This window comes from Labeo rohita, chromosome 9 (assembly GCF_022985175.1).
Source record: "Labeo rohita strain BAU-BD-2019 chromosome 9, IGBB_LRoh.1.0, whole genome shotgun sequence".
Classification (NCBI taxonomy): domain Eukaryota; kingdom Metazoa; phylum Chordata; class Actinopteri; order Cypriniformes; family Cyprinidae; genus Labeo; species Labeo rohita.
In genome coordinates, this window is record NC_066877.1 from 24368784 (window position 1) to 24429731 (window position 60948).

The following is a 60948-nucleotide window of genomic DNA, read 5'->3' on the forward strand; positions in this document are numbered from 1 at the left end:
AAAAGATGGGTTTTCAAACAAAAACGTATTATTGTGGACATGGCCTAAATGTGTTTCATCTATCTGGGCACACTGTTTAAACTATATTATAGCTGTGTTTTGCGATCAGAGCCGTCCCATGCATGGTTGCGATGTGTTCATTGTGAAACTCAAAAAATTAGATGATTTTTCATTCTTAAAAACGCCAATATTTTATTTGAAAAAGTTAATAATTTTATTTTTATTGACAAAATATTTTAGTTTGTTGTGTATATTTTTTTTATTCGATCAGATAACATTTTAAGCTGTCATATGGTCATGTTACAACGTGCCCCTCACATGTTATAATTTACCCCACCTACGGGGCATGTTGTCACTTTTCACTTACTTTCTTTTGAGGTAAATAACAAAAAACATGCACATTGTAATTATGAAACAAAGCTACATATTTGTGCTAGACAAGTGTGAAATTAACGTGGATAAAAAATTATACTCTGAAACCCACGTGGGTTTACACAAACTGAGAGATTCAAAAAGCATTAGGTTGTGCCCCGCGCTCCCCTATAACGTTGGGCCCGAAAGCTTAGGCTGCTGACTTGTTGCCTTGCTGCCCTATCAGTGATTTGGCAGGCAGTGTTTACGCACAAACTTACTTACAGAAAGTGATTTCTAAAGCAGCATAATAATGATCTGCAACAAGAGAAAGAGTTTTTGTGATAACTAAGCAAATATTAAATGACTGCAATACTAATTTCTCACTAGAAGTGAAATCAAAAGTTGAAAAACAAACATTTACACACCACCCACCAAATTTCCGGCATTTTATTTTTCAGCTCAGCTGTCATCCAGTGCACAGGATAGTGGGATATCATAGGCAGTGAAGGATACATCAAAAATGTTTCAAATGAAAGAATCGCAGCAGACAGGATGTTACACAATCACTGGATTCAGATGTGCCTTGTTGCCTTCCTAACTCTGTTTCTCAGCTTTCAGCTTTGCAGCCAGTGTTTTTCCCTTTTTTACAGCCTTATTTATTCACTTAAATTTATCATCCATTACTCTGATGAAAGGGGAGAACGCTAATTAGATGTTCTCAAATGCAAATTCATAATGATCTGAAAACGTGTTTATACTTTTAACCTGCCAGAAATTAGGTATTTCATGTTGGTGCTTATTAACTGAAATTATGCTTATTATCATGACTAAACACCAAGTAGTTTTGATAATTTTCAAATGCAGACATAAAATTACCTAAAATGATGGTTTAGCATACTTAATACTTTTGTTTCAGACCACTTGTTCAATGATTATTGCAGATGCTATGACATTATAGGAACACTTTGCCTTAAAAAGTATAAAATATATGACTTACTTTCTTGCATAAGCACAAATCTTTTGAATACAGGCCAATGATATCTCTTAATGCTTGGTTTTTCCTTCTGGGGCATCAGTGAGCATTTGATCCTTCTGTCGAAGTCCCTCAGTTGTCCTCAGTGTAAAAAGATGGATCTCAAAAGCATACAGTTATTGTTGGAAAGGGTTCAAATACACAGAAATGCTGGAAAACCAAAGCATTTGTTGGACTTGAAGAATTTTTCTGAAGAACAGCAGGCAGTTTAACTGTTCAGGACGAACAAGGGACTCATGAACAACTATCACTAAAAAAAAACATACACAGCTGTAGATCATTCAGGTAACAACACAGTATTAAGAATCAAGGGGATGTAAACTTTTGAACTGGGTAATTTTAATAAATTTAACTATTATTTTCTCTTGTGGACTATATGTAAACATCTTTTATGTGAAATATCTTATTCAGGTCAGTACTAAATTAAGGGGGATGTAAACTTTTGACATCAACTGTAGAGAGATCTGATTCTAAATAATGACATAATTATTGCACGACTCAAAAGAATGATTCATTCATAAAACATAGATTGCTAGTCATATGAACCACTTAATGATGCTCACATTATTTTTCCAGGATATTTATTAAAAATGTAGCTTTCTTACAGAAGTAAGAAAGTTTGTGCATTAATTTGCAAGTTTGAATCCTACAGTCACATTTTCTCTCAGTTCCATTCATCTGTCCTTTCCTAAAGGCTCAAATAAAATCTGTTACAAGAAACCATTCATCCCTGCAGACAACAGCTGCTTGACTGAAGGATGTAAGGCACTAGTAAAGGTGAAATTTCTCCATGTTTTGACTGGACAGTTTTCTCTCCTCTTGCTGTGGCCTCATCGATCTCTCAAATAACACTAGACCAATCCTAAATCCACACTGTGTTGCAACTAATGGAGAAAGCCCTAACAGCAATTCTGCTATCCTTTGTCTATATGTGCATGTGTGTCAATCACAAGGCCGAATAACTGCATCAGCCACCGATGACAACCCATGTGTCATCTGAAAAAAAATCTCTGCCCTTAGGAAGACTGAGCTTGAAAGAGACACTCCCTGTCAACACAAGTTTATGCCGTGCTGAGTCTGAAACTTTGAGCAAGATGCTGTTTTAATGCCCTGCTCTTTGGAAGTGCATCAGGCCAATTTCTGCAGCACATAAGTCAGACCCTGCCTGCAAACACAGACTAACTACAAAGGCTTTCCAGGCTTCTAGACAGAGACGCATCAAGAAGGGGTTACTGTGAAGCAAACTGAATGTCATAGAAAAAAAAACACACATACATATATATATATATATATATATACACACCACAATATAAACACAATTTTATCATATAGGGTGTACATAAATACCCTGCACATAAATGTAATGTAAAAGGACACATCTAAATTTGACACTGTCACAGAAAAACACTGTCTGTCTAAAAAGATAGTCCACCCGAAAATGAAATGTCTTTCATCATTCACTTGCCATGATGTTACAGACCTGTATTTTTTTTTTTTTTTTTTTGTTCCAGGTTTTTTTTTTTCCGTAGAACATAAAAGAAAAAATCTTAACCCTTGTGCTGCTAAAAATCCTTTACCCTGATTTGTTGTCTCTGGTTAAAAATCACTGGCATTTTCAAAATTGTGTTGTTGTTGTTTTGTTTTGTTTTTTTCATAATTAGGACTTACTGATTTGAAGCTTCTGCACATCAGTTTTACCATTTGTTAATAGTTTTGGCAAGGTTCAGTTAAAACCTGAGGACTATGATCAATCAGTTCCAAAATGAAATACAAGGCCTGTGCCAACTGAAAGAAAACAAGTTAATAAAAATATGGTATCCAATATTTAGTAATAACAGAGAGAAATTTAAAAGCAATTTGTAGGCCAGCATTTTTGACCAGTGAAAACCACAATGTGGGGTAATAAAAATCACAAAAAGTACTAAAATTATCCAGAACTTTTGGAAAGTTGTAATAGACCAATTTTAGTGTTTGCAAACAGTGATGACAGTTTTTGTTTGTTTGTTTGTTTTTTGTGGGTAGAGGCAGAAAAAGACACCTTTCAAGTAGCAGTCTATGGAAGCCATGGAGTAAAAGAATAATTAAAATTTGAAGTTAAATTTGAGTTTATATTTCAAAATTCTAGCATTATTTTTGCAATTCCAAGATTATATCTCACAATTCTGATTTATAAAATCAACTCATCATTCTCTCTTTTCCCCTCAGCTCAGAATCATGAGAATCAATTCTGGCTTTTTTTGACAAACTCGCTACTGTTGAATTAAATGGAGTTGCAAAGTCTTCACTAGGACATATAAACTTGCATTTGCAAGAAAAATAGTCAGAATTATGAGATAAAATAGGTAAATGTTATGTAAAAAGGTATAAGTTTAAACACTATTTCATGCTGTAACTGTAGGACTAATATAATAAAAAAAAACTTGGTTCTCGATACTGTGTGCTTCAAATGTTACCTGGATAATCTATTCCATGGATTTTACGACTGTTGTTTTTTTGATGGTTGTTCATGAGTCCCTTGTTTATTATGAACAGTTAAACTAAGCACTGTTCTTCAGAAAAATCCTCCAGGTCCTGCAGATTCTTCAGTTTTCCAGCATCTTTTGCATATTTGAACCCTTTCCAGCAGTGACTGTATGATTTTGAGATGCATCTTTTCACACTGAGGACAATTGAGAGACTCAAACAAAACTATTAAAAAAGATTTAAACATTCACTAATGCCCCAGAAGGAAACACGACGCATTAAGAACCGGGGGGTGAAAACTTTTTGAATTTGAAGATCAATGTAAATTGTATTTAATTTGTCTTCCGGGAAACATGCAAGTATCTTCTGTTGCTTCTGAAGGGCAGTACTAGATGGAAAAAAATTATATTTCAACAAAATAAAAAAAAAAATTGGACATCTTCATCCTGTTCAAAAGTTTTCACCCCCATGCATTGTGTTTCCAACATGCAAATAACATGCATTTTGTATGATCTCTCTTATTTTGTTCAAATTATTCACATTTTCACATATTCTGCAAGGGGTTCCCAAAATATTCATATACCATTGTAGGTTTGGAATGACATGAGGGTGAGTAAATATGACTGAAATTTAACACGGTGTGTAAACATTCATAGTGCAAGGTGAGAGAAGTATGGAAAGCCTTGAATTGGCTGACCATCATTTAGCAGCAATGCCTCCACCAAACAATTGTGGAGGACTATTGTACACTATGCTTCAGAAAAGTTTCAGTTCAGCAAGCAAGAGATACTTTTGTAACCTTTTCCAGCTGTATGCAAGTCAACAATTCTCAATCTTAGGTGTCGTGAGAGCTTTTCTGATCAAAGCATAGTTCACATGAGGCAATGCTTTCTGTGAATAGCAAATTCCAAATTTCACAGTGCACAGCATACCGTACCAACACCTCAGATCTTGTTTCATTGATTAGACTCTAGGTTAGTTGACTTCAGACTCCAAGCTCTTGAAGCAGTCATTACCCTGAAGATTCACGTTTCCACCATACACTAAGAATGTTTACACACTCCATTCAATAAGGCATAAAAATGCATCATTAATGTACTATTTGTTTAAGCAGACTTATTTTTGTAACTTAGCTGAAGATCAGATTCAAATGATTTGTTTTTTATGAGCAGTTTGTGCATAACTTGTCACATGCTTTTCCCTGCAGTAAAGTGATGTTTACTGGTGCTGAGAATAAATAGTTTATGCATTTTATGTTCAGTATTTTCTCATTTCACAGGTATGGTTTTGTTTTCATCAAATGTGCAGCATTCAGTCACATTTAATATAAGAGGAGCACATTATGACTGTTCTCTCAGACGCAGCGCTGAAGGATCACATCTGAATTTGTCATTTCATCTGCAACAGTTTGGTCTGCCAATTACTTCTGCAAAGCTAAAGGACTTTGGTAGCAAAACCTGAAGAGTTTTAAGATGTCTTCTCTCTAGACATTGCTGCAGGCTGCTTTCAAAAATACGATTATGGCCACTTAACTTTGAAATTCTGACCTGCTATTGTCTAAAATTACATTTTACCACCTCTCTGGACCAAATGTTATTGGATTAAATGTAAGTAGATTTATTGCTTGTATCTTCTTGAAAACAAACAATGTGGTTGGTCCACATTTTTGTTGACATTTAGGCACAAAGAAAGCACAGTAAATCGATTGCAGCTCCAAATAAGATGACCTTGTCCTAAGAGAGACAGGGATTGATCAATACCTACACTAGGAAGGTGACCTCCTACCTGAGTCACCTGGGCACCAGCTCTTCAGGGATGTGTGCTGTACATCTGAATGAGTGGAGCATGTGCTTTCCCAAAGAACTAATGACTTCAGCTTCAAAAATAACACCCTTGAAACAATCCGTCACAGCTGGAGTTGAGCACGGTTCAATCTGCGTCCCGATTTAGAGGTTTATTTCTGCTCTGGCTCATACACCCCAGTGACTATATGACTGGCATTGAGTGTTCAACCCAGCTATCAATCAAAAATGTGCATAGAGAGACCAGTACATCTGTCAATGGGGAGAGAGCTGCACTAGTCCATCAGTTCTCTTCTAATGACCCCAACCTGGCGTAAACATAGGGACCGACTCAGCTCGCTCTGTCTGGTTCTCTAATGGTGTGGACACTGGCCAGCTCAGTGGCGTTTCCATTAGAAGTTCATTGCACCTTCAGCTTTCATCCATCTAAAAGGCTTCCATTTGAAAACATCTAGTACTATGCGATAAAAAAAATGAGTGCAGGTACATGGGTGAATCCACAAAAATCTGTACTTTAGCACAAAAACCTCCACCTTATATGTGGTGTCCAAAATGCTGTAAACAGAGGCAACAAAGCACATGTGAATCCAATGTTTGCATCACATCCCATCTTAATGTGATTTTAATGTGTATTTTACATAAAATGTGGTTCTACAAAACGTACATTTACTTACATTTTTACATACACTAAAAATGCACAATACTGACACATTCAAAGCATTTAAACTTACAATACTAATGTATTTACAGCATTTAAACACAATACGGACATATAGTCGACACCTAAAACATACATTATTTACATAAGAACAACTTTATAGACTTATATATCCTTATGAATATTGAAATTACGGCATTAACATTTTTGTTGTATTCAGTTGACAAATCAATGGCATTATGTTTTCAACTGCATTATTAAATTATTATAATTTTACTTATTTACTTAATATGAAATGATAACATTTCATTATTTTCTGTGTGATTTATGCCGCCAACTCATTTGGAAGAATACATAATGCTAAACTGCACTTTGAACCTTTAGGGCCAGTTGTACTAAAAGCTTGCGCCAGCGCAAACTGTCTTTTGGCGTTGTACTGTCAGGTTTTACAGTAAAATTATGCAATGTGTTTTACTAACGTTTGCACTCGTCAAATTACTGCCATTTGCGCCATTATTTAACGCCCCCCAAAAATCATGTCTTAAACTGTTTTGCAGTTGAAATGGCTGCAAATATTATGCTGCCAACTTGTTTTGAAGAATACATAATGTTAAACAAGACTACACTTTAAACCCCTAGGACCAGTTTTACTAACAGCTTGCGGCAACGCAAACCCTCTTTTGGTGTTAAAATTGCACTGTCAGGTTTTACTAAAGACTTGCAGTTAAGAATTAGTGCTGAAAAGGTGTGGACATAGTTACTTTTGTGCCTGACCTTATTAAATATGCATTTATAGGAGTTTCCCTTTCAGGCGCAAAATTTATGGAGGAAAATATTTAAATGAATCACGCAATGCTTTTTACTAACGTTTGCACTTGTCAGACTACTGGCATTTGCGCCATTATTTAACGCACAAAAAAGCATGTCTTAAACTATTTTGCGCTTGAATGGCTGCAGTTGTTGTTGCTAGGAGGAGGCACTGCAGAGAACAGACAACACGTGGTAGAACTAAGAGGATTTTTTCCACATGTATACATTTTTTTGGAATGCCAGAAGAACACATTATTCGAACATATCATTTGCCAAGCCATGTTATTTTTAAATTGCTTCAGAAAAAAAAAAAGAAGACTTGGAACCCTCAACTAGGAGTCACGCCATGCCTATCAAAACTTCTAAAACTTCTCATTTAAGTCTGCTCTAAAGACATATCTTTTCTCTCTTGCCTTCAATACTGCTTGATCTCTGTTGCTTTTATTATTGTTTTTATTTTTAATACTTTTGTTTTGCTAATTTAGTTTTTAGTGTTTTATCCCTCATTTTTTGGCCTTTGTTTCCTTTCAACATACTGTGGCTTCTTTATTTCTTTATTTGCAACTACGCTAATTTGCGGTGCACTTGGTATATTGCGTTGGTTGATATGTAAATGAGATGTTGCGTCTGTGTTCTTAATTTGAGCATTGTTAGTAAATCACCTGCAGAAATTTCCCCTCCCATCGGTGCTGTTTTGGAATTGCGCTCTCTTGCTAATTTGCCCTATTTAGTAAAACTGGCCCGTAAAATGACTTGTGCGCAAATTATCAGAATCCATACGGCAGCGAGGAACAGAACCAAATCCAAGCCTTTATTCAGCAATCTTCATCTACAAACTGAGCAGTGACCGTCAGCTTAAATACCCACGCTAACGTGCTTCATCAACAATTGCGACATACAGTGTTTCTGGTGAGGTGTGTTTGAATGAAAAATGCGTGCCTTTACGAAGTGGATCAGGATCAATTTGTACATTTTAGACATTAAAATACCCCCGAATACAACAAAAAAGTATTCTCGTAGCTTCATAATACTACAGTTGAACCACTGATGTCACATGGACTATTTTAATGATGTTCTTACTACTTTTCTGGGCCTTGGAATGTTTCAGTTGCATTGCTGTCTATGCAGAAGAATGAATGAATGAATCACACAACGTGTTTTACTAATGTTTGCATTTGTCAAGTTACTGTGCAATTATTTAACATCCAAAAATTCATGTCTTAAACTATTTTGCACCTGAAAAGGCTGCAAATATTATGCTGCCATCTCATTTTGAAGAATGAGAACTTTGAACCCTTAGGGCCAGTTTTACTAACAGCTTGCGGCAACGCAAACCGTATTTTGGCGTTAAAATTGTACTGTCAGGTTTTACTGAAGACACGCAGTGAAGAATTAGTGCTGAAAAAGCGTGGACACAGTTACTTTTGGAGTTTCCCTATGAGACACAAAATTTGCCAGAGGAGAGTATTCAAATGAATCACGCAACGCGTTTTTACTAACGTTTGCATTTGTCAAATTACTGGCTTTTGTGCCATTATTTAATGTCCAAAAAAATCATGTCTTAAACTATTTTGCGCTTGAAATGGCTGCAAATATTATGCTGCCAACTAGTTACTTTTGCGCCTGACCTTATTGAATATGCATTTGTAGGAGTTTAGATGCAAAATTTATGGGAGGAAACCCATCAATTTTGGGATCAATTTGTACGTTTTAACCGTTGAAATACCTCCAAATACAACAAAAAAGTATTCTCGTAGCTTCATAATATTACGGTTGAACCACTGATGTCACATGGACTATTTTAACGATGTTCTTAGTACCTTTCTGGGCCTGGGAATGTTTCAGTTGCATTGCTGTTTATGCAGGAACACAAAACTCTCAGATTTCATCAAAATTATCTTAATTGGTGTTCCAAAGATTAACAAAGGTCTTACGGGTTTGGAATGACATGAGGGTGAGTAATTAATGACAGAATTTTCATTTTTGAGTGAACTAACCCTTTATAAAAAGGGTTAGAAATAAAAAGGTAACTAGTAACAAAGTGACAGCAAAAAGTAAAGATCTATTTATTGTTTACTCAATTACTCGGTCCAAAATGATCTAGAGGGCTTTCAAAAGAGCAAAATGGATCAGTACATTAGCATCAGAATGAGGTTTCTCAGCAGTATTGATACACAAACACTTTATATCGTCAAATAAAAGTCATCATACTTCCCTTCATCACATCATCTGCCCACGCTCTCCACAAACAGTCCTAAATTCCTAAAGACTTTGATAACCAGCAGCAAGCGCTACATTCAGAAAGCAATAGGACATTGTGCTGAGTGCCGATTTCAGTTCAGGCGCAGTGTTATACATGCTGTGGACATTAAAAACCATTATACAAGTCACATTATCTGACATTCAAATTGTCAGCTTTATCACTGAAGAGCCGTCGCACCGCAGTTTAGAATGGCAATTCAAAATATGCCCATGCACAGTATGCACCGCTCCCTGTTATTTCCAAAAGGCCTGGGCTTTACACAATTCAGAGTCTCCATTAAAGTCCATTAAAATACAGGCAGCTAAAAGAGAGGGAGGTGGAGAGATTGATGGATTTGTTCATTAACCACGCCGCAGTGTTAAAAGCATGCTGGCAGGATTAGTGACAACATGGCTTGTTTAAACAAATGCCTCGCCATTCTTGTTTTTCACTTCTATTAAGAACAATAAAGGCCAAGGCGTTTTAAAAAGACACATATGTGAGACAGTGCCAGCTTCTCTTTTTCTTCTCTCTCTGGAATCAATCAGATATGCTGCTGTGACATGGCCACACAGGTCACTAGAGGGAAAGATAATTTTCATGAAAGCTTGTTGCTTGTTTCTTATATTCTCTCTTCGTCTCTACATAAAGTGTAACTCAGCAAGGGACGCGGCACTGAAAACAAAAACGGCATCTGGTGTATGCTTACTTTTTTGACCTTTGCTTCTCATCATTAATCAAAGATGCAGCATGAGCCTTTTAATGGGGAAAACCACAACACACTCTGTCTGTACCACACTGCACTGTGAAGAAGAAAAAAAAAGATTTCTTTAGCTAAAAGAGTGTGAGCGGTTGCATCTAAAATTTCTGGTTGGCTTACTAAAGTAGAACTCCACTTTTAGAACAACAATTTACAAAAAATGTACTTACCCCGTTATCATCCAAGATGTTCATTTCTTTCTGTCTTCAGTCGTAAATAAATTATGCATTTTGAGGAAAACATTTCAGGATTTTTCTCCATATAATGGACTTAATTGGTGCCCCGATTTTGAACTTCCAAAATGTCGTTTAAATGCAGCTTCAAAGGGCTCTAAACAATCCCAGCCAAGGAAGAACGTTCAGTCATTTTTTTTTGGAAAATAAAAATTTATTTACTTTTTAAGCACAAAAGCTTGTGTAGCACAGGCTCTGGGATGCACGTCCACGGCGCTACGTACTATTGAATCACGTTGAAAGGTCACGCGGAACTACAGACCCAGTGTTTACAAAGCGACCGCGCAAAGACTAAGGAAGCGCATGTAAGTCAAATGCTGTTTACAATTAAAAAGATACAATGATGTCAGACAATTCTGAAGTTGTAGGAGAAAACGAGATGGAGTTTTTTGCCATACTCTACCTTTTTAAGCCGGAGTACACAGAAGAACTTTGAAGTGATTCGTAGCGTCATGGACGCGCATCCCAGAGCCTGTGCTACACAAGCTTTTGTGCTTAAAACAAATTTTTATTTTTCGAAAAAAATGACAGATCATTTTACTAGATAAGACCTTTCTTCCTTGGCTTGGATCATTTAGAGCCTTTCTTTCTTTTATGGAGAAAAGTCCTGAAATGTTTTCCTCAAAAACCATAATTTCTTCACGACTGAAGACAGAAAGACATGAACATCTTGGACAACAAGGGGGTAAGTAAATTATTTGTAAAATGTTGTTCTGGAAGTGGACTTCTCCTTTAAAATTTTAAAAATATCAATACAGATGTCGTTACCTACAGCATGATTGCGAGCTGGTATTGCCTTTATACGAAGGTTCTAAAGTAAGAAGGAAATATCAAGTAACTCTTGTTTTTGCTTGTGTGATATTGTTTAATATTGCATTTGACAGAGATTTCTATCTAAAGCAAATTTCAAGGTATCACACCTGTATGTTAGATGTGAAGAGTGAATCTGAGTGTTGCATCTTACATTTACTGTGACACATGCACTTTAGGTTCAACATATGCAGCGTTTCTTAGCAAATATAGTTTTCTATGACTGTAGGAACCCAGTGCATAATGACTGATGTAGCAGGTTATAAACTTTCCTATTACCACTTTCATACATTATATTGTACCAACACTTCTTTCTTATATTCCACCACATTAAACTTTTACAGCATGCACTTTATTATTCAGCACTGGTCAGCCTGATCCACAGCGAACCCTGTGCTGGACTGACCGCCGGAGTAGATAAAGTTGAGCTAGTGCCAGAATGATTGCGATTTACCAAACCTGCAGATCTATCACAACACTAAAAGACAGCTCACACACACATACACACTTTCTTGCCTGCGTGTCAACATACACGGAGTCTACACACTCCAATAGCTTCTCTAATACCCTGTATTTTCCGGTTTGCAAGAGAGAGATTGGATTCTAGCCTGAGCCTTTCTTATGAGTTTGTGCACAAATAAGATTGAAAATTGTATCCGCATAATTCCAGATTGCATTACAGCAAATACATTGTGTGCTTTCCTCAAGGGGCTATTTCTCAGAATATCAATGATCATGTAAGGGACAGTGGAGAGGAAAAAAACTCGGAGACGAGACAAAGAGAAAAAGAGCGAGGAAACCAACAAGATAATATTTATAAAATTTCAGTCAAACTACAGAAAAAGTATGGCCTGCTATTTGTGAACAAATTGGACTGAAACAATGTATAAAAACAAAGAAGAAAATAGCATTCACCTCCCACATGAATTTCTGAAATGATTATACAATATTTGAACACTAGGATGTTTAAATATACACATAACATTACAACGCTGCCTCATGTCGCCTGTTGCTGGGTAGATACTGAGAAATCAGCATCTATAAACTCCAAGAAGAATGTGTTCAATTTGCTCTCTGGGTTTCTCTTACTGTAAAGTCACAAAAATGCTGTGAAGTGTTCCCAGACCAGCTGTGAGAACGTGATCTGTCGGTGGATCACAGTGGAAGTTCATTGACTGAACCCACACTGCTTAGTTCTCCAATAAGATATTGGTCAACACCACCAGAGCCGCCCTGAAGCAATGTGTGGGCACAAAATCCAGCGCTTCCACTGTTAATCTTTTAAACAATTTATTCCCACCCACACCCTCACTTGCTTTTCTCCTCAGTATTGTGGGTTGGGTATTATGGCTGTTTGCTATACTCATGGTAAACGCATATGTGAAACTGAATATGCCTAGTTTATATGCAGCTCAACATTTCTCTTTTGGCTTTTGAACTGCTTTTGCTTGCTTTTGCTTTGCAAATCTGTCACTGCGATGGTAACTTAAGGTACAAAAGATAAAAGGTATATCTTTCTACCTTATTTTACCTTGAATGGTACATTTTTTTACCTTAATGGTACATATTAGTATTTAAAAGTATATATGCGACCCTGGACCACAAAACCAGTCATAAGTAGCATGGGTATATTTGTAGCAATAGCCTCATTGTATGGGTCAAAATGATTGATTTTTCTTTTATGCCAAAAATCATTAGAATATTAAGTAAAGATCATGTTCCATGAAGATATTTTGTAAATTTCCTACTGTAAATATATTAAAACTTCATTTTTTTATTAGCAATATGCATTGCTAGGAACTTCATTTGGACAACTTTAAAGGCGATTTTTAATTTTTATTATTATTTTTTTTATTTTGATTTTTTGCACCCTCAGATTTCAGATTTTCAAATAGTTGTATCTCTGCAAAATATTGTCCTATTGCCCTTATGACTGGTTTTGTGGTCCAGGGTCACATATTAGTACACAAAGAGTACATACTTGTACTTTCTGAAAGGGAACCTCTTCACAGACAGTTGACAGTTCTGTATGTTTTTTCAGAGAATGCATTCATATATTTTTATACATAAAACATACTCATGTAAACAATTATTTTTTTCTTATGTTTTGACATTGAAATGTACAGTATGGATGTAATAACAAAATGTAATAGTATTATGTATGCACAGCTTTGAAAATGTAAAATCCATTATAAATTCTTCTAAACACAGTAGTGTTTAAACATTAGGGGTGTTTTATATTATTAATATTATTATTATTATTTTTTGTACTTTATTTATCAACTTTTCCCACGCATGCTTCAACAAAAACGCTTCATACAAATACAAAATTGTACATTTTCCCCCCACCCCGTTCCCCTTCTACTAAAATAAATTAAAATATACATTAAAATAAATAATAATCGTTATTTTATTTTTTAAAAATTTACTTTATATATATATATATATAATTTTTTTTTTTTCAAATAAATTAATTAAAGCCTTTCAAAAAATACTTTCAAAACATGAAAACAATAAAAAATAAATAAATAAACACTACCAGAAAATGCTTATATCACTGTCAGCATAATAATAAAGTGTTTTAGTTTCTAAAGTTGTTAAAAAAAATTGCATCACATTTTAAATACCATTAAAGATTACTGGATCCAGTAGGCGTTTTCTGCATTGTGTATATATACTTCATTTTATTCCAGCTTAACATGCAGAAACAACCATAAACTATAAAGTTTTTTGTCCCAGGTCTTGTGAATTTAAGCAGCCCTGGATGTGCTACACCATAAAAAGTGGCATGCATAATCTTTTTACCGGGGCATAATGATTTCAGGGTCATGGCACAGCACTCCTCTATGTATGTTTCATCAGAAAATGTGGTGATGAGAAGTTTTACTACATGTGCGGATGGTCTCTGGTACAGCTTTACAGCAGGACATCCTCACAATATATTCCTAAAACCAAGCAGCCAAGTAGCCGAGAGCCTTTTTTAGGAGCCCCTGGGAGAAGAGTGATCAATAGAGGAAGCGAGAAAAGAAAGTGAAAGGGAGAAAGAATAGCTTTGAGCCCTCTGAGCACAATATAGGGCCTCAGACTGAGTTATCTAATGGATGCTCTTTGGCCATTCAAACGGAGGAAGAAAGACAGAACAGTCCATCCTCTGTTGTCATTCTTCATGATCTGATGGATTTAATGGAAAAGGGAATTCTTTTCTACTGTTTGTCGCTGTAGAAGGACCAGGACATAACTATCAGGATGAGCTGTGGTAATGGGGAGCTGGATGTGATGAGATGTCAGGTCAGACTGCTTCTCTAGAGATGTCACAAGACTTGTCCTGCTGGGATTGCTGGTGACAGGGCCAGTGGGCTGCACCCAAGCAAGAGGCAGGTAATGGGACCGGCTTAATGGGACTGTCCTCAGGCGAAGTCATCGCAGAGGTCTCACGCACACACACAAACAAAGAAACAAATACACTCTAGCGCTGAAAGCCGGTGACTTTCGCCTTCCGCGATGGCGGCAGGTGAGCACCTGCAGTGGACTCACAAGCTTGGGTTTGAGAAATCTAATTCTCTAACATAAAACCAAGGTGAAAAACTATCAGGAGATGGCACAGATGCAGAAGCAAATAAATGTACGAACCTGACTAGCCTAAAGCCACACCACATGTGATGACTTGTATTTATAAAATTGCAGGGGCTGCACAATCGATACTTGCTTATTGGGAGTGTAGGATGAAAGGAATGAACAGAGAAAGGCCAGAAGGAAAGTAGCTACAGCCATAATTTCAATAGCGAGTTCAAGTTTGCAATCTGAGATGTGGGAGGAGTGCGAGACATAAAATGCATCTGGAAAAAGCTTCAAAATATGTTTTCAAAATATAAATGCAGTCGCTTCAATGCTAAGGTGGGTGGCCCCAGTTTAAAGATGAATGTTGAAAATTGCTGCAATGTTAATAGCAAACCTGATGAACCAATGCCAGCAGAAGGATGGAAAAAATAAATCTGTAATAGTCTAAATGCACTTCTATGCAAAGCTTCGCTCTTAGCAGTATACTTCCTGTGCACTTTTTTGTTTCTTTTGTTAATCATTAAGTCTTGTACATGTATAGTCCTGTTCAATATTTATATATTGTTTTCCTGCTGCCAATATTTCTTCCTTTATTTAACATGTTTTATGGATTATGGTATCCCATTTATACCACCCTGGGCTTAAAAATAAAAAATTTACCAGTACGCCACACCTGGTTCACCTAGTTTCTGTGCACATCACTGCATAGTGCCTGTAGATTAACAAGTGGATACACTGTAAAAAACAATTTGTTGAGTCAACTTAAAATAATGTGTTACTTGGCTGCCTTAAAATTTTTAAGTTCAGTCAACTAAAAAAAAGTTAATTCAGCTTGAAATGTTAAATTATACTAAGTGACAATTTAGATATTTGAGTTGATTCAACTTAAAATTTTAAGGCAGCTGGGTTACTTACCCATCTGTTAAGTTTAGCAAAGACAAATATCTAAGTTGTTACTTAGTACAACTTTACATTTCAAGTTGAATAAACTTATTTGAGTTGACTGAACTTAAAATTTTAAGGCAGCAGGGTAACAAATAATTTTAAGCTGACTCAACAAATTGTTTTTTATTTTTTACAGTGTACTGAAAACTGAAATACTGAAAGGAAAGTTGAAATTACGAGAATAAAGTCGAAATATTTTGAGAATGGGTTCAAGGATCTAAAATATGGTCATGCAGAATAAGGCACTAATATGTGCTTAGTAAAGTACTAATAAACAGCCAATATGATAGTAATATGCATTCTAATAATCAGCTAGTTAATAGTAACAATTAATCCTTAAAATAACAAGAATTAATTTGTAGCAATTACAAGACTAAAGTTATAATATTTTGAGAGTATATTCTGGCCTATTGTGCATGCATATGGCCCGCATTGAGAGCACAGAGAGATATTCCAAAATATCAGCTTTCAAAATCTGCCAGTTTTATAGAGAAATACAAACAATATGTCTATTACAATAATGTGTTTTTCACGCTCTTAAATGTGGCGTGACGAATCACTGTATTCACTACAGTCATCTTTCCAATTACAATGAGACATTTCTTTTATTAAATTAGGCTATACTGTTTTTTTTTTCCATTCCTTATGATGTTCCTTAATGTTTATATCATTCTATGAACTTGAAATAAAGAGGAAAAACATATTTATAATTTGTATTTTGTGATAAAACTGACAGAATTTGAAAGCTGAGCTGTGTTATATTAAAAGCAACAAAGCACAAAATTATTGCAATTACTGGGTGGCTGGTGCACTGCAGATAATGAATGGAAGATGTTAAATATTATGTCAGATAATTTACTGTATTATACCGTGAATAAAACAGCTTGTGAACAGTCACTTATATACCTCAGAAAAGACAACAATATAACTTATGTTAACAAGCTGAAGTCCACTTCAACCTTTAGAACATTTTATTGTTGTTTTTTATTAAATATATGTGAGGAATGAAAGACTGGATGCCACAGACATTTTTGTGGAGTAGGTGGTGGAATTTTCACAAAGAAAACAATATAATTTAATGAAACGAATGTCTCATTGTAATTGAAAAGACGACTGATTTACATGAATACAGCAATCTGTCCAGCCACATTAAAGAGTGTAAAAAAAACCCACATTATTGCAAGACACAATATTTGTATTTCACTATAAACTGACAGTTGATACTTTGTTTAATATTAAAAGTACAATAAGCACAAAGCTTATTGCTATTTTTGGGTGGCTGGGGCACTACAAATAGGCCTAATGAATGCAAAGGCATGAAATATTATTTCCACACGTACTGTCCCTGTGAGTATAACACATGGTATGATTTCTGCTAATAATCTCACACGGCCATTTGCATGCACAGACTGTACCCACAAAATATTATAACTTTAGTAACTATGATTTAATTCTTGTAATTTTGACTTTATTCTCGAAATATTTCGACTTTATTCTCAAAATATTATGACTTTCCTCTCGTAATTTTTAACGTGGCACTAAAACGCCGTTGTACATTTGCATGATTATTGTAGGTAAAAGGTGTTTTTCAAAAATGTAATTTTAAGGTATAAAATTAAAGTCCAATTATACTGTCATCATCATTGTAGAGGGTAATGCAAAACAAATAACGCAAGTTACATAGTCAGATTTCTTTTTCAAGTAACTTATAAAGTAACACATAACTTTTGCATCTAGAATAAAATATCTTAGTTACTTTTTCATATAAATAATGCAACTTACTTTGTATTCCCATTTATTCATTAACACGTCGTTGTTAAAAAAAAATGAGCAAGCCGAGCGAAGGTGACAAAAAGTAACATGAGTAACATAATGCAGTACTTTCCATAAAAAGTAACACAGTTAGTTACTTTTAATGGATTAATGCAATATTGTAATGCATTACTTTTAAAAGTAACTTTCCCCAACACTGATCGTTATGCACGCTCACATCGCTTGAAACATATGTTCAGTTGCAATTTTGCTTAGTTTATTAAAATAATAATAATAATAATAACAATAATAATAAATAAAAAATAAAATCTGGTCACTTTGCAGTCTCACCTTTAACACATTTTACACTTTCATACAGAACTATAACCTCATTTTAAGATAGTTCACCCACTCAAAATTCTGTCATGTTTATCCAACATCAAGTTTTAAACCTGTATGACTTCCTTTCTTTCTTCTTTCGAACCCCAAAAAAAATGATATTTTAAAGAATGTTTTGGTTACCTCTGACTTCCATTGTATGGAGAAAAAAAAAAAAAACACTGAGACTTTTCTCAAAATATGTTCCAGGACAATACAAGTCACTATCCTAAAAACTGGATTATAACGGACTGTTGGGGTTATTAAAAAAAAAAAAATATATATATATATATATATATATAAAAGATATACAAGGCTACTGACACTCAGTTTTAGTTCCTCAGTTCCACTTTGTGTGAAGTGGTATGGAACAAGAAAGATGCTGGTGCTCAATGCAGTCGAATGCTCAGAGCCGCCCTCAAACGAACTTTAAAAACAGCCCAGCAGTTAAACTTGTCAGAGCTCCCAAAGTGTTTCCTAACAAATTAAAGTGGGGAGACCTCAACTGTTTCTGGGTTCTGCTCAGTGTCTCTCACACAACACTGGTCCGCAGTGCATAGGATGGCCTGTCTTAGCTTATTTTACTTTTCGGTAACAGCCTTTGTGTTGTAAGCACATCAGTGATGCCTTTCAATGCTGCTTAGAACAGAACTTGTATCTGGTGCACATTAGAAATATACAGAGACGCCATCATTAGAATACTTTAATCAATGTGGAAAAATAAATGAATCCTCAGCGTTATTAAACTTGTCGAGAGGCAGATATGCATGCACACAAGACCATATTTTATCATCCCCTTCATTCTTCTAATTAACTACTAATACAACAGTGAGCGATTAGCTTATTGTGTATGGTATCTGTGGCATTCCACATTCCAGTTTTATACAGTAAATGAGCTTAATTATTTATGATTGCACACTCCCTTTGTCACTCTTTTTTGTGTGTGTGTGACCTGGTACATTTATAACAGTCATTCAATCGTTATACAATTAGACCCTCATTAACTAATGATTCTCTGCACCAAAAATGTCATTACCATTCGCCTCATACCTCATGCACTAAGCTTTCAATTCTTATTTAGCTAAACTGTATGAAAAGTGCACTTCAGTCTCTTGAAGTTCAGTTCAGTTCATGAAAGCAGGCTTTTGGAGATTGAAACCGTGATGCTTAGATCTCATTTACATGCGGCTGTCAAAAACCCCAATTAAAATGACATAAACAAACTGAATCATTTTTAAAGGTTTCATACAATTTGAATTTTAATTAAACATTTCACTTGAATATTTCATCAGCTCTGAACATTGTTATGCTAAACAATGGTTAGAAAAATACTACTGATTCAAAGCTAAATTACTTTTAAAAAAGCAATCATGACCTATATTGTAAGCTTGCAATGGCTCACTATAATACTCAATGCTGAAATCATATCAGATGATATGACTTTCAAAATTTACTTGCATCAGTAACAAACACGGACACTTACAAAGGAAAATGACTAAGACGAATGCTTGAAAAGGTGTAGAACTCCAGTTTGTGCCAAGGCCTGCAAGCAATAAATTACAAAACACAGCATCACAAGTCTGCGATAGAAATGCATCTTTGAATCAGAATGAATGTATATTTTAAAGAATAGTTCACCCAAAAATTAAAATTTGATAAAAAATGAACTCACCCTCAGGTCATCCAAGAGATGAGTTTGGTACTTAATCTGAAAAGATTTGGAGAAATTTAGCATTACATCACTTGCTTACCAAGTTCTTTTTTGTTAATCAAAAAAGTGCATTATACATAAAGATACTGTCTCTCAAAAGAAAGAGTCAAAACAGAAAGGGGTCATCGGATGCCCATTTTCCACAAGTTGATATGATTCTTTAAGGTCTTAATAAAAAGTCTATAATATACTTAGGTTAAAAATTCTCAACGGTATTGTAAAAAACACCCTTTTTACCTTGTCAAAATGAGCTCTGCAAAAATCAACCCATTCTGATGGATTGTTCCTTTAAATGCAAATGAGCTCTGCTTGCGCCGCCCCTCTCTTCTCTCTGTGGAGTGACAAGCCTGTTTACTTTAGCCGCATTTAGTGCGTTTAGCCACAAAATTTGCTAACTAGCACGTTATTAGGAAAGGTGTTTACAGAGATTCATTAAAAAACACTTATACTCACTTCTGCTGTAGGTGAAGCTGTTACTGGGGTCGCTTCAAGCCGCAAACATCAAAAACAACCGCAGACCTAGCAACACAGATGTTAGCTCTCACTAACTTGTTCAAGTACTTCTCTCTGTACCAATCGCAACAGGCTTCACCAGCTGACCAATCAGAGCAGAGTAGGCTTATTGAAGGGAGGTTTACAGACATTTCGCTCAGAATGGCTTGAACGAACCGTTTCTAAATCATTGACAAATGACTCTATGTATAAATGTATATTCTGAGAACATTACAATGTTTACAACACAACACTTAAAACACTTAAAAAACAACAACAACATATGACCTGCTCTTTAAACCGCTAGCTTCTGGCTCAAATACAAGTCCATAATCCATAATAACACTTACTCCGATGAAAATCTATTCCTTGTTATCCTCTCATACAAAATCCAAACATACTTGTTTAGAACTGTTTTTCCTTGTAAACCATGCTTGATCTGTGCATATTTCTCACCTTTTTCACAGGAGAAAGCAATACTATGGCTAGAACTTGTAGATTTTTTTGTTATAGTGTTGACAAATGTACAATTTGAAGTTAAAAATGTCTTAATAGTGGATTTGTTTATTACAATCATGAGCCTTTTTGCTTCACAAGTTGATGTACCGAAGTCATATGGATTCATTCTGACGGCACCCATTGACTGAAGAGGATCCATTGTTGAGCAAGTGATGTAATGCTATATTTTTCCAAATCTATTATGATGAATAAACTCATCCACATCTTGGATGGCCGGATGGTGAGTACATTTTCAGCCAATTTTCATTTTTGGGTAAACTAAAAAGGCTTCAGTCTTTATTTATCGCCCCAACATTTTTATCGAGTTGACCTTGCCTCGGAATGAGATTTTGGAACTTAGCATTCAGTAAGGTTATAAGGTTCAACAGTCTTCTGCACTCTGTGGGGTGCTGGTGAACTTCAAAGAGGATTAAGCTCTTATAAAATGAGTTGATTCTGTTCTGATAGAATCAACTCACTTTAAATAAATAAGCATCCAAAGGGCACAGTGAAAATTAGACAGATGAGAGCTTGTTTGGTTTTACCCTACCCTTTTAGTCTCAAAAAACAACCTAGGGCTATTTTAATAAGCCGTAACTATTTCCTAAATACCAAAGAGGATAATTTCGAATAGATTTTAATATATTAAGAAGATAACACCAGAATCAATGAACATCATAGGATGCTCATTGATTCCATCCGTCTCATTTGTTTCCTCTATCGCAGATCAATAATGTGTGCATCACAGTCTGGGAGGGATCAATAAAGCAACTTATTCCTGTCACCGAGGCTTGAGATTGACGTAAACACACACACTTGAGCAAAACCTCGTGTCTGGCCTTAGCTGCTGAGTGAGTGAATCGAGCAGAGACTATGGGAATAAATGTCTTGTCTGTCTTATCTATCTATCTAATTCCATATGGCACCTCTGCTGAATAGATTTTCCCCGAAAACTCAATTTAATAGACCACCATGGAGCAAGTTTATGAGAGTTCTGTAAAATTAATAGATTTATTTTATTGCCTTAATAGAAGATGTTGTTTTGTCTGCAGAACTGTGCCACGCTAAAAAAAAATTTAATACAAAATAAACCATACATACACACTCACACAGTAATAATAAATAGTCTGTATAGACCAGAAAATTAACTATCAACATCAGATATAAGCCTGCAGCCGTATTTTGCAGTCTCTGAGGGTTATATGTTGCACTGATAAACAAAATGAACTGCCCTCCTTGTCACCATAAGTTAATTGCCTCTTGGTTCCAAAACTGGACCACAAATATTTATGCGTATTATGTATTCATGTAGTTAGCTATCAGTGTTTATAATTCTCACTTTCCCATTCCTGAAACAGATCCTAATGTTCTATAAACCCTTGAGGGTCAGGGGTGAGATCGTTGCTATTTTCTTTCAGCATGAATAAATAATTGACCCATTTACATAGCATTTAGCTGCACCAGAAACATCACTCCACAAATTGTGCTTAAAAAAAACAACAAACTGTTTGTGAGCATTTTTGTTTCCACTGTACTTGAACTACATAATAGTAATTCTTGTTCCTTGAAGGAGAGGAAGAGGGCAATGCTGACCTGATTTAGAAAAGCAGTTAATCAAACTCAAGTTGATTCACTTTGATTCAATTCAATTCCTTTGCATGCTTCTTAGAAAAGAATGTAATGGAAATATTCTCTCATGACCTCATGAGAAAGGAAAAAAAAAACCTTAGTCAGAATTTTTAAGCATTTTACATTTATTCCAAAATAATTCAAGCCAGTAACAATTTAAACAATATATTTTATTTGTGAACTTCAGCTATTCTTTTTAATAGTTAACTTCTATTTTTTTATTTTTTTGGATCATCAGTCATCAAAGCTTGGTAAATATTGGTCACAGACACTGATATTTACTTTACATTTAACCAAGCTGATTACTCACTAAACCCACAGATCATGTTTTCATGCCATTTTAAGTCTTATTTTGACATAACAAAAGTAGTATATCTAGTGGCGTAGCAAGTCAACCCTGGGCCCATATGCAAAAAATGTGTACGGCCCACCCCCAGTCATTATGAGCTCCAGCTCGGTTAACATGTTGATTTTTCTTAAGTACATAACGCTATGTGAGTATTCACAAGCTGTTTTATTTACGGTATAAATGCTTGGAAATAATATTTATTAATATTTATTATTTGTGGCATGCAAGTCTCAGCCTATATAAATTTTATGATAAAATACAAACAATAAATGTGTTTTTACACTATATAATTTGTGGTGAGATAACTATATTATAACTATAATGATAACTATATTCAGATCAAGAGGCATGTGATTCAGTGATCTTTTCCACTTTAATATTTGCAGCACAAAATAAACATGAAAAAATATTTTAATGCATGTTAAAAAAAACCAAACATAAAAAAAAACATAAATAATAAAATAAAATATTGTGAATAGTCATAATAGTATCAACATAACATTTAGCCTACCTCAGAAAAGCCAACAAGCCTTGTTTGGCAACGTTTGTTTTATTTTTCTCATAAATCAGCCAGTTAACCAAGTTGAAGCCTACGTTTTTGCTACGTTTCTGCAAGTTTTGCTGTTGTTCATGTTAAATGTGAAGACAGGCTGGATGCCACATGACTTTTTTTTTTTTTGAGTAGGTGGAATTTTCACATTAACTTTTCGCAATATAACATGATTTTAATACATGAATTATTTTGTTTTAAATTAGTAAGTTAAAGCATTCCTAGAGATATTTATTATGTCTGTGAGGCAAACATTCCCTGAGTTTCGGATCATTTATGTAAAATGTTCCTCCTGAAGAGATGGCAGAAATCGTATGTTTGTTTTCTTTATTTTACAAAAGCACAACGTTTTGTTGATATTGTGAGTGCACACAAATAAAACTAGACCTTTTACAGTTCTGAATGATGTATTACTCTTATCTTTATGAGCAAAAAAAAGCTGTATTTTAGGTTTTCACTGTTATTAAGAAAGAAAAATGCAAGTGATCGCGCTGGCACTTCCATCTCCTGCAAAGCACGCTTTAGCTTCCACTCTCTGCACAAATAATTGGATAGGCATTTAACAGCACACATTTATCTAGGTTAAATGTTTAAATTAATATTGTGAAATGCATCAAGTACGTCTATAGATTTTATTTTAGGCAAGTCGTGTTGATTTGAGAACGCTAAATTGATCAAACATATGCTCAACTCATTGCCGCTGGCCGCATCTCATTACTTTTAAAAACAAAAGCTTGAATTTAACAAACATAAAATGTTCCAAACATATTTCTAAATTAACTTAATAAAGAAACAAATCGAAATCTAGCCACTTTGCCATTAAAAAACAAAACTGAATTATTTTAATGCATACCCAGACGCTACGTCCCTGGTTATATCTAAGTGCGTGAGTTGTTTACTTTTTTTTTTTTTATTAGTCTTCCGATTAACACCATTATATTGTTCATTCAGGCTGATTTGCGAACATACACAAACACGGGATTTATCACATGAACCAATCACAGCCGATCACAACCAGTCATATCCAATCATATCGCTATGACTCACATGACTTTCCTCCATTCATTCCTAATTGCACCCCAAAAAGTCACGGCACGCTTTAGGGGGTCTGTTAAAACTCAATGGGCTTAGGGGGAGGCGAGAGATGCAGATTCCCACTGTAACTTCACCTGCAGGTGTCACTGTTGGACAATGTTTCTTTAGAAAAAAAAAAAGGGATTTATAAACTCTTAAATGTTATTTTTTGTAATACTGGTGTTGTTTTATTTTTGTACTATGATTTTTTTTCATCCAATATTTTGAGGAGACACTGGCTCCCTGACACACACATTTTCTCTATGCCTATGCCTTTTCACTTTCATTCTCTGCTTACTATATGAGGGACATGAGAACATGAGGCACACATCTCTGTGACAGCACCAGGAGAGACGGTGCTCGATAGACATGTTTTTATGAAGCCATAAACATCGGCCCATCTGCTACTGCCAATGATCTCAGCAGCAGAAAGAAGTGCAGGTTTATGACTTCATACAAGCCTACAGCACTGAATATAAACAAGTGTGAGAGAAACAACCTGCAGGTGATGGGAGAAACTCATTTGGCAGGTGCTCATCACATGGGCTTCCTTTGAAAACCTGCTTTAACTTTCTGGGTTATAAAACATACAGATGAGATGTCTCGTTTGGCTTTTCTGAGAGCGGTTGTGAATTTAAATACGCAACATTGTATGCACAATATGTATGCCTGGAAATATTACTGCGTCTGTTTGTGGTACTAAGAATGGACGTATTTAATGAACTCTGGGTTTTATGTTTTCATCCATTTCATGGCTTTTTGTGCTTTAGGTGATGCGAAATCCCTCAAATAAAAAGCTTACTTTAAATCCTAGCTGACGTAAGAGAAATGCTTTGTTGTCACACTACATAATTATCCGTAAAAATTCAGTGCGATAGAAGGAAATTGTAGACAGTAAGGACACAATGACCTTGAAGCACTGTTTCTGTTTCCCACAAAAAGAAATTCATTATGTGTTCTACCAAAACACAAAACATTGTTCTATTTTTGAATAACATTTTTGCTCTAACACCAGAACTTCAAGAGATTATATTTAGAGTGCATACATGAGAGGAACTTTAGCCTTGGAACTTACACGAAACACTAACTGCTTTACATCAAAAAACCAACGACAGTAATGGCTACCGTTATAATATAATGGCTGATTTGTCAGTTCTAATTGGAGCTACGATTGTCTGAAATGGTGTCACCATTGCAGTGATTAGAAATGATACACCACTCACCCTCTTGACCTTCCTCTACAGACCACACATGCTCTCTCTTTTTACATAGCTTAATTGCATCTTGCCCACTGAGGATGTGGGTAATTCAATATAACGTCATGTTCTCACACTAGACTCGTCTGGATTAAATGTCCATCAAACTTCTGCAGTTTATCACAATATATTTTGTGGCCACAGACTACTCTAGTATTACAGAAATGATCTGTTCAACTCTAGCCAGAGAGGATTCAGAGATGAAATGCAAATGTAGAGGATCAAATAAATCTAAATGTGTCACAAAAGAATAAAACTGAAGCCATATTCCATTTAAAGGTCTGTCTGAAGCAAATGAAACGAATTACTGCCTAGACGCATGCTAACTGGCTCTCGGTATTGCTGTCTAATCAAATAATGTCATCAATAAAACAAACAGAGTTGTACAGAAGAAATACACATTAAGTCAAGTGTCAAAATGATTCAAATATTGTCATCATTATTAGCGTCTATATGCGGATGCCAACATCTCATAAAAGCTTATATAAAACATCATAAACCGGATTTACAGTTTGCTTTTAATCAAACTCAATCACTGCATACCCAGCTATAACAGTCAAAACATCTTCAACTGATCCTAATAGACATTTACACCACGTCAAAAGTCTGAACACACCTGACTGAATTTATGATATGAGAAACTGTTTGATCTAAAGGCTTATGCATAAACTGAGATTACGTTTACTATTTGTTCTCTTCTTTACAAACCCATTTTTAATGAAAAATAAGACTGGAAATTCATTATTACATAAAATTCCGATATTTGGTAGAGAAATAATAAAATAAAATAAAATAAAATAAGTATTAATAATTTATAGAAATATTCTAAATAATATGTCTTCATGCACTCTGAAAATGCTGGGTTATTTTTTTTTAAGCCAAATGCTGGGTTCAGCCTGTTGGGTTATTTTTAATATTTTTACCCAGGTGCTGGGCTCAACTTGTTGGTTCATTGGGCTATTTTTAATATTTTTTACCCAGGTGCTGGGTGCCCTGATAACACACGTACATCTTGGAGACATCTATTTGACGTCTGCATTTACATCTGCAAGATGTAGTTTGCTCATCTGCAATACGTCTATTGGACGTTTCCTATCAGATGTCAAATAGACATTGATCAGATGTCTTTAAGATGTTTATGATTTAGAACGTATGTAAAACTTACAGACATCTACCAGATGTTTGTACACAGCAGATGCTTTCCAGATCAAGAGATCTTTAACAGACATCTTGCAGACGTACGTGTGCTATAGTACTATGTAAACTAAGTTGCTGGGTCATTTTTAATGCTGTTTTTTTTGTTTTCAACCCAACCGCTGGGTTGAGCCTGTCTCACGAAATAACCCAGCTGCTGAGTTACAGTCAGTCAGAGTACGGGCTTTTTGAGTTCTTTACAGGAGAGAGCGGTTCTCTGCACCACCGATTTGCACTTCTTCTGCGAAATAAAGGTTTGTATACATTTTATTTCATTTATAAAGTCTTTACTGTGCTGTAAATTGTATTATTTTAACGCAACGCAACATAAGGACGAGATGTCAGTCAGCTAGGTCAGCAGCAGTTGTTTCGCAGGATGGAAACGCCTTTTGCCTTGCATAAAATAAATGGATTTTTTTTCATTATTGTACTGAGTTTCATCTTAAAATATGTTCTCTAATGTCAGTACTGTTTGTTTATGGGCAGTTTTTGGAGTCAGTCATTGGAACTTTCCGCTACAAGTGAAACAGATTTCACATGTTTCAGAATTTCAGATTTCAAATGAATGTAAATGTATGTTATATTGTAAGCTATGCTGTATTCACCCAAATAAATTCAGTTTGTCAAATATTTTTTCCATGTGTTCTTGCTTAATAATTGTTACTGTTGCCTCTAGTAATTCAGTGTGTTTTTATAGGTACCAGTCCACTTTAAACCAGCAATATAATCATTTTTAAACAATAGTTTACTTAAATAAAATAAGCCAGCACGTTTGGTAAAAACATTTAACCCAACCAGCTGGTTCAAAATAACCCAGAATGTGTTCTGTCCAATATTTACCAAGCGCTGGGTTGCCAAATAACCCAAGTTGGGTTGTTTTTAACCCAGCATTTTTTTTAAAGTGTGTGGTCCCATGTAAGAGGATCATAATATCTGAGGTTACTTGGTATTTAAAAAAAACCCTTGACTACATGTCACTTACCTATATTGACATCCTTCAAGGTATCAAAGAACAGCGAAACACATCTTAGTGAGCTAATCTCACTGAGCTAATTTATGCTTTACTGTAGCTTGCAGTGTATGAATTGAGAAATTGAACAGCAAAGAGATGCCAAAACATTAATTTAACTTTCTTTGACAAATGAAAACTTTCCCTTTTTCACAGTCCTGCTGAGAGGCATCTGAAAATAGAGGCAAGACGTTACCAAGCAGTGATGACTGATCATGAAAGTGAGTCTGACTCTTTGAGCACAGACTCATGTGGTATGATGTGAGCGTGTAATTCAAACTTTAATTGCCTACCCTGTGTATCTGTTCCCGCAGGCAACAAGGTGTAGTGTCTTTAGAACAGAGCATCCCAAGCCATTATTTCTCCTTTCTGTTCTGCAGATGAGCGCAGAGTCCCACTGTAGATTATTAGTGTTGGCATGTTAATATGAGGTGTTTTAAAAGCACCCTTTAACATGCTAATAAGTGGCGCTACAAAATGAACGTTCTGCAAACTGTGTCAGATATCTCTATTTTTAAGAGCCTAACTGACGTAAATGACTTCTCAGGTATAAACGGATTTAGACCAACCGTTGGAAGTGTTGCAGAACATCATATGAATGGGCCAATCAAAAGGCAAAATATTTTTTAAATGCATCCGCCCGCCATTATGATACTGATCCGTTTTATAGGCTGTACTCAAATGTCTGACAGGTTATTCGTTCCAAAAGGTTGCAATGTGAGAATTAAAGTGTCAAACTGGACAGACTGACAGTCCCCTGCAGTTTACTTAGATTAGGCCCCTGTGTGGTCATATATGACTCAGAGAACAAACAGTGTGTGTCTTACGCCTAAATGACTCCATGTTGTGTCGAAGCCCTAAAAGCAAGTCATTAATGTGCTGTTTGAGTGGAAAACAACAGAAAAAGTCTAAATGGAATCTGATTTAGCTCTTGGGAGCTTTTATAATGCGTATGCTGTAAAAGCAACTCAGTGGAAAAAGATGGCCTCTCCTGAAATTACATCAGTTAATGCTTCCAGGAATTAGTAATTTGTTCAAACTCATTCAGAGGCCTGTGTAAGACATTAAATAAACTACTCTCCTCTTAATTTTTCAAGGACGCCCGAAACATTGTCTGCATGACGGTATGCATTTTAAAATTGCAGGGTTCATGGCGTACAAGATTAAGAGCTTATTCGCATAGACAAGATCTTAGCGAGGGCGACACTAAACATCTGCGGATTGTCCTCACAGATACCTAAAGTACTCATTTCTTCTTAGCAAATGGGCTTTTGAATAGCTCCTTCGTCTTCTATTGCAGTAGGTATTGAGAATCTTTCACTGTGCAGATGCTGCCAGAGGTTTCAAAAGGGCATTCCAATGTTTCACCTCTGAGACTTTTATAACACTTGCATGGCTTATCGGAGAAACTCTAACTGTTACCTAGGCAACTGGCGCAATACTTAGAAATAAGTTAACAACCTGAACTATTCAGTGAAATCCAGTTCAGCATCACAAGTCATCTCGCACTTTAAACATTGTTCCTTGCTTCTTGTTGCTAAAGTGATTCAAATGAAATGCTTAATGCCGTGTTCTGATTATAGTTGTGTCAGTGAGCTCATAATTGCTAGCGGTCTCGCTTGTTTTCATTCAGAGGAAGAAGTAATGTCGCAGCACAATGCAAGTGCTCCCTCAGTTGATTTTAAATGATACTGCATGTCCTTGCACAGTCAACAATGTGTGTTTTTATATAATTAATTCACATATATATTTACATCAGCAATACCGCACAAGGTTATTAGTGACCCTCCATAAAATTCTCTATAAAGTTGTCCTAATATAATACAGAGTATACAGTGTTTTAATTAATCAGATGATCTATAATATAAATTAAGAATTCCTTTAAATTCCAATTAAATTACTGAAACATATAATACAGAATTTTAATTTAAATTGAAAAAATAGAATCAACATGAAATGAAATTCACAGAAATCTATTTAACTGTTTAATTTTTACCTTGATTTTTTTTTTTTTTTAAACAAGCATATTTAACCATTTTGGATAAAGGTTTTAATTTTGAAGGTTAATAGGGGTGATTAGGGCTGCACGTTTATGACAAAAATCATAATTGTCGATTATTCCCTTGAAATTGTAATTGCGATTATTAATTACGATTATCGCAATTTACATTGAATGATGTTTTGAATGATTTACATTAAATGATGAGTCTTTATACCATTGTTTGAAGCAACTGCAATCCACATTTTTATATATAGTTTCTTCTTTAAATATAAAAAAGTACAAATTAAAAAATTAAAACCATGGGAAAAAAAAGCTTAAGATAACCTGATTTATTTTATTTTATTTATTTTTTTTGTAATTGTGCCGTTGAACAATGAAATAATTGTCATCTGCAATGATAGATAGATAGATAGATAGATAGATAGATAGATAGATAGATAGATAGATAGATAGTAATTCTTAGGAAGTTTACTGCAAAAAAAACATATCAGTGCTTGTGCACTTTATATGAAGCATATGAAGCAAGATTGCTGTGCTGTTGTTGAGTAAGGAATCTCATACAATACATGTTGTATGAGGGATGTGCTGAGTTGGCCTGAGCACACCCCATGAGACCAAAGATATCTGGCTTTTCTCCCCTTCTATCCTAAGTCTGACAAGACAACAGCATTTTGCTCAACAAAAATAGTCCTAATCTATTTAGAGTCTGCACAGAGATCTGCATCAAATGTCATTTTAGCAAGGAAGAGAAGAGCTGCCCACACCAGGAGTCATGAAAGAGCATCTGCACCTGATTCAGTGTTTAGTTATTATAGTTCACTCAGTGTGGTCTTATGCTGCCCTCTGCAGGAAACTGCAACATCCTTTTACCATTCTGCACATCCTTATACTTGAAACCTTTTTCCTCAACAAAAGCACACACATTCACAGATAAATTATGAATTCTTTTATCAAAGAGCACCAGAGGCAAAGACATCAAAAATCTAAGAAATGTTTGATGTTCTTGCCTCTACTGCTGTTTTCTCTTTTTTTTTTTCGAATCATTATTTCAAAAGCCTAAATATTATTTAAGTGACTTTTTATAAATAAAATTAAGATTTAATGAATTTGTGCATAATGCACAAACTAGAAACAAATTGGACAGGAAACTACAAAATGCATTGAAAATGCACAATATTAGTTTAGTCTGATGTAATTTTATTTTATAATTTTACAGCATAAGGTTAAAAAAATCATAGATAGACAGATGATAGATAGATAGATAGATAGATAGATAGATAGATAGATAGATAGATAGATAGATAGATTGTGATTAAATAAGTTTTTGTTTACATAATATATGTGTGTGTGTGCTGTGTATTTTTATTATGTATATATTATTACATAATGTAAAAAAATGTATATAATGCATATATTATTATGTTTATATTTATTATGTATATATATTTAATATATAAACATATAAACATTTTCTTATATGCATGTGTGTGTGTTTATATACACATAGCAAATATACACAGTGACAGTACACACTTTATTTTATGTATACAAAAACTTTTATTTTCATTTTTATTTTATTTATTAATCACGATGAATCATTTCATAGCACAAATTTATACATAAAATGAACCAAAAAAATTGCAACTGACTCAGCTGCCAATGAACACCTTGCATTTTAAAGCATGGAAAACAGCAGAATGGACTTTTTTGATAATATTGTACAACGGGGATAAAAAAAATTTTAAAAAAATAGCTTTTCACTGCGCACAAAGTGTATGATTGTAGAAAAATATATATGTTTGTATTAAACATTTATGCAGCAACAGATTTTGTGTGAAAAATAAATCATACAAGTCAGTTATTTTGTTTAAAAATCTTATAAATGTATGAGGTGTCAAATGGGGGCTTTTTTGATCCCACACATGGGTAAAAGGCTCACCAGCATGGGGTAAAAAAACACTGTACTGATACAAACACAAGCTAAAATAATGTTTTTTGTTGTTGTTGTTGTTGTTGTTGTTGTTGTTTTTAAATAATGGTAAGTAATACTTTTTTTCAAAACAATCACTTTAGCAAAGTTTGTACTATTTTCTGCTTATTTAATAAAACAATGATTTTTTGTTCAATAAATATACTGTCATTAAAATATGTTATTATAAAACATATTTTTAAAATACATGAAAAAAAATCGCTTTAAAATGTAAAGATTCTGAAATCATTAAAGGAGAGCCCATAATATAGATTTACAGTACTAACAATAAGTAATATTTTATTATTATTTAATATATTACATAATATAAATCATATTTTATTATTACTTGAATAATAGCATGTTTTTAAATATGATGGTTTCTTTCTAAACATGGTGATTATCTCTAAGATGTACACCCAACATAATATATATTTACCATCTGAATCTATGTCATGTCAACAAATAGAAAACTCTATTAATTATCATGTTAATTATTGTGCCTTTTAGCCCCAAAAGCAGGGGTGCTTTTTATCCCAAATACCATACTTTTACATATAGGCCATTTCGCTAGATGTAAACATACTGATCCCGATACACTTTGTGTTTCTTTTTTTTTTTACTTTACACAAACATCACAAAAAAATACAACCAACATAATATTTGACTGAATGAAAATGTTACATTAGCACCTTTAAGATGTATTTGTATATGTGGAATAAAAAAAAAAAATAAAAAAAAAAAAAACAGGAAGCGCTTCTGGATCAGTGTTGTTTACATCTAGCGAAATGGTCTATTCTTTTATTATTCAAACTGTTGCTTTAATTATCTTTAACAAAACTGAAAATCATTAAGAAGACCTTTGTCTCAATATATACTCAAGAATTTTAGCAATTCTCATTTGCTACTTAAGTCTACAACATTTTTAGTCCTGTTGTGCATTACTACTTATTTTTCATGATAAACAACAACAACAAAAAACAAAACAAAAACAAGAATAACAATTAAGAATATTGCAAGACCATTTTGCCAGCAATGCCAATGCTAGAGGTTTAATTTGAAGGAAAAACAAAATCTATCTATCTATCTGTCTATCTATCTATCTATCTATCTATCTATCTATCTATCTATCTATCATATTTAACTTTTACATTAGCTTAAGCCCACAAACTTTTACATTAGCTTAAGCCCATATTTTACAACAGTACTGTAATTGTAGTCAAATTTCTAGGGAAGCGGTGAATGTGAATTCAGTAAGAAGACGCTAGATGCCGCTCTGTTCTCGTAGATACAACGACAGACGAGCGAAGAAGTCTCGGGATCCTGTTTCGTGTGTTTCTGGGATGTTGGCGGACTGACTGTGCTCTGAATGTCATGGCGACCAACAGCGAGCAACTTTCCCGAGGTTTCGTAACTGATATAAACCAACAAGTCCACAACATAGGTGAGTATATGTAGGTGGAATATTTTTCAAGAATAATGACGGCCTAATGCGACGGGAATGACCGAGCTGAAGGCTGTTATAACGCGGTTTGTTTGTTGCAAAGCCTGTTGCGAGTAAGATGCTAAGCTAATACAAGCTAACGAGTCTTTGTCCGCGTGATTTGTGAGAGGCTTATCCAGTCGTGTTTATAATAGGTTTTGTGCTTCCTACACCCACAATAATTTAACATCATCACAGCAAAATCGATTAATTATATTGTACCTGTAAATGAGCAGGCGGTGCAGTTGCAGAGCACGCGTGTAGAGTTAGCTTTTGTAGGATGCGCGTGTCGAGTTAGCCGCGCGGGAGCGCACCTCCATTCTGTCTTCTGAATGAAACTGCGTGCAAACAAACATGTTATGAAGTATTATAGGTGCTTATAATAACAGTAGGCATGTGTATGTTATAATGATAATAAAACGTTCACAAAACGATGTCCTCCATCCATGAGGTGCGTAAAACCAAAACAATTACACGAGTTGTCTTGTGCGCTCTCTTTACCTTGCTAGCCTTTTTTAACATAGCAATTATTTAACGCAGTAATATTCTTTATGTATATATTCCGTTTGTAAAAACCGCACTGACTTGTGTATTTATTTTGTCGGAAGTGCTGCTGTGTTACTGCGGGTTGTATGTTTACAACACGTTAATGTAACTATTTATTGATCATACACAATTTAAATGAATTTCTTATTGCGTCCAGATCGTTTGTGTGTATGTGTGTGTCTGTTGGAATATTTCAAATGTCCAACAGTAGACTTTTAACAGTAGTAGACGTTTGGAGCCAAACTGGTTACCATGGTAAGTTTTTGTTAGGGTTAGTGATTGGGTGTGGAACCAGATCCCACTTAAGTTTGCCATGATAACCATAGTTGTATACTATTTTTTTTTTTAAATCGTATACTTGCATGGGGCATATACGTTTAGCCACCATAGTCAAACAAACATAGATTAAAATGTTTTTAATTCTCCTTGTTTTTATAGTAAAATAACAGTAGTTGCTGTTATTTTGGGTGAAACTGTTTAAAAAATGGTGGTACCTAGAAATAAATTAGTGTAATGCTTAGGGGTAATATGTTTGAATGACTTCAAGTGATAAGAAGACCTTGAGTTGAAGGATACTTTTAATCAGTCCAGCTTACATGATCACTTCTGAAAGTAGGGAAACTCCAGTCATCTTTCTATAGAAGCTTAAGACAAGCTATGCCTATGATTTGAGACGCATTTTAGTTAGCCCCTAGAGTTGTAGCTACTATCCTAGTTGCACTAATTCAGTATCCTCCTGCAGTGTCATAAATTATAGCAAAAAAATTTCACTGGTTGAAAACCGGATTCACTTTTTTAATCATGTGAGAATCAAAAGTGATTTGCCAGGCTCATGTTATTATGCAACAGCTCTGCTGATTGAGTGCAAAGAAGCTCTATGTGCTCAGCCAAGTGGGTCAGATATTATGTAACAAGCCCATAAAACATATTTTAATGTTTTTATGTAAGTCGCATTATAAGTATTTTTTGTCGTTTCAGAGCTGAAAATTACGTTTTGTTTTTTTGCTGTAGTCATTCAGATTTGTACTTACAATATGTGACCCTGGACCACAAAACCAGTCATAAGGGTCAGTTTTTCCAAATTGAGATTGTGCTGAATAAATAAGCTTTCCATTGATGTATGGTTTGCTATAATAGACCAATATTTGGCCGAGATACAACTATTTGAAAATATGGAATTTGAGGGTGCAAAAAAAGTTCTTAGCAATGCATATTACTAATTAAAAATTAAGTTTTGATATATTTACAGTATGAATTTTTACAAAATATCTTATGGAACATGATCTTTACTTAATATCCTAATGATTTTTGCCATAAAACAAAAATCAATAATTTTGACCCATGCAATGTGTTTTTTTGGCTATTGCTACAAATAAACCCCAGCGACTTAAGACTGGTTTTGTGGTACAGGGTCACATATTTTCACTGGCTGCATGGCAAAATGAATTTTTTTTTAGCAATGTTTATATATGGCAAAATGTTTATTTTAATTTAAATGTATTTTACTAAAAATAATTTACTGTAAGACATTTGTTTTCAGCTCATTTAAACTGATGCTTCCAAGACTATCACAAATTGTTCTTGCAGAATCTCACTGCCTTGGTGACATAAAAAAAATAAAAATCAACAGTGAATCACAGAATCCTTCCACAGAAACCGTCCTTTTTTTTTAGGTGTTTTTTTGGTTGGTTTGTTGAATTTGTATATATTTATGTATTTGTTTTTTTATTTCAGAGTGAAAATTGGGGATCAACACATTTTGTGTCCAATTTACAGAGCAAAGACTACAGAAATAATCAAGAAAACTAAGATTGGGAATCAGTTAAACCAGTTTTTGAAATGGAGTGTGCAGTAAACACCGGTCCTGGTAATTTACAAAGTTTTAATACTTTATACTGCCAGAGTTTTTGCATTGTGCTTAAATCATGCACAGTGATTGTGGCTACATTTGCTTTCCATGTTATGATATATTCAGATATTTCCAGAAGCAACACATTATTAATTTATCTGACAGCTTGCTTCAGTATATAATTAACAACTTCCACATTTTTCTCACAAATAACATGATATTTCCAGTATATGTTTTCTCAGATAGCACATGTAGGTCTGTAAGATGTCTGTTAAAGATCACTTGATCTGGAAAGCACCTACTGTGTACAAACATCTGATAGACGTCTGTAAGATGTCAGTTTTAAATGCATTCTAAATCATGAACATCTTAAAGACATCTAATAGATGTCTATTTGACATCTGAAAGGAAACATCCTATAGGCGTATTGCAGACGAGCAACACTCGTCTTCCAGATGTGAATGCAGACATGAAATAGATGTCTCTGTGATATACGTGTGCTATCAGGTTTTAGATATAAGTGTGTTATTTGCGGTTCAAATGTTGTTGTTCAGTTATTGTTTTTAATTTTTAAGGTATAGTTATGTCTGCGTTATAATTATGTAGCTTTTTACTATAAGAACTGTTAGAAAAAACACTTCTTTAATACTGTAGTTTCCACATGCACATAAATATGTTTGTAAACATTGTATGTTGTCTCTACAGATGATGAGCCATCTGATGCTGCTGTTCCGTATGAAGCCATTACTGTAAAGGACGGGAGTGAGACCCCAAAAAAGAAAAACAAGAAACATAAGAAACACAAAAGTAAGAAGAAACGTAAGAAGCGTAAGGGTGAAAAGGAGAGTAGCTCTGAATCTGGAGTAGAGTCAGATGGCGATTCCCAAACAAGAACAACAAGGTGAGAGTTTTAGTTGCTTGGCAACGCTGAATGTGTTTTCCTTGATGCTTTTAGTTTCTTTTGAATTAATGCAAATATTTTTCTTTTTCACAGTGTGAAAAAAGATGGCTCATCTAACCCTGAGGCTGATGATCATGCGAATGCCACAAAAAACTGCACGGAAGGTATGTCCATGTTTTCTTGATTAACAGACAATCTTGCAAATTATTTTTATTATTATTATTATTATTATTATTATATATGTATGCAGAACTGTTGTAAATTTTAATCTGAAATTTAGCATCTGCAAAGTAAAAGTATATGTGTCTTTACAGACCTGAGTGATGTGGAAGCTGATGCCAAGGTTAAAAAGCAGAAACATCGTGTTGGGAAAAAGAAGAAAAAAAGAAGGCGGAAAGAGGAGGAAAAGCAGGAGAAAAAGTCTGCATCTCGCTCAAGATCAGCGAGTACCTCAGCATCAGGTTCAGAATCTGAACCAGAGTCCAAACAATCACAAAAACTGCAGGTGTCATCTTTAAAGTTAGAGAGGAATTCACCTATCACTGCAGCTAAATTTCCAAAAGACAAATTTAAAGATAGCACACCCCAATTGGAGGATAAAAAGAAAGAAATGATTTCTGATTACACTGAAGAAGAACATTTAAAATTAGGAGGGATCAGAAAGATGTCTCCTGAGACTGCACATGCAATAATTGCAGAGAGGGACATAAAAGTAGAAGCTGCTGGCGAACATGAAAGTTTTGGTAAAGCTCAGGAACTCCCTGATATTATCCCTAAGCAAGAGAATGTGCACAAAGAGCAAGTTTTGCAGAAAGACATCTCAAAGGAGGCGAATGGAAATCAGAAAGAGAAGAAAAAACAATCCCTCTCCAGGTCAAGGTCACGATCGCTTTCAGACACTAAAGGGAAAAAATCCAAACGCAGTCGCTCTAGAACTCCAAAGCAGTCATCTGGTAAATCAGGACGTCGTAATGACCGATCATCTTCAAGGGACAGGTCTGTGTCTGCCCCTGGTGGGAAGAATCGATCAAAACGAAGAAGCTCAAGGTCTCCATCAAGACGGTCACCCTCTAAAGTAACAAAGAAAACTGGACGCAGGTCAAGGTCGCTCTCTGGAAAAAGAGCACATCGCTCTGACTCAAGGTCACGCACAAGGACCAAAAGATCGAGGACTAGGTCTCCACGACGTCATCGCTCCAGATCTAGGTCAGCTGGAAGACCAAGACGTTCACGCTCAAGATCAAAACAGTCTGTTTCTCGGCGGAAGAATCGGCGCTCAAGATCACGGTCCAGATCAGTACGGAGAGGAAGACACTCGAGGTCCCGCTCTCGAAAGAGGACACCTGTTTCTCGGACGAGGCGGTCCAGGTCTAGATCTGTCAGAAGAACAAGGAGAACACGGTCAAGATCCATTGTGGTCCTAAGGCGATCTAGATCTCGCTTGAGAAGAAACAGAAGATCTAGATCAAGATCTGCTCGTAGAAGATCAGGTTCAAGAAGCCCAAGACGTCGAAGTAAGTCTCGGTCCCCTCAACGCTCCAGGCCTTCTGAGTCACGTTCTCCAGCAGCCCGCCAAAGAAGGTCAAAATCTAGGAGCCCTCATAGCACAAAATCAGAGTCAGTATCTCCTCAACGACGTAAAAGATCAAAGTCACGGGCATCTTCACATAATTCAAAGTCTGAATCCCCAAAATTAAGAAAAAGTAAAAAGCAAAAAAGTAAACGGTCAAGGTCAGTTTCTCAGAAATGCACATCAAGATCTATTTCTAGGGAGCGACAGTCATCAGATAGAAGTATATCCCCTACCAAGAGAGCACCCTCTAAATCTCCGACTGAAGAGGAAAAGTCCTTGAAGGATAAGAGTTCAGTAGAAACCTCAGAAACTAAACAGCAGGTTTTGGATGCTGTGGAGGAAAATTTAGAAGTTAAAGGGACAGCAGAGTCAAGTGGATGGAAACCAGTGTCTACTGAATGTACATTTGTGCAAAATCCATCAAATGAAGACATAACATCAGAATGTGACACACAAAGCAAAACAATCAAGGAGGAGCCTGAAAATCCCTCTGAATGTGAAGGAAGACCGAACCGATCCAGATCTTTGTCCTCAGAGCCAGTTCCTCAACATGGTACTGCAAGATCGGATGAAGATGATCGATCAGGGAGCTCACGATCACCTTCACCGAGTAAAGTAAAAGAATCAAAGTCCTCCAACAGAACGTCACCTGTTAGAAGAAAGCGATCCAGATCAGTTTCGTCCACGCAGAAAAGGCGATCCAAGTCGAAATCTGTTAGTGGCAAGAGGAGGTCAAAGTCCCCCGTAAGAAAACGCAAGTCCAGGTCTCCCTCACATAGCCGTAAAAGAAGGACGAAATCTCGGTCACCTGTTCGGAAGAGAAGATCACGATCGAGATCAACCAATCGAAGGGCAAAATCAAGATCGAAATCTCACACAAGAACAAAGCGCTCAAAATCAAAATCCCCCAAGCGGAAACGGTCAAAGTCGAGATCGCCAGCTCGAAAAAGAAGGTCCAAATCGCGTTCCCCTGCTAGAAAGAGAAGATCTCGTTCACGGTCAAGGGCTCGTCAGTCACGATCCAGAAGATCACGCTCTGTTTCACGTCGGAGGAGACCAGCATTTCGAGGACGATCTTTTGATAGACGAGATCGATGGAAACGTGAACCAAGCCATTCACCAATTTTGATTCTCCGTAAGAGGAGGTCCACCTCAAGATCTCGACGTAGTTCTAGCAAGACGCCACCACGTCTCACTGACCTAGGTAAATATGCTCTTGATTTGCTCCATGCTGGCTTGAAAATAATAGCATGAAATGACCATCTACATAACTTTCTTTTATTTCTCCCTCAACTCAGATAAAGATCAACTGTTGGAGATTGCGAAGGCTAATGCTGCTGCAATGTGTGCTAAAGCTGGAATGCCTATACCTGAAAGTCTCAAGCCGAAGGCTATTCTACAGTTACCTCTGCCAACCCCAGCTCCTGCCCCCTTGTCTTTGCCTCTGCCACTGCCTGTGCCCAATTTACCTATGAATCTGCCCATGGGTATACCAGGTATGCCTGCAATGCCAAACATGACAATGAATGCTGCCATGGCAAGTATGACTGCGGCGACAATGACTGCTGCTCTCTCAAACATGGGTGCCCTGGCCTCTATGCCCCCGATGCCCCCACTTCCTACCATTACCAACAAGCCCCCTTCAGCACCCACACCTAATCTGGCCAGTATTGAGGAAGTGAAGAGGAAAGTGGCTCAACAAGCTAACAGCATAAGCATCAAGGAGTTTACGGAGGTGAGATTTGTTTGTGAACTGCTATGCCAGTTGCTCAGTGAATCACAGATTATACACCACCACTCAAAAGTTTTTGAACAGTGAGATTTTAAATGTTTTTTAAAGAAGACCCTTCTGCTCACTAAGTCTGCATTTATTTGATCCAAAGTACAGCAAAAACAGTAAAATTTTGAAATATTTAAAATAACTCTTTTCTGTTTGAATATTTTAAAAAATTATTTATTCCTGTGATCAAATGTACATTTTCAGCATCATTACTTCAGTCTTCAGTGTCACATGATCCTTCAGAAATCATTCTAATATGCTAATCTGCTTTTCAAGAAACATTTATTATTATTATTATTATTATTATTATTATCAATATTTAAAACAGTTGAGTAAATTTTTGTCAGGATTCTTTAATGCATAGAAAGATCCACAGATCAGCATTTATCTGAAATAAAAAGCTTTTGTAAGATTATACACTATACCATTTAAAAGTTTGGAGTCAGTAGAATTTACATAATAATAAAACAATAAAACAATTAAACATAATAATAATAATAATAATAATAATAATGTTTTTGAGCAGCAAATCGGAATATTAGAATGATTTCTGAAGGATCATGTGACTGGAGTTATGGTGCTAAAAATTCAGTTTTTAAATCACATCAATTACATTTTTAAAATCTATTCGAATAGAAACAGTTACATAAAATACTAAATACTAAAAAAATTTCAAAATTTTACTGTTTTTGCTGTATTTTGGGTTAAATAAATGTAGGCTTTGTGAGCAGAAGAGATGTCTTTAAAAACATCTTAATGTTCAAAAACTTTTGACTAGTAGTGTATATACATATACTGGGTTCAGAAAGATGTTTTTTTTTTTTTTTTTTAATTAAACAAATTAATACCTTTTTATTCAACACAGATGCATTAAATTGATCAAAAGTGAGAGTAAAGACTTTCACAGTGTTGGAAAGATTTCAATTTCAAAATAAAGCTCTTCTTTTAAACTTTCTATTTATAAAATTTATTTATTTTATTTATAAAATCCTGAAATAGGTATGTTACTGTTTCCACAACAACATTAAGCAGTACAGCTGTTTTTAATATAAAAAGACTTCTTAAGCATCAAATCAGCATATTAGAATGAAAATTATAATTTAAAATATATCCAAAAAGAAAACAACTCTTTATTAATTTGTCACAATATTACTGTTTTACTGGATCAAATAAATGCAGTCTTGGTGAGCATAATAAACATTTTTAAAAGAGAAAAAAATACCTTACAGAGCACTGATTTAGCTATTTAAAACCAATCCTTTTATTATTAGTACTCAATTTTTTTTTCAAATCTTTTTTTTAGAAATGTAAACAGATTGCAGAGAGTAAGGAGGAGATGAGTATTGCACGGCCACATGTTTCAGATGACGACGACGATGATGAGACACGGGTGAGCGGATATCCTTAAATTTAGAGCAGCAAAACATTGTATGTGCAAGTGTTGAAACAAATGATTTGTGAAATATTGCTTTTGGCTGAAACTTTATTAATTTGCCTGTATTTACCTCTTTTTGCAGTAACCCACTGTACTTCTGCTGCATCTCGTATATAGTCCTCATGATGGACACCTGTGGCTCGCATTTGGGATAAAGGATGAACTCTACCAGAGGATTGCATCCGTCATGTAAATTAAGCTTTTGTTTGCTCACTGGAGAAGGACATTTGAGCATCTGGACACTTGAGCATCTGGACACTTGAAGCTACATTGATTTCAGTTCTTTAAATTGTCAGTTGTCGGAACAGCTGCAAGCTACAGGAACATTTTTTTACCGTAGACCACAAACTACCAGATTAGACCATTCAGTATGTCTAAAAGTGGAACAAAATTGGGTAAAGTGTAAAACAGACATACTACCTGCTCAGACTGACAGTGAAACATTTCACTGTCAGGCTTGGTTTTACCTTCATTACATATGGTGCCTCTTGATACCATGAAGAAGGACCTCTGGTAGATTTAACTCAAATTTATAGGTGTACCTAAAGGAAAAAACAACAGATTGTGGAGTGCAGTTTAGATCACAAGTCAGGTCTGTTGGTACACACTTTCAGAACTTTCTGTTAACATACAGACATGATCATTTTAGGAGTATTTTTTTTTCAAGTCTTTTAAAATTCAAGAAGTGTTAATCACTTGTTTAAATACATTGGTGAAGAAAATTGTTTTTGTTCGTTAACACTTTTTTGTGGACTTTTAAAGCAAATTAAATGTTGGGGTTCAGAGTTGTGGTTGTACTTGAGTGCTATACTTAACAGATGATGTTTGCATTGATGTGCATTGTAAGGGTTCTGACCACAGATTTTCTTTTAGTTACATCGGTTAAACCTTGCTGTGCTGCTTGCTGGTAACTGACGTTGTGGTCTGGCTTTATCTAAAAAACATTAACAGAGAATGACACTCATTGATGAGAGAGGTTTTCTTTTCTCATTTTTAGTCTATCATATAGTGCATCCTTGTAAATGACAGACCATGATGCAGTTGTGTGGTATACAATGCTGTTTTATCTTTGTGACTGAAATATTTGACCCAGCATAGCTGCAGGGTGGGATGCTGTATTTTCAGGAGTGAGAACATGTCACCCATCACCAATCTAGATAAGGGGTGATTCAAATGCATATGATTTGCATAAGATTATTGTTTAGACACGTACTGTAAGATGTACTGTATATTGTGTAGGTGTGCATTTTGTCAGTTTTTTTACCTCTCCCCTCCACTGTGTTCTATGGTGGAGACCACTTTACCAATTTGTCTAAAATGTGATGGCACAGCTCCTACTAATTCACTTAAAAATATTTAACTCTTAAGATCAACATATAAATATTAATGGTTAAAGAATAGGTTCAACAGGAAGGGATGTTTGACACTACATTAGCTGTAGATTTGGCACTGTATTGTTGTCCAAAATTCTGTCCAGAATTTCTTTACACTTCATTGGATTAATAACACATTTCAAACTGGAACTTTAAAGCATTGTGAATTATAATATTTCGTTCTGCCGTTATCATTCATTTCAAAGGACAGTTCATTCAAAAATGAAAATTCTGTTGTCATTTATTCACACTGATGTTGTTCCAAACCTGTATGACTCCCTTACTGCAGTACACAAAAGATTTAGAAGACCTGGATCAACATGAGGATGAGTAAATGACAGAATTGTCATTTTTGAACTATCCCTGTAATAAAAAAAAAAAACTGTTGGTATTAAAGTATGGCCATGTTGAAGTCTCCTCAAGGATAGTATGAAAAAGTTCTTCTGCATCTAAGGTACAAGCCCACATTCCTTGATTAAATGTGAAACATCCTCAGTTTTGACAAAGCATTTTTATCCTTTCCATCACATTGTGAAACATAATGGCACACACTTTGTATATAACGCAACTTCAGATATTAAAGGAAACAATCTAAGTGACTTTTGTAATTGTGTTTTCATTGCTAACCAATTATATTGGTAATGCATTTGTCAATTATTAATTCTTTATCATTGTGTCTGATTTAATCTGGTTTCATTTTATATATATATATATATATATATATATATACAGTAGGTACGGAAACTATTCAGACTCCCTTAAATTTTTCACTCTGTTATATTGCAGCCATTTTCTAAAATCATCACTAAAATCAAGTTCATTTTTTTTCCTCATTAATGTACACACAGCACCCCATATTGACAGAAAGACACAGAATTGTTGACATTTTTGCAGATTTATTAAAAAAGAAAAACTGAAATATCACATGGTCCTAAGTATTCAGACCCTTTGCGGTGACACTCATATATTTAACTCAATTGCTGTCCATTTCTTCTGATCATCCTTGAGATGGTTCTACACCTTCATTTGAGTCCAGCTGTGTTTGATTATACTGACTGGACTTGATTAGGAAAGCCACACACCTGTCTATATAAGACCTTACAGCTCACAGTGCATGTCAGAGCAAATGAGAATCATGAGGTCAAAGGATCTGCCTGAAGATCTCAGAGACAGAATTGTGGCAAGGCACAGATCTGGCCAAGGTTACAAAAAAATTTCTGCTGCACTTAAGGTTCCTAAGAGCACAGTGGCCTCCATAATCCTTAAATGGAAGACGTTTGGGACGACCAGAACCCTTCCTAGAGCTGGCCGTCCGGCCAAACTGAGCTGTCTGGGGAGAAGAGCCCAAAGATCACTGTGGCTGAGCTCCAGAGATGCAGTCGGGAGATGGGAGAAAGTTGTAGAAAGTCAACCATCACTGCAGCCCTCCACCAGTCGGGGCTTTATGGCAGAGTGGCCCGACGGAAGCCTCTCCGCATGGAGTTTGCTAAAAAAACACCTGAAGGACTCCAAGATGGTGAGAAATAAGATTCTCTGGTCTGATGAGACCAAGATAGAACTTTTTGGCCTTAATTCTAAGCGGTATGTGTGGAGAAAACCAGGCACTGCTCATCACCTGTCCAATACAGTCCCAACAGTGAAGCATGGTGGTGGCAGCATCATGCTGTGGGGGTGTTTTTCAGCTGCAGGGACAGGACGACTGGTTGCAATCGAGGGAAAGATAAATGCGGCCAAGTACAGGGATATCCTGGACGAAAACCGTCTCCAGAGTGCTCAGGACCTCAGACTGGGCCGAAGGTTTACCTTCCAACAAGACAATGACCCTAAGCACACAGCTAAAATAACGAAGGACTGGCTTCACAACAACTCCGTGACTGTTCTTGAATGGCCCAGCCAGAGCCCTGACTTAAACCCAATTGAGCATCTCTGGAGAGACCTAAAAATGGCTGTCCACCAACGTTTACCATCCAACCTGACAGAACTGGAGAGGATCCCCAAATCCAGGAGTGAAAAACTTGTTGCATCTTTCCCAAAAGACTCATGGCTGTATTAGATCAGGGTGCTTCTACTAAATACTGAGCAAAGGGTCTGAATACTTAGGACCATGTGATATTTCAGTTTTTCTTTTTTAATAAATCTGCAAAAATGTCCACAATTCTGTGTTTTTCTGTCAATATGGGGTGCTGTGTGTACATTAATGAGGAAAAAAAATGAACTTAAATGATTTTAGCAAATGGCTGCAATATAACAAAGAGTGAAAAATTTAAGGGGGTCTGAATACTTTCCGTACCCACTGTATATATATAAAAATTATAGTAGAATTCATACATCATTTAACAGTTTGTTTTCTTTGTGATGTCACAGAACATATACCAGTAATTAACAACATGTTATCAGTAAGGACAGGATATATTTCGACACTAGTAAACTCTTTTCAGATACAGTAAATGTGAAGTCAATATTATATAAAACATTTCATCAAATGTTAATATGTCATTTTTTATATAACGTTATACTGAGAAAAGACAGGGAGGTCATTTAGGTTGACTAACCTGTAAAAGTATGAGTCCAACACAGTAAAGTTTAAAAGTAGTGTTATGACCTAATACATATCTACTTCTCAGTACACACAAATTAATAAATAAAATATCACATGATCGCAACATTTGATAAGAAACGTTAATTCCTACATCTGTAAATTGCTTTGCAATCTGTTTAGAAAGGCCCGACTAAAGTTAACCCCCATGGCAGAAATAGTTTAGTATTTTCTGCCCTTCTAGTCCTAGAATTTACTGGATTTAAAAGATTACACATTTTAGCCTACAAATGTCTTCAAAAAGACAAAAACGTCCTGATATTTTAGTTTTACGCTGAGAAGTCTGAGAAGACTAGGAAACCTAGCATTAGCCATTCAGTCTTGTGCAATATATAAGTAAAGTAAACAATAATTAGCTAATAAGTCCCTCGCTCCGTGCTGTAAATAATAGTTTTCATGCAACTTGTTTCTAAATACTGTCAATTTCAGGGATGTCTTACCGCCCTCTGCTGGAATTATTAAATATGTCGAAAAAGGAAACGGGAAGTTGTCTAGTGCGTACGTCGATTACTGCTTTCCGCAAATAAAGGGTTGAATCGAGGTTACGTATTATTATAATACTTAAATTATAGTACTTAAAGGACAAACACCGCGTTTACAGTTAAAAAGGGCAACTGAACACGTCAATGCCAATATATAAGTCGGTTCCCAAAGTGAGTCGTTTAAGCGTAACGTTACTGACATTTTCATACAGGATAAACAGATAGCTTAGCTTGTAACGCCATATGCTTAACACTTGTTTAGTGGGAATTAAACTTATTTTACGACCTGGACAGTAGTTCCCTTTCTGTTCCTATATTTACATTATGGAGCAGTCGAATTATGAGGACAGTGAGGCCACCGTGGACGTGCATTTTACCGACTTGACTGATTCACTGGTGGCCTGGAAAGTTCCTGTGGATGTTTTTGCCATTGAAAACCCTTTAAGAGTGAGTAATATGGAATTCACACTCCTGTACACCTCTCGAGAATCTTATTTAGGCCTGACATTAATGTGTGCCTCGGATATACAGATTAAAGATGCATTTAAGGACTGCATATTCATATAATATTAAAACAACTTTAATATGTAGGAAAGTCTTGAATAACAAATATATGTTAAAGATCACCAGCACATTTTTTAAACTAAATGTCTCACAAAAAAAAAAAAATAAAAAAAAAAACGTTTGACACTTTTGTCAATCATAATCAGTTTATGATTCTGAAAAAAACTATTTGGAATCTTTCTTTTTAAGCATAGTGGACATATCCATATTTAATGTTATGAATTACACATAAATAGTTTTAACAGCATCGTTTCTTAGTTTGACATCGTGTTATCGAATGCAAAAAAACATGCATATTGATATTAAGGGATCATGTTTGTTGCAGATTTGTTGGATGCACATTCATGCTGTGAATGTGTCATTCCACTTTGTTCAGTCGAGGCTTTGTTGCATTAGGATCTGTTGACAGTGAGCTCATGGAACCAGAGATACATTGCTTTGTGACATGGGACTTTATACTGCATAATCTTCACAGTAATCTTATTTAATGGGCCGTAAGCAGATATGATCTCCTCACCCCCCCCAGTTATATGATGCAAGCATCAAATTAGATGATTCGGCATTTGTGCATGTCTGTAACTTGGAAAAGACTGGCTTTTTCATTGGTATAAAGTGTCACAACTAGTAAACTTTTAGGCTTTTGGAATATTTATGGTAATTTGGATGATTTGGGTCAGCGGTGTGACTTGAGTTTCCCTGACAGCTGTTGTGTTCCTCATTGTAAAAAAGGAAAACGGGAACCTGCGGAAATAACATTCTCATTGTAAAAGTTTGAGTCAGTCCAGAATTTTTGTGAGGTTTTGTTCCACATCATTTATCAAAACTAAACATTTAAAACATTTAGCTTAACACACTCTTTGTCCTGAAAGCGTAGCCTACATACTTCCTCCATAATTTGTTTAATGTCAGTTTATGATGTATTGAAGGTAGTAGCCGTGCTTTCAGGAAATGGAGACTTATTATGTACCCGCTACATCCCTCGAGTTTAGGTCTTAAATATTGGAGTGCCTTGCAAGTCAAGTAGCTGAGTAAATAAACAGAGCAATAAATAACAAAGCATATTGCACTCATCTGTTTACCATTTTTCTACAAGACGATTATGACATTGTAGTGGTGAATAGGTGTGTTTGTCTTGGCTGAAGAAATTTTCCACTTGACGTCACCTTTGTTGAGCTGTTACACAAATCCTGGCTATCAGACAGCCTTAAGTCAAGTTGTAGACATTGTTATTATAATGTAGAGCAATGACTTGTTTCTACTGCCCTTTTCTATATAGTTCAACTCAGAGATTGATGTACCACAGTGACGCACGGCAGGTTTTGTCAGTTTGTCTCTTGATAAATGAGCATTTGTTAATGAGGTTTTGGGACGTAATACTCAATAAAGCAAGCACTTATATTCAAACACTAAAAGTTGTCTATAGCCAAGTAGGTTATTTTTTGAGCTTAAGCAACAGATTTCTGGTGTGTGCAGTTTTCCAAATAGGACGGAAACCTTGAGTTAAATGGAAATGGGATGAGAGCATAATAGTGATAGGAAAATAGTCTGCTGTTGAGAATGGAGAAAATGGAAAATCTGTTTCATTGTGTTTTGCAATGTGGAAACAGGAAGCAAGTTCTAGGACACGTATTACAATGCGGATGCAAATATGATTGGAGAAGAAGGTCATGTAACCACCATAGACAGACAAAGGAAGGGTCAGCCTCCTAAATTCAATTAGAGGTCATTCAGTAATAGATTTTCTTACTACTTTTTAGTAGATTCTTAAACGTAGTGGTTCTCTCTATTCTTGAACACTTTTGTATTCTTGTAAAGGAGCCATGTATGGAACTGATGTAAAAATATGATATATGTACACTTGACTGCATATCAATTAAATTCTCATTTATTTACCCACCAGTTGTTTCAAACCTCTATGAGTTTCTAAGGCTAGGTATCGTTCAAAAAATTTCGTTATCGATTACGATACAATACCTTGACTGAACGATACTTTTCTCAATACCAATTTTATGAAATTCGTTTTAACAAGATTACGTTACACATTACCTCAAAACACTTTTATGCTTTCAGCTTGTCAACATTTACAAACTCAAAGACTCCTGTGCCACTGCACATAGGAGCAAAAAGCAAAATAGAACAAAATGTACCTAACACAATAAATCAGTGATCAGTTGTTTTAATAAAGCTCAAATAGTTTACAGTTTCCACACCTTTTAGGCTATGTTCACACTAGGGATGCAACAATACAGTTAGTCCACAGTTCAATACGTACCTCGGTTTTTAACCACGGTTTTCGGTTCGGTTCGGTTCTGATATCTTGCCACTTCAGTGTGGGTTTTTTTGCAACAAATTAACAAAATACTCCCATAAACCTCTGTACACTAGAAAAAGCGTGGTTTAGTATATGTCTGCTTAATTTTTCTTTTGAGAGAGGTATTATTTTTTCGATTTTTACGCAAAATAGGATGGGTTTCATTCATACTGGACACCAGAGGGTGCCCTCGTGCAAAAAAAACACATATGAGTCAAAGTAGCAGCACTGATTACGTTCCGTTCCAGCTTCTCTAATATGGATAAAAGCATTGCTATTGCTGTAACTGATTAAAAACAAGATATATCGTTAAACGTTTTGAATGACGAAATGTAAGGACAATATACACTGCAATAATATACGGCTTATCTGTGTTCATCAAGCCATCTGGGGTATTTTCATAAGCCATTGCTAATCGACATACATAGAATATGAGTATAGATTGTATTGTCTGCCTCATTCTGTGATAAGAATCTACATCAGGTCACACAAGGAAGTTATTTCAAACACTCGACTGATGTTGTGAATTAAAAACAAGTTATAATGTTTTTTATAACTTTTGTTGGACAACAGGTTTAGAAAGGCTTATTATTGCATGTCATTCGTGTGTTGCTTTTTCAAATATAAGCGGGGAAGCGTTTCCTCATTTCAGCACGTGAAATCGCGGGCACACATACAGCAAATTCCGAGAGAAATAAAACAAGGAAGTTATTTAAATGCAAAACCGAAAAACCACAATTCACAAGCATGTATTGAACCGTTGATGTCGTACCGAATGGTTCGATATTATATTGAGTATTGTGGCATCCCTAGTTCACACTAGTGATTTTTCATTTTAAAACGTGTAGCTCAGACAGAATCATACTTTTTATTCATTTTCCACTAGGGCTACAATGAATCCTCAATTATATTTGAGTATTTGATTTTAAAAAATCCTTGATTGCATTTTGCCCGTGTCGATTAATCAGCGAAAATACTGGGAGTGGCGCTTTCCACATATTAAACCCATTTAAAAATTAGCATAAAGCATAATGCATAATGCTAGAATTCACAAACGCTACGATTCAGTTAAATATATGCAATGCAGGTTTAATATATGCACTTTAATTATTTACATGCGTGTAGGTTACATAAGTGCATCAGAGCGGCTCCGTTCGCAGTAAATGCTGATACACTGTTATCATTTACATGTCTGGATGTTTTATTTATATAGACATTTACATGTCTGTTGTTTATAATGCATTATGTATTTTAACCATTTTGTTCAGTAAAACCATATGTCTATATATCTATTTTTATTACTACAAAAAATTAATTTAATTTAAAAATTAAGTATAATTATCCGATTACTCGATTAATCACCAAAATAATCACCAGATTACTGGATTACCAAAAGAATCGTTAGTGACAGTCCTGTTTTTCACTAATTTACTGATGAGCATTAGCTGCTTCCTGTCTGTGTTTTCTCTTCCACGATCACTGTTCTGACTCAGAGGAAGCTTGTCATCAGAACGCATTGTCCGGATTATTCAGACACTCAATTAATCGTCAGAATAATCGACAGATTACTCGATCACCAAAAGAATCGTTAGTGACAGCCCTATTTTCCACTAATTTACAGATGAGCATTAGCTGCTTCCTGCCTGTGTTTTCTTTCCCACAATCACTGTTCTGAACTCGGAGGAAGCTCATTCACTGCTCATATGTCAGTCGTATTATTCGTTCAGAACTCGTCTTGTCTCCGATGACAGCGTTCATTACACTTCTGCGTTCAGTTCTATACAAAAAATGCAAAAAAAGAAAACACTTCTATGGATGAAACATAAGGCTAATAAACACGATTATGACAGTATATGATTTGTATGTGATTTTCATAAGATTCTGCTTATTTTCATAACAACACACAAAGTTTACATGAAAAATGCTAAGCAGGTGTAGTGATTAGCTTGATATAAAAGGCTAGAAATAACATATTTCAACAACATTAGATGGCCAAAACACACATTAGATTGCAATCAGAAGTTATTACAAACACTCAGTGGTGGTTTAAAGTGAGTTTTGGGTAAATTGTCTTATGAAGCATGATGCTACAGTCTCCGTAAATGGTCACGTTTAACAAGCGTTTTTAGTCGTGTAGTTCAGACGGAGATCTTTTCTAAAACGCAGTGGAAATGTCAGTATGGACGAGGATAGTTTTCAGTTTAAAATGCATTTTTAAAATGAAAACGCACTAGTGTAAACATAGCCTTACATCTATGGGAGTTTAAACGCTTACTACAGCCTAATGTATAGGCAACATCTCTGGGCATAACTAACGTAAACAAATGTTTTTTCTTCATGGCTCACTAGAGCCAATCATCAGCACTTGATTTAGACACATCAAGCATGGTGTATGCTTATTGGCTTACTGGTGTTGATGAGATTAACCCCTTAGACATCGAAATTTGGTACCGAACAACAAAACATTTATCAAGGCACTTTGGTCGGTACCTAAAAAGTCCATACCCAGCCCTACTGAACACAAAAGAAGATATTTTAAAGAATGTGACTAATCAAACAGTTTCTGGTCCTCATGGACCATAAGATATTTAAATAAATGTCTATTGTTTTTTTTCTCCATACAGTGGTTACGACAGCATAAATAATGACAGCATTTTCATTTTTATATATTTCATATTTAACTGTGGTAAGTCACTTAGGGTTGTGCCGATAGACGATAATATCGTGTATCGACGATAGTCAGAGATATCGCCTGTTGCTGATGCCTTTGACGATAGCAAGACTATTATTATTATTATCTGTCAAAAATAGACTGAGCGTCTAAGTTTAGTGATGCAGTGCAGAGAGACGCTTCTGGGATGCTTCAGAAACTTGACGCAAGGTGGCTGGTATAAAATAGGGCACAGTAACTCGTTTTGGGGGAAACGCTCCCCCTTTGCGCGCAGACGTGTGCAGTGTAAATAAGGGGTAAGAAATGTATTCATCATACAGTGATGTAACTATTGTATTCACTTATGGTACTATTAAAATGCATAAACTCGCGCTAGGCTAGTCAGTGATGATGTTCTTTGATAAAGTAAATGTTCTTTGCTCGTTTTCTGTAGCTGCTTTTTGAATAACTAAGGAAATGTAAGCATTAGTAACTTATAGTGTTTCTATTAAATTGTTATCATGTTAAACACAAATTAAGTCATATTGAAAACAATAGGCTGCTCTTAGCCTTATGCTGGTGTTGGTTTATTTGCCGGCAGTGAAACTAAGTAAATAGTTAAATAAATTAGCACGATATGATATCGTGTATCAGCGATCTCACAGGCTGACGATAGGACGATATGAAAATTGAGAATATGGCCCAACACTAAAACCACTCAAAAACTTTAATTGGCTGCATGTTTTTACACACAAGTTCCACTGGAACACACAGTTTCTTTGTGCATTTTCAGCAGTTCTTTGCTCATATTTTGACGTGGCTGTTTTTTTTTTTAACCTCCACGATTGTGATCTCTGCCCAAGTAAACAATCATAATGTTAAAACTTGTCATTGTGGTGTCATCTACCACCCTCAGTTCTTTGAACTGGCCTATTTACAGTGGCAAAGTTGTAAACAAACTATTGCAAAACATGCAGTTTTGTGATCCACCTGGAGCATGCTACTTTTCCTCTGTTTACGCTGTTTTTAACCCAAGATAATGACAGTTTAACATTGTGTGAGGTCTAAAGTCTTAAAGCAGCAGGCAAAATTTTCTCTCTTGTCACATTTGCTATACTCTTGGCTTATGATACAAATTTTGTTCAAACTTTTGTGTAGTTTAGACAATTGTAAACTTGAAATGCGCTTGCAAATAATATAAATTATAAGCCTAATATTCAAGGCTTTATTAAATGTATTCATTCAGGCATTACATTTAATGTTTGCTGCCTTAATAGTTGATTTAGTTTCACTAATATCTTTTTCTGGAATGTTTTCCACTGTTTTCACCGTCTGATTTTTCTGGAAGCAATAAATGTGTCAAAATGTGTTTTTTTTGAGGGGTTATTCATAGTCAGCTGCTTGTCTCATGATGAAGGAATCCACATTGGTTGCTACTTTCTGTGGAAAGTCTGGAAGGAGTTTTGACACTTGCTGTATGCGACATGGGCCCTCGAGCAGTCATAAACTCAGCTGGGTGTCTAGTCAGTGGAAAATGTAAGCTGTTCTCTTAAAAGTGTCAGATGAAATGACATTCCCTGAGCAAACCCATTCTGATATCATAACCACAGCCAGGGTCTTATAAACAAAACACTGACTCATTTAGAAACTTCGGTGCTTCAAAACATGAAGTGTGCCATTTAAGTGGACAAGTGGGTGATATCAGCCTGTAGAAAGTTATGCTCATGGTTACTGAAAACTTGATATGGAGCCAAGTCCTGACCTTAACCTCAGGTCAGTTTTGGATATTATTATCTTGCACTCTGTACTTTGTACCATGACCTATTTTCCACCTTTACACATATTTCTAGATGATGACCTCGTTTGCTGTTAAATTGACAGCGAACCTTTTATTTTCCATTACGTTGATGGCAGATGATAAATTAATTTGCCATTACACTGACAGAAAATAATTGCTTCATTTACCCTTACATTGGGGTTAGATAAGAATTTAATTTGCCATTTGACTAAATAATGATTAAGTTCCCTGATACTTTGACATAATAATTTTATCCATCATTACATGACAGCAGAAAATGTCATTTTCAAGTATTTCCTTTACCAATACATGGGTGCTAAACATATAAATTTAATTTCCTTTACACTGACACTAAATTGTGTCAGTAAGTTACAGTAAATCAAGTTAAGATGTTTGATTGTCCTTTTATTTGTTGGACGTTAAATAAAAATCTAAATTTGTCATAACAGTGACAACAACAACATGATTTCTCATTGTTTTGACAGATATAGCATATATTTTTGGCTTCCAGCTATTTAAAGATAATGCATTTATCTCAACATTTACTGTTTGTGTTGTATGCTTCTGATCACAACGGAATGTTTTTGTTTGCATAATAATACCTGTCGCTTTCCACCCGTACTGAAGCATACACAAAATACAGCAACAAAACTGTCTCACAATGCTGATCTGTTTACCATTTTCCACCCATCCTTCCTCTTTGTTATAATTTGGTTTCATGTTTTGTTTTTTTTTTTTTTTGTTTTTTTTTTTCATTCCCTAATGAGAGGACTTGTTCCACTGGAACTGCATTCTGAGCTTTTGGACTAAAACATCTGCACATATGACTGACAGATGCTTATGGCTAGTGTAGACATCTCTCTGCTTATCTTAAACAGGAAAGCTTTTACCAGATAGAGAGGGGAAAGTTTAAGTGAAAGGCATGCAGAGAATTTCTAGTATGTATGTTCACTTTAAGGTTTTATTTAATTGAAGAAAATAGGTAGATAAAAGAAATCTACCTATGAGTTTGTTTTGTCCCGGTTAGTAATATTCATTTGGAAAGTAGTGTTTTATACTCACAAAGGCTGCAATTTTTGAATCAGAAATACAGTAAAGACAGTAATATAGTGAGATTCATATTTCATTTTTTTTTTTTTTTTGTGAAACTGTCTTTTTTTTTCAATTCTTTGATGAATAGAAAGTTCAAAAGAACAGCATGGACCACAAAACCAGTCGTGAAGGTAAATTTTGTTAGGATAAGGCAATATTTGGCAGAGATACAACTATTTGACAATCTGGAATCTGAGGGTGCAAAAAAATAAATATTGAGAAAATCACCTTAAAATTGTCCAAATGAAGTTCTTAGCAATGCATATTACTAATTAAAAATTAAGTTTTGATGTTTTTACATGGGGTCCTACGAAATCTGTTTTATTTTTTCCAAAATCATTTTTTTCCATTTTAATTTTTCTGGATTCAGTTTTTTTTCCGTTTTAATTTTTCTAGACTCCTATTTAATGGTTAAATTAAATTATATTAATCAAAAAGCATGTCCAATTAATTAAAAACTTAAACAATTTAACATCTGTTTATTAAAAGTTTAACAAAAATGGCATGTTTAGGGCCCTATGAAATGTTTTATTTTTGCCCACTTTATGTTTTATTGTTACCAAATTCTGTGTTCTAGCATGTCTAATTATTTGAATGCATAAAAACAAGTTTCATTTATTCTTACAATAGCCTTGTGAAATGTATATTTTTCTCAGAAATTGTGTGTTGTGTATTTGCATTTTAATATAAAATGAAATGCAGGAATAAAGCATTAATTTAATTTATTTTTTAATGAATGAAAATTAAACATTTGTACATTTTTGGCAAATAAAGGGGGTTTACTATTACAATTAAAACATTGAAGAAATATATGATTATTCCTTAAAAATAAGGTTTTAATAATTTACAAATATACCCGTGCTACTTAAGCAGGTTTTGTGGTCCGAGGTAACATTTATTAATATTAATATACTTTTTTGTAACTGTGTAAAAATTATTAACTGTAACTTTTGAGCAATTTAATACATCCTTGCTAAATAAAAGTCTTGATTTATAAAATAAATAAATAAAATCAAATCTTACTAACCCCAAATAGGGTAAATAAATAAAATCTGTGTACATTTTTTCCACATTTTTTTTTTTTCATTGTTTTATTATACACTTTTGTATTGCAGTCATCATTAACTGGTTTTGCTTCAGGTTTAGTAGTGTTATCAAGCCTCTAAATAAATAAAGAATTTAAAAAAAGTCTGTAAATGTTTCAAATGCCACACAGATGATGACAGATGATGTGTTTACCTTTATAGAAAAATTACAGTTAATCTCTGCATCAGCTGCACCGTTGTCAGTTTCAGTATTTGGTAACAGTTTTGTGTACACAGGAGAGTGAGAGAATATCGATAGTGTTTGTATTGCTCGCAAGACTCTGAGAAAATAGTGTCATGCAGACGTGTTCAAAATAAGCCTGACATGTGATAACTGAATGATAGAAAAAGAAAAGCTGCTCTTCAATAATAACGGCACAAATCCACTGTCCCAGGAGTCAGACAGGAGAAAACGAGGGGAATTAACACCCATGGAAAGTATGCTGCGGGGAGCGCTTGATAACACAGCTGCCCTTCTGCCCAGCTCAGCTGATTTAGATTTTCCATCACGATGGGAGGGGCAGCATGAAAGAGATATACAGTGAGTCGTGAGATGAGCGATACAGATCATTGTTTTACCACAGTGCGTGTCCTGAAATGGTATGACTGAATTGAGCAGAGATTGGCCGAACTGGATCTGAGCTGCATGGAAAGCAGTGGCACATAGTTTCCAAGACTTGCACTCTCAGGGTGTGTGTGAGTCTGTGATTAGTCAGCACAGCCATTCGTTTCAGTTCAGAATGGGAAAGTGGGGTGGAGCCTGCTAGCAGAGTCACCCCTCCCCTGCAGTGGGCGGAGCCTGCTGTTGTGCAGCTGAGAGGGGCCTTTATATAAAAGGAGACGGATGAGTGAGCTGCAGTCTTACAGAGCTTTCAAGACGTTTGATCTGTAGTGCGGGAGCACAGACTATTCTAGAAGATTCTCTCTCTCAAGAAAACAGCGTCACGTGACCGCAGTGCAAGAACGCAAGGGGGTTTATTTTCTCTGCGCTGCTCAGTTTGACCCATTTCCTTTGTGAAAACACTCTAGGCTCTCTGCTGGACTGAGGCTGTCTGAAAAGGACAGGAAGAAAGGCAGAAGCGAAGAGGGTGATTTTGAAGCATTTGTTTCCTGAAGCAGGGTTCATTCGTGTCCTCACGCTGGGGAAGGCAAAACGGACGCGTCTCAGCCCCTCCTGCCCTTTACATTCTCTAACCTCTCAAGTCCTCCGGAAGATCCGTCAGCGGGCTTCAGTCATGCACCTGAAAACCATGAAGTGTAACCCTTTCTGCCTTATCGCCTCCTTGGAGGATCCGGATATGTTTAACAGACCTGAGCAGAGGGTAAGGCTTCATTGACATATGGTGCCTTACAATATCAAAATAGCATTATGCTTTAAATAAATGCTGGAATAATTAAGTCAATCTGCTAGAATGGCATTAATCAGAATGAATGACAAAACGGATGATAGCAATCTCGTCTTTACTGATGCTGACTTAATTTGTGCTTTCTGTGTGGCTTGTGGTTGGCTAAATGACCTACTTATGCATGATTTATGTATTTAGCTAATGATCTAGTTGGTTGGTTGTGGTGGTAGTGGTTAGGACATGGAAAAAATGCTGTGGGAACATTTAATGAGCATTTGGCTGGACAATTTGGGGGTTTTGTATCTGACGTAAGCTATTACGCACACAACACCTATGCACAATAAGAATAACCCTGGATTTGCGGATCGTACTCTATTAAATCTCTTCATAGCTTGAAATGGTCCATCAGGACTCTCTCTGTCAGGTCCGTCTGCGTGTTCGCAGCGTGCAGTAAGTCTCTGTTACCGTGGAAACCAATATCTTGCCGCGCACTGACAGACGTGGTCATTTTTAGGATGTGTATTAGATTAGTACTGTGTGCGTCAGTACGGTTTAATATAGAAGCGTTTACTGAATATCAATCTGGCAGCATCCCCAAAAACAAGCTAAATGGATTCGGCACTATAATGTCTTAGAGCACAGGCTCGCCACAGGGTGGTGGGTAATCTTGTGGTTTAGGCTTAAGGCTGGTTAGAAAGGCTGTCAGTCTGGCTCTGAGCCTAAATGGGGGCACACTTAACACTTGAACTCAGATTGCTCCACAGGAAATGTTTATTTGTGTGCTCCTGAGTCACATGCAAAATGTTCACTTCTTCGTTTTTGTTTCCACGAAGATGGAAAGTCAAATGGATTCATGCGTGATGTTTTCCTCTCATCCACAGGCAAGTTTTGAGGATCTGTTCCGTGCCTTTGACCGAAATGTCACCTTCCAGTTCTTTAAGAGTTTCCGTCGGGTGAGAATTAACTTCACCAATGCTCTCGCAGCTGCAGAGGCAAGAGCAAAACTGCACAAAAGTGACTTTAACGGCAGGGAGGTGCGACTCTATTTTGCCCAGGTATGTCAACTTAAATGAGCCCATATGAACAATAATACAGTAAATTTATTGTCATTATATATGTATTTTTTTCTTTTATTATTAGAATTTTTTTTTTAATCTTTGCTGTTTTTTTTATATATATAGAAAATAATTATTATTTTTATAAACATTATTAAATAATATTTTTATTCATTTTATTATTATAATTATTTTATTTATTCTCATTACAATTCTCATTTCATTTTTCTCAATACAATTATTTTTTCAGTATTAAAAAAACATTTTGTTATTATAATATATAGATGAAAATAATATTTTATCATTATTTTCATTTGTATATTATAATTTTATTTTTTTAGTATTTCTGTGTTTCATACATATATAGATTTTATAAAATTACTGTTACTTTTCATATATATATATGAAAATTATTTTTTTTATTATTAGAATTTTTTCTTTTGTTTTTTTATAGATAAATATGAAAAATTAGGATTATTGTTTTATTAACATTGTTAAATAATATATTTTTATACATAATATTATAATTATTTTATTTTTTAGTATTACTGTTTCTTCTTTCTTTTTTTCCTTTTGTATAAAATAATTGTATTTTTCATATTTATTTATATATATATATATATATATATATATATGAATATGAATATATATGAATATGAATATATATATATATATATATATATATATATATATGTATGTATATGTATGAAAATTGATACAATTATTTGATTATCATTGTTCTTTTTTTATTTTATTATAATTGTTTATCATTTGTTTTTTTATAGATAGACAGATATGAAAAATAATACAAATTATTTTATTATCATTGTTAATACATTTTTTTTATTTTATTATTATAATTATTTTATTTTTTTTCCTTTCTTTTTAAATCATCTGTCAAATGTATGTAATAATGGCCACTAAACAGAATTTATTTTTTATTATTATTTTTTGTAATGACCAACTGACTGTATATTTTACCAACTGACTGTAATAGCATTATTATTATATACTATACTATACTATATGTACTATTATTATTTCAAAAGATTCTATATTGATTATGATGTGCAAATCGTGGCATTTTGCACTCAATTGTGTAGTCATTGCTAAGCTCTAATGTCTTTCCATTTTTGCATCATAGTTTATTTTGCAGTAATGACCAACTGTGACTACCATTATTCTTTAGTCATTACTGTTTATTTCATCACACCTACTTTCCGATTATCACCCAAAAAAATAAAAATCTTCTATTTTTCCACCTTGTCTTCTTTCTAGTCTGTGCACATTGGCAGTCCACACCTGGAACCTCCTAAACCAGACAAGCAGTTCCTCCTGTCCCCTCCTCCATCACCTCCTGTTGGTTGGGAGCAATCAAAGGACGCCACACCTGTCATTAACTATGACCTTTTGTGTGCCATCGCCAGACTAGGGCCAGGTATGAAACACGTTTCTAAATGTAATTCTTTTTCTGAATGTTCCATTCTTAAAAAAAAGGTCAGTGCATAAATTATTCATTTAATTTGACCTAATAATACCTTCTCTCTGTTTAACAGGTGAAAAGTATGAACTCCAACCAGGAACTCCCACCACTCCCAGCGTGGTTGTTCACGTTTGCGAAAACGATCAAGAAAGCTCAGGAAACGAGGAGGATATGGATGGAGGCAGACGTCCACGTCCAAAAATCGTCCAGACCCGTAGACCAGAATACACTCCCTCAGTCATGCAGTGAGCTTAGCGAAGCTCTCATTGTGCCATAATCTTTGCTTTAGTATCACAGGACCCTCTGGGGGGATCTGCCGTGGCATGCAGTTGCTCCTCCAGACCACTAGAGGATGCCTTAAGACAGAACCTCGGCCCTGTGGAGAGAGACATAATGTCCTCCATCTCACAGGGCAAAGGGGTTCATTGCATGCATTCGATGGTAGAGTGACTCATTTTTCCGCAGGCTGGGGGCTTTCAAAAGTGCTTTCATTGGTAACTGTGGCCATGGAGAACATGAGTCTCCTATTGTGTAGTGTTTTTTGTATTTTGGGAAGCATGTTGAATCCCAGTCAGTGGGTGTGATAATATTAGTTTATTTCGTTTTAGTTTAGCTTGATATTTTCAGGCTCTTATTTAAGTCATATTTGTGCAAGATTACTGGAACTTAAACTAGAGTAAATGCTGAATATGAAGTAAATATTTTTGTCATAAAATTTGGGGGGTTATTTTTCCCATTCATATGGCAATTGTACGTCTCGTTGCACCATGTGCCTCAGCATGTTCCTAAATTACATGATTAATAACGATTAAGTGCGTTCGTATAATGTTTTCTTTTCTAGATGTAAGCAGTAAGGCGAGTTATACGAGAGTCCACTGTTTTAACGTTTTTAAAAAAACTGACTTTTTAAAAAAAAGACTCTTAAACGCCCAAAGTAGTTCTTTATCTGTTAGGATGTACTGAATGGCATGGTCCTCAATTTCATGCACTCGAGTCATTTGTAGGACCATAACACTGTAATTAGTTTTGATGGAAGACTGTTACACTCTTTACCAAGATGAACACCAATTGATTTTATTACATTGAGCTTAATAATGTATTTCTGATGCCTTTTACTGTTTGTTATGTCTGTATATAATGGTATTTGCTGTTTTTTACTTGGTTTTGAAGATGTTTCTGATCTGGCAGTGGCTTGGGTGTTCGTCCTGTCATACATAAATAACAGCCATAACATGTCATTAAAATGTTTTTTTCTTCAAAGTCGTGCTATGTCCTTTTTAGCCTTTATTTAAAAAAAAGCGAAACTGCATTTTAGTCTGCGAAATTGTGAGTGTTCTGACTTTTCAGCCCACATGCCTCTTGAGTTTTATGCATTTAGCCATTTTCAAAAGATGACTCAGCGTTCATCCAGTATGCTGGTATTGCAGTAATGACGCAAGTCGAGGACTTTTCAAGGTGATGTCTCTTCTTTTTTGCCTTGAAATAGAATCTAAGTCTCGAATGCCTGCCTGTCTCAATGTAAACCATTGTTCCCACTTGCATGTGGAGTTATTCAGCATCAAGGTCAAGCTGTTGATAGCAGAGTTGATAGAAATATCTACAGTCCGCGGTGACTCACGTTCATCTCCGCCAACATGTTTTTTAACCAGCTTGTTAAAGTCAAAAAGATGTGTTCAAAAATATCTTTCCCACATTGACTGTTCATTAGGGCTGGATCGGCGCAGGATCTGACCAGGTCATTGGTCAGCTAGCCCCATGAAGATGATGACCTTGACTTGTTTTGGATTCATTAAAGCTGTTGACATCTTGAGAGGGTTGGATCCTTGTGAATAAGTCTCTCTATGTTCATTATGGGGTGGAACCCTGATCTCAGATACTGTCCTGTCTGCCTTTAGTGATTTTTTTTTTTCTAGGAGAGCTACAGGGAGAGTAGTAGGAAAGATCCACAACACGCTTTTTTGGCTTCTTTTGCATTAAACCAAAACTTTCCATTCGCACCAGAAACTATAAGGTAT

At 35.3% G+C, this 60948-nt stretch overlaps 2 protein-coding genes across 3 annotated transcripts; both read left to right on the forward strand.

The window, feature by feature from the left end:
• The first annotated feature begins 32826 nt into the window (after positions 1–32826).
• On the forward strand, positions 32827–43070 carry sona (SON DNA and RNA binding protein a). Its single transcript, XM_051119361.1, has 8 exons — positions 32827–32975; positions 35295–35427; positions 36115–36310; positions 36404–36474; positions 36625–39087; positions 39182–39618; positions 40967–41053; positions 41181–43070. Exons 2-8 carry the CDS (start codon positions 35400–35402, stop codon positions 41181–41183), a joined length of 3285 nt encoding a protein of 1094 aa, XP_050975318.1. The 5' UTR covers positions 32827–32975; positions 35295–35399; the 3' UTR covers positions 41184–43070.
• A 2471-nt stretch (positions 43071–45541) lies between these two features.
• rcan1a (regulator of calcineurin 1a) lies at positions 45542–60193 on the forward strand. Of its 2 annotated transcripts, none has more exons than XM_051119366.1 (4): positions 45542–45996; positions 57277–57450; positions 58729–58888; positions 59007–60193. In XM_051119366.1, exons 1-4 carry the CDS (start codon positions 45874–45876, stop codon positions 59180–59182), a joined length of 633 nt encoding a protein of 210 aa, XP_050975323.1. In that variant the 5' UTR covers positions 45542–45873; the 3' UTR covers positions 59183–60193. The 2 variants fall into 2 exon arrangements, with proteins under 2 accessions (XP_050975323.1, XP_050975324.1); XM_051119367.1 differs by lacking the exon at positions 45542–45996 and adding an exon at positions 55405–56371.
• Positions 60194–60948: the final 755 nt, after the last annotated feature.

Coding starts and splice junctions, on each gene's coding strand:
- sona (XM_051119361.1), top strand. CDS start 35,400: ATGGAGTGTGCAGTAAACACCGGTCCTG. Junction 35,428..36,114: donor TGCAGTAAACACCGGTCCTG/GTAATTTACAAA, acceptor TTGTCTCTACAG/ATGATGAGCCATCTGATGCT. Junction 39,619..40,966: donor GCATCAAGGAGTTTACGGAG/GTGAGATTTGTT, acceptor TCTTTTTTTTAG/AAATGTAAACAGATTGCAGA.
- rcan1a (XM_051119366.1), top strand. CDS start 45,874: ATGGAGCAGTCGAATTATGAGGACAGTGAGGCCACCGTGGACGTGCAT. Junction 57,451..58,728: donor TGCGACTCTATTTTGCCCAG/GTATGTCAACTT, acceptor TCTTCTTTCTAG/TCTGTGCACATTGGCAGTCC. Junction 58,889..59,006: donor CATCGCCAGACTAGGGCCAG/GTATGAAACACG, acceptor TCTGTTTAACAG/GTGAAAAGTATGAACTCCAA.